The sequence below is a fragment of the Phasianus colchicus genome, chromosome Z, assembly GCF_987193195.1.
Source record: "Phasianus colchicus chromosome Z, bPhaCol1.hap1.1, whole genome shotgun sequence".
In the NCBI taxonomy this organism is placed as follows: domain Eukaryota; kingdom Metazoa; phylum Chordata; class Aves; order Galliformes; family Phasianidae; genus Phasianus; species Phasianus colchicus.
The window spans coordinates 62,374,980-62,447,068 of NC_143476.1; the positions used below are offsets into that span (position 1 = coordinate 62,374,980).

Consider the following 72,089-nt stretch of genomic DNA (forward strand, 5'->3'; position numbering starts at 1 on the left):
ACATGGAAGACAGGGAAGTGATCCAGAAGAACGAGCATGGCTTTACCAAGGGCAAATCCTGCTTAACCAACATAGTGGCCTTTTATTATGGTGTAATTGAGTCAATGAATAAGGGAAGAGCCATGGTTGTCATCTATCTAGACTTCAGTATTGCCCTTGACACAATACCCTACAACATCCTTCTCTCCAAACTGAAATGAATGAATTTTATGGGTGGACTCATCAGTGGATGCCTGTGGCCTTCTATGATGGAGTGATGTTATTGGTGGACAAAGGAAAGTTGACTGATGTAATCTACCTGGACTTGTGCAAGCTCTTTGATATGGTCCCCCAATACATCCTTATCTCTAAATTGGTGAGGGATGGATTGGAGAGGTGGACTATTCAGTGGGTAAGGATTTGTTTGGAAGGTTGTAGAAAGAAGGTTGTGTTGAATGGCACTATGTTCAGTGTCCCCCAGAAGTCTGTCTTGGCACTTCTACATCTTCATCCAATGATGAGTTTGAGTGCACGCTCAGCAAGTTTGTCTAGTTACATCTAGATGAGTGTTGCAGTTGACACATTAGAAGGAAGGGATGCCATCCAAAGAGACCTCATGAAACTTCAATGATGGTCCTGTCTGAACCTAATGCAGTTCAACATAGCAAAGTGCAAGGTTTTGTACCTGGGTTGGAGTAATCCCAGATATGTATGCAGACTAGAAGAACTCCTTGAGAGTAGCTCAGTGGAGAAGGATCTGGGCATCCTGGTGAATGAAGAACTGAACAAGAACCAGCAGTGTGCTCTTGCGTTCAGAAGGCTAATGGTATCCTGGGCTCTACCAGAAGAAAAATGGCCAGCCAGGGAAGGGAGATGACTATCCCTTTCTATTCTGCCCTTGTGAATTCCTGTCTAGAGTACTTCATCCAGGTCTGGGGTCCCCACTATAGGAAAGACATGGAGCTCTTGGAGAGGGTCCTGAGGAGAGCCACGGAGATTATCAGAGGGCTGCAGCACTCTCCTGTGGAGAGAGGCTGAAGAAACTGGGCCTGTTAGAACTGGAAAAGAGAAGACTGTGGGGAGACATCATTGCAGCTTCCGGTATTTAAAGGGAGGGATATCAAGTTTTTACATGGCTAGATAGCGATAGGAGAAGAGGGAATGATTTTAAACTAAAGTTGTGGAGATTTAGATGAGATGTCAGGAGTAAGTTTTTTACTGAGGGAGCGGTGCAAGAGGCTGCCCAGAGAGGTTGTGGATGCTCCGTGCCTGGAGGTGTTCAAGACCAGGTTGGATGGGGCGAGAGTAGTGGTCAATGGTTCAATACCTGGACAGAGACCAGTGATGAGTAGTGTCCCCAGGGGATCAGTGCTAGGACTGATTCTCTTTAATAACTTCATTAATGACATTGACAGTGGGATCAAGAGCATTTTCAGCAAGTTTGTGGATGATATCAAGCTGTGGAGTGCAGCTGATGCACCAGAGGGATGGGTTGCATCCAGAGGGACCTAGACAGGCTTGAGCAGTGGACCTAGGAGAACCTTATGAAATTCAATAAATCCAAATGCAAGATCTTGCATCTGAGTCAAGGCAGCATCCACTATCAATACAAACTGGAGCTTTAAATGATTGAGCACAACCCTGCCAAAAAGGACTTGGGAGAACAGGTGGATGGGAAGCTGGACATAAGCCAACAGCGTGCCCTTGCAGCCCAGAAACCCAATCATATTCTGGGCTTCATCAGAAGAAGCATGGCCAGCAGGTTGTCTTGCTCCAATTTATAGGAGGGAGACAAGGTTCTTTTAATATATGTATACCTGGTGTGAGATTAAGAAACAAATGTTCAAATGTTGGTCCAACCAGTTTATTATAAACCCTAATCAGAGAGACAGGGAAGGGAAGAAGGGCAATAGAAAACATAGGAAAGGAGCAAGAATCACATAAAGCGGGGATAGTCACCACCAGGATCCAGCAGCGGTCCTGTTGCACTCGAAGGTCCGAGGCAAGCAGCAGCGTGGCCAGCCTTGGGCAGCAAGCAGGTAGCAGGAAGAAGTCGCAGGGCCAATCCAGGAGGACTCAGGTAGCAGGCCCAGGAGAGCCCGTTAGCATGCAAGAATTCAGTGTGGAATGCAGGAATTATGTGAGGAATCTGATGGCAGACACCTTTGTCCTTCAGCATGCTGGTAGTGCAGAGCAAGTCCAGGAGGTAGAGAGTCAGGTCGTAAGGCTTCTCCAAGCAGAAACCTCTTCTTCTTCATGAGGAATCTGTTGCCAGAAAATCTCAACCTCATGACTATAGGTCCCCTTTTTATCCTTCTTCTGCCAACGTGGCATTCCTGGGCTCTTGGATAAGAGTCATGGGCAGCACCTCCTGAGATAGCCATCTTCTTCAAGATAAGCCCACACAAAAGATCGCTTCACGGCCAGGAAGCTGCGGCTTATCTCTCTCTCATTGACCCTGACCTTGTCCATTTGTGTCCCTCAGACAAAGGATTTTACAACCCTTGCCCAGGACCTGCTTGGACTTGTCCATCTGTGTCCCCAGCAAGCTTTGAGACAATGATGTAAGAGAATAATATTTTACACAGGTGGAGGGGTGATCCTGCCCCTTTATTCTGCTCTGGTGAGGTCTCACCTGAAGGACTGTCTCCAGATGTGAAGTCTTCAATACAGGAGACAAATAGACCTGTTGGAGTGTGTCCAGAAGAGAGCCACAAAAATGATCCAAGGGACAGAACACTTCTCCTATGAGGACAGGCTGAAAGATCTGGGGCTGTTCATTCTGGAGAAAAGCTGCAAGGTGACCAGATAGCGTCCTTTCCGTATCTAAAGGGAATTTACAGGAAAGAAGAGGACAGACTCTTTATCAGGGTCTGTGGTGATAGGACAGAAGTATAAGGCTTCATGCTCTGGGAGCGAAGATTTAGGTTAGATACAAGGAGAAGTCTTTTACAGTGAAGGAGGTGAGGCACTGAAACTGGTTGCCTGGAGATGTCATTGATGCATCATCTCTGGAATCTTTACAGGTCGGACTAGATCAGGCCCTGAGCAACCTGATCTAGCTGTGGATGTCCCTGTTCATTGCACGGGAGTTGGACTAGATGACCTTTAAATGTCAGTAGAATTGCAAAATCATAGAATCATAGAATTGTTTTGTGTTGGAAGGAACACTTCCAACTCCCTGCGATGAACAGGGACTTCTACAGCTAGATCATGTTGGTCTGAGCCTGGTATAGCCTGGCCTTGAATGTTTCCAAGAACGGGCCTTTCACCACTTATCTAGGAAACCTGTTCCAGTGCCTCATAGCTGTCACTGTAAAAAAAACAAAAAAAAACAAAAAAAACCCCTTCTTCCACATATCCAATCTAGATCTCCACTGTTTTAATTTGAAACCATTTCCCCTTGTCCTATCAGAAGGCTCTGCTAACAAGTCTGTCTTCTTCTTTCTTATAGCCCTTCTTAGGCCCTGAAAGGGCTCTATCAGCTCGCAGGTCTCACCTGTGCAAATATTTAGTCAGGATCACCTCCCTTGCTCTGCTGGTTACACTTCTTTTCATGCAGCTCAGGATACAGTTTTCTCTGTGGGCTGGTATGGCACATTGCTGGGTCATGTACAGCTTGCCATCCTGCAATTACCCCAAGTCCTTTTCAGGACTGTGTTGCCATAACCCTGATGCAAGACCATAAACTTGGATTTGTTGAATTTCATGAGGTTCTCCAGGCCCATCACTTGAGCCTGACTGGTTCTCTCTGTATGGTATTCCATCTGTTAGGCATGTTGACTGTACCACACAGTCTAGTGTGGTGCCATCTGCAAACATGCTGAGGATGTGCTTGATCGCACTGTCAACATCATTGATGAAGATGTTAATGAGCACAAAAAGCACAATGATTATTTACTTTTGTGAATACTTCTTCCTGAATTACATATTATTGGCTTAACTTCACCTTATACATTTGAATGTTTTAGAGCCAATTTGGAACATTACATACAACACATTCAATTAAGATTTTTAAATTTGAAACACAAAAAATCTGTAAGCCAGGTGGCCTGGTTTTTAGTTTAATGATATGTCCCTACATAATCAAAGTCTTAGAGGTGCCATTATACTCTGAATTTCCTTCCTGTCCACCATCCCATTTTCACCTAGAAGGCACAGCTTCTTTGGGAGAACTCGTTCAAAAATTCCATGTACGTTTGTAACATTGGCTACACTTTCTGTAAAAGGCACATGCCACAGGACATCATGGAGAGGCTGAGTGAACTATAGTACAATAAATAAAAAGACTTTCTGATGTTGTACTCTTAAACTAGAGAGGGAGGTTTGCCAGCTAATAGGCATTATAGGTAACTCTAGGTTTATTTGTTATGTCACAAGGGCAATGTGCTCATCATATGAAACTATTAGTGACAGTTGATGAGAAATCTAAAGTGGTGAAATGATTAAAAGCACACCTGTGATCATATTATCAATAAAAATTAAAATGGCCTGTCTCCACTGACTTTCTCTGCTGTCATGTACCATGCACAATTTACATGGTAATGAAGCATTTATACTGCTTATGCTAGACTTAGATAATATGTTCCCCTCAGTTGTACATTTTTTTATTATCATGCATTTTACTGTACAAATGCTGATGGTGTGGGTGACTGCAAAAGTGTCATAATCCTTGGTTCCTGCAAATACTCTCTCACTTCTCCCTCTCACTACACAGGTATTTATAGTTCTGCCACAAAGTCACTGATTGAATGTTGTGTTTTCAGACTTTCTATGAAAAGTCTTAATAGATGAATCGATACAGGAAAAGGATAATATGAAAGTTTTATCTAATATAATGCATTCATTCCTAAACCTCAATTCCATATAACAAATACATTTTCATCTTTGTGAAATTTAAATAGTTAATTCTTTTAGAAGTCTGTAAAAAAGAAAATATTTTAAAAACAATACTGTATTTTATTTTATTTTATTTTAATTATTATGTCAATAAAGTCCTACATCTCCTTGGTTTATTAGTACTTCCTTTCATATACGTGAGTCATCACTGCTGTTAAAATTGTCACAATATTTTATTTTATATGCGAAGGTAAACAAAGAAAAAATCTTACGTACAAAGATCTCATAGTAGAACTGAATTAAATGCAGTGAATCATCTTCCTATGTATAGATCTGCATCGACTGGAAAACACTCTCTGTAGCTGTACCAAAATGTTTGATTAAACTGTTAAATTCACATGTAAGTCTACGTAAGTTTAACAGTTTGAGCTGCAGAATTGTGTAAGGAATTTCTTAGCTTGCAATAGCTTTTATTCTAATCTCTCACAATAAAAAGCTGTTAGTTTAAAAATTTTGCTTGGAGATGTTGTCATATGGGCTTTTTGCTTGTTTATGCTTGTGTGTGTGTGTGTGTTTTCTTCTACTAAAGACAAATACATAGAAGTTATATTTAATAACAAGAATTCCTGGCCAAAACTATGCTTCACTTTAGGTTAAGATTCCATTTTAAAACTCTTTCACCTTTCTTTATTTTTTACAAATGTCAACCAGCTGTATCAGAAAATTTTACAACCTGTAAATATACTTTTATAAACTTACAACCTCCATCTTACTATAAAAGTAAAAAAATATTTAATTACTAGTCTTTTCCAAAACAAAATAATTTACTTGAAGTTAGTATTTAATAACCTAAAACTGTAAAGGATATTTACAGATGATATTTAACATGACATTAACATTTAGAAGTTTAATAGCGTCTAAAAGTAAAAAAAGATGCGCAATCACAAAAGAAAATGCACCACTGATAATGAATCCTCTGTCCTCTGCAATTAAACTGAAAATGAATAGTACTTTATAAATTGATGCAGAACAGGCATAAAAACTCAAACAACTATGTAACCATCATTAATTTTTTTTTAAATAATTAAATGACAATAGTGAAGCTGTTACACTAATATGTTAATGAGAACATTTAAGAAAACGTTAAACCATAACCTTCTTGGGAATATTTGTATCACTCAAATTCAGAATTTTTTGTTACAAGCATGATTTTGAATCTTTGGAATCCAGATGGGATGTCAAAGTTCAGTTTTGTTTGAGATTTTCTGAGAAACATATTCCAATTTTACTATTTTACAATTTTTGGAGTATTTAAAAATAAATGTTTCATGTCTTAGTACAGCTCATAAAAGTAAAACACAGTTTCTATCTATATACTAATGACTATTAAGAAATTGTCCATCCACTTTCATAAATTAATGACATTTTCACTGAAAATATAGTATGTACAAAAAAAAAAAAAAAAAAAAAAAAAGCTTCTTTTCCAATTGTCCAGTTTAAGGGCTCATTCAGCCCAGTTCCATCATTAGTGGGACAGAGGGATCCGCAGATCATTGCCTTCAGAAAGGGGAAACAGGGGACCCAAAAATAATTAAAAACAGTGGCAACAATCTGATGAGAAACAAATTAATTTACTACATATGGTATTAGAATGCAAGATAACACATATAATACAGTATAAATAGAATTGAAGCTAATAAATCAAATATAATAAGAGAGAGTGTCCAAAAGATTAAAAGACCTCTCCATAACGCTGAAGTGAGATGCGTAGTCAGGTTGAGCAGCAGGGACAAAGGAGAGCCAAGAAAAGGGATGTAAGATGACCTACCAAGGCCTTATATCTGTTCCTTCTGAGCAGGAATGATAACAGCACAGCGAACAGTCTTCTGGGGAACGTAGTAATTCTTCTCTTCCAGGACAGGTACCTGAACTTGGAGCATTAATTCTTCAACTCCAGTGCACTACATGATGCTGTGATGTGGAATACCAATTACCAAAAATCATAAAACCATGACACGTGGATTTTTGTCTGTGATCATCCACAATGTAAATGCTAATGATGTTGTTTACTTAATCTCTAAACCAGAAGATTATTATTATTTATTATTATTATTATTATTTATTTATTATTATTATTATTATTATTATTAAGATACTTAAAATAACAAAGGTTATACTGTTTCTCTGAATCTCTCTGGAAATTACTCACTCTTTAGCAGTCTCACTGAATTCTCTGATAATGTTGGCATATTTTGACTGTTATTCTTTCTTTCATTTGCACTTATACTAGGCCCCCAGAAATTATCAGTTTATATGTGTACCAGTTGGAATACTGAATATGCGACAAGACATTCTTTTATTCTGGGAAATGCTGCTTCCTCTCCTATCTCTTTTCAAATTAATAATGCTGTTTTAGATTTTCTCTCTCATGCATCAATTTCTTCAATCACGAGTAATCATTTCTTTGCTAATTACTCTCTAGATATTTCTAAATCTCTTATTTATTTCCTACTTTGATTTCAGTTACAGCAAACCTTTGAAGTCTCTTGCAGGATGTCCCATCTTTCATCTTGGGAGTGTATACAAGATTTGTGAAATGATAAGCTGTTTATCTTTTCCTCTAATCCTGTTCACCATTCTGCCTTGTCTTCTAAAATCTAACAACTGGCAGTGTAACATTGTTTCTCACATTTTTCTTTCTATTCCCCTTTCAAGTTCCCTAATAAGCTAAACCCCCTTTTTTTTTTTTTTTTTTTCTTTTTTCTTTCTTTTTTTCTTTTTTTTCTTTTTTTTCCCCTCAGTGAAAATAATATTTGTTTTAGCTGTTTCTTCTCTTCATTCCCTCACTATTGCTTTCAAATAAGAAAAAATAATAAGTCTTCCTCACTATCATGTACAAATCTCTTTTTTTTCAGCAGGCAGCATATTAATTCCTCCTGATGCTTTTGAAACTGTATCTTTGGGCTGATTTTTGGTCTCCATTGTCTTGAACATCTTTACTTGTGCTTATTTTGACATTTCAATTAACAGAAGTAATCAATCTAATTTCTTCTTTTCTTAGAAGAAAATTTTGTCTTACTTAGAGCACCACAGTTGTAAAATCCATATACTCTTTGGCACTGTACTGATGTTTCTTAACGTACATCTGATCTCTACTGTTGATCATAAGTTTCAGGAGATACAGCTGAGTGTTTTAACTCATGCTTAGGTTTCATTTTGATGTTATATTAGATATAACAACTTTCTTTAAAAACTCTTGAAATATTTAGACAAAATTTACAAATATAATCAACATATTGTATTTTGAAGAAGATAAAAAAGGAAATGCTAAATTTTATCTGGAATAAGAGAAATTGTTTAAAAATTACATTTCTTACTTAATTTGTTCTTCTCCGTATTGTTGCCAGAACGATGTTCTGGAAATTATATTTGCTTTCTATGATATTAAGTGTCTTTTTCCAGTAGCTGGGACAATATAGCAGCAGGTAGAAATGGATTGGTAGGAAAACCAGGAAGTGCCATGCTTCAGGGAGCACCTACTTTAATTGTTTTTTGGTTTGGTGTGTTTTTTTGTTTTTTTTGTTTTTTTTCTTTTTTTTCCTCAAGAAGAAAGGCACATGGAGAAAATTTAGAAATGTTTTGTCTGTATTGAGTATTAATAACAAGAGAATAAAAACTGTTTTATTAACAGTCTCAAAAAAAAAAAAACAAAAAAACAAAAAACACGTCGTCACTTCTAATAAGTAATAATCCTGTACACATTCAACTCACAGTGATGTGTTCATACTGATTTTCTAAGACAGTCAAAAAAAGAAGAAAAATAACTTGTAATCACTAACCTATCTACTCAATAAGAGTAAAAGATTAAGAATGACCTTTAGTCACTGTATGAAGAATCATATGTGGTAAGATTATTTTATTGTATTTCCTGTAACATCTAACCTAAATCTCATAATCACAAAAGTGCAGGGGTTGGAAGGGACCTCAGGAGATCAAGCCCCAGACCCCTGCTAAAGCAGGTACCCCTGCTAAAGCAGTTACTATGGATTGCACAGGTAGATGTCCAGAAGGATTTTGAATATCTCTATAGGCGGAGACTCCACAACGTCTCTGGGCAACCTGTTACAGCGCTCTGTCACTCTCACTGTAAGGAACTTATTCCACATGTTTGTACAAAACATCCTATGTAGAAATTTTAGGCCATTACTCCTTGTCCCATTGCTACACATCACTGAAAAGAATTGTACCTCATTCATTTGGCTCCCACCTCCCTTTAGCTATTTATAAACATTAATTTTTAAGAAGTCCTTACCTGAAATGTTGAGCCAGGAGTTGGACTTGATTATGCATATAAATCTTTTTCAGTTTGAGATACTTTGTGATTCTGTGCCCTTAAAGATCACCTAGTCCAAATCCCCCTGTCAGGAACATGGATTCTTTGTAATCTATCAGATTGCTCAAAATTCCATCTAAACCTAGCTTTGAATACTTCTATGAATAGGACATCCACAATTTCATCTGGCAGACTGTTTTAATGTGTAATTCTATTTAGGTTAATAAATAAATAAATAAATAAAATAATAATAAAAAAGCCTTCTAATACATAAACTAAAACTACTGCTTATCAATTTGAAGTCATAATCCATGGTTTTATTACTACACGCCCTCGTGAAAAGTCTTTCATCCTTTCCTATATGTGTCCTTTAAATGTTGAATGACTATTCCATTGCGTATAAAAAGAGGTCTTTAGGTTAAACATCGCAATTCTCTCAGCTTTTCTTCATAGAAGGGGTACTCCATCCCTCTTCTGATTTTCTCTAAGTCTATGCTGTTGTTACACTGAAGATCCTAGAATTGGTCACAGTATTTCTAAGTAGGGTAGAGAGAAAGAACAGTTTCTCCAAGCCTGCTGACAACATTTCTGTTTATGTAGTGCAAAATATGATTTACTTGGGGCTACAACAGCTCTGTGTTAGCTCCTTTAAATTTTCATCTACCAGTATCCCCAAGTCCTTCTCTACAGGGCTGCTCTCAGTGAAATTAGTGCCAGTACAGAATACTGGTATGATCCTGGTAGAGAATCTTTCACTTGTCCTTCTACTTCATGAAATTCAAGTGAATCAGTTTATTCTATCCTGTCCAGGTCTTTCTGGATGACACCATTCCCTCCAGTGTATAAATTCCAATACTCAGATTTGTGTCATCTACAGAACTGTTGAGAGTGTCCTTCAGTCCACAATCTATATCATTAATGACACAGTTGAATATTTCGTCCCAATATAGACTCTTGAGGGACATCACTTATTATTCATTTCTATTTAGACAATGACCAATTGATTATAGTCTTTTATATATAGCTATTAAACCAGTTCTTTGCCCAACATGCAGATCACCTCTTAAATTGTATCTTTCCAACTCAAACAGAAGAATGGTATGATACATTGTGCTGAAGGCCTTGCAGAAATCCATTTTGACAACACTGGTTGTCCTTCCCTTGTACACTGTCACTCCATCACAGAAGGCCAGCAAATTAAGTGTGATTTTCCCTTGGAGAAACCATGTGGGCTGTCTCTAGTCATCCCCTTGGCCTCCTGATGTTTCAACCTCGCTACCAATAGAATCTTCTCTTGGTGGGATCTGAAGAGAGGGTAACAAATCCTTAGTTTGTGGAATTTTCCTCTATACCCTTCTCAAAAACAGGTCTTTTTTCCAGTCACTGGAACTTAACCTATCTATCATGATTTTTCAACTATAATGGAGAGAAGCTTGTCGATTACATCGCCAGATCTTTCAGAACCCCAGGATGGAATCTCCTTGTATTCCATGGGCTTGTGTATGTTCAAAGTAGTCAGATGGTCATAGATATAAGTGTGCAAATAAGTCATAGTTTTGCACTTCAGACCCCATGTTTCTGGTTGAATGGACTTGTATTTCAGATTAGTTTCATACTTATTTTCACTTCATCTTATTTATGACATAAAACAAAAACAAAAACAAACAAACAAACAAAAATATCCAGCAAACACGTCAGCTTTTCTGTAGATATCATGTGAGCATACAAATGGAGATTTCCTGAATAAACATCTCATAAATACTTGCCTACCTAATTCTGAGTATACACATTCTGCAATATATACAGTAGATCAAAATAGTACATAAAGAGTATAAAATCTTCTGTTGTTGAGTAGAACAAAAATGACTCTGTTACTACACCATATTTTATACTGTCTGCTATTCTTGTTACTTGTTGTACATAAAATAATGAAAAAGAATAGAGTGAAATATGAGAGAGACATAATTATATCAGAAAACTATCTGAGAAGGAAGTAAGAGGAAGAGGAAGGAGGAGAGAATAAATAGCTTTTTTTTTTTTAATTATTATTTTAACATAGAAATCATCATATAAACTGTATTAAAAATGCTTTATACAGAAACATAATCTGATGATATTTGAGGGAAATAATTTGAGGGTATTTGAGGTATCTATAAAACAAGTGATTAGGGATTCAGATGTATACTTTCAGACAGATTGAAGATCCTCATAAGTATTACAATTGTTTCTGAAAATTCTGTAGTATATCTACTATTCTTGAGATACTCAGAACATTTTGGTTTGTTTTCTTTTAATTCAGAATAGGGGGAAGATCTGAATATAGATCTGCATAATTAAAGGAAATGATAGAGGGGAATTCTATTGAAATAATTTGTCTGAACAATACCTGTTAGCTATCAGCCTATCCTATGGATGAATCTTCCTAGGTTTCCAAAAGTCATTTAGATCCGCTTTTCACTGACTGCATTTGCAAGTAACATAAAGCTCTAGAGCTCTAGATGTTCTGGGATGCCCAAAATCATATAAAATCAGTGATTATTTTCAGTTGAAGGCAGATTTGTTAAAAGCTTAATGTAGCCAGTATTCTCGAAAGTCACAGAATGCCAATATGTTATAATGTCTCTTGCATAACCTAGTTATGCAAGTTCCACGCGTAGATGGTTAAGCTACTTTTTTTTTTTTTTTTTTTTTTTTTTAAGTGGAACTATAGCATAAGATTAGATGTTGTGACAAATATTGCGTATGTTTGTGGAATGCAGACACAATTTTTGACAGACAATCCTATAATCCTCACTTAAACCCAGCAGTAAAAATCTACATTGTATTAAAACTTTTTGCTCTGCTTCTTCAATCAGTTTCATTTCTAAATCACTTATCAGATTTTTTTTTTTTTTTTTTAATTTTTAAATATGTGTTTGAAAGAAAACTCAACATTTTACTACACTTTCAATAACTGTTGTGACTTTGGTTTGGTAAAACTGAAGGGCCCTTATCAAGTTCAGTGTATACATTCCAGTGACTCATGAGCTCAGCTTCATATTTCTCAGCAGTGAATGCATTAGCTGAGATTGTGAGATTATCATCTGATCATGAGGTTAATGATGTTAACATTTACAATATGAATTAATCTCAATGTGTATCACTGTATATGATATTCCAATTCTTCTATCACTGCAATCAATGTACTATTATTGGTTAACAGCTATTAAATGTTTAATCATTGACAATCATATTTTATCTACATTTATATTAAATAAATATAGTGAAAAATAATTAATAATTGGAGACATATATTAAAATATATTATCTGTAAAATTTGTACTACAAAGAAGGCAACCTTGATATTTCCAAGTCTAACTATTTTCTAGACTGCTTTAGCAAATAAATCCCTGAACTTCAAAAGGTGAAAAATGATGCATTCATATATTTTATCTTAATATACTTCAACACTTTAATAGTATACATAAATTTTATTTCTGAAAAAGTAGTCAGTTATTTTATGTATGTTCAAATTTATTCTATGAAAATATTATTTGATATTTCTGATAATTTCTAATATAACATATTTTCTCCTCTTTTATTTATTTATTTATTTATTTTTCTTTTCTTTATGAGAAAACCAGATAGACTCTATCATACTATGGTTTTTTACAGCAATTAGTATTGCTTAGCAGTAAACGAAGATTCTCCAACCATAAGGTGTTTTACAAGAAAGAAAACAATCTCCAAAGTACTTTTTATTTTTATTTTTATTTTTTTTTAATTATGTTTTTATGTTTTCTGCAGCCATCCTGATCTTTTGGTATCCCAGTTCTCTTTCCCAACTTTCTTGTGCCCCTTACTTTTAAAGAGTATCCTGTCTGACCATCAACTGATACAGGTTTGTGCCACTGCTGCACATCCTGTAATTGCTTACCAGAGAGAAGAGAATGCTTTCCATTCCAGCTCTTCTCAGGATGGTGTAGAAGTCATCTCTTGACCTTCTTTACTTGTCACGGAATTAACTGGATCAGTTTATGCCCGTGACAGGGGGCAGTATGCCCCTGCCCTCCCCACCCCCCACCTGGGCCCACAAAATGGGAAGGAAGGGGGAAAAGGAAAGAAACAGCGGCAACAATCTATGGAGGTAAACTTATTTTACTAACTATGATATCGGAATACAAAATAATACAATATAATACAATCTAATTGAAATTGAGACTAATGAATGAAATAAGATATGAGAGAGAGTTCCCGAGACCGAGTCAAACCTGAAAAAGCTTGGAACGGCTAGGAAAGCACCCTCCAGCACCCACTGCCAGGCAGTAAGAGACCGCCCCCCCCGGAAGGGTCAGATCCCGTGACTTCCGCAATGTATAGGGATAGGTACGTAGAGTTAGAATATTAACACTTCCAGTACACGATGTTTTGATGTTGAATACTGAAAGTCAAATAAGCAAAAACCAAAACCATGACATTCCACCCCTTATTCTACATCACTACATCACGCTTAATATATATATATATATATACACACATATGCAAACAAACAAAATGATTACAAATGCATCACATGCACACGTCTATATACATGGAATTACTGTCTGCACTCCCCCAGCATCAAATTTCCTTGTGGTACACATTGAACATCCCCATTTTCCTGCATTACCCACCAAGTGGATCCAGGTCCCTGGGCAAAAACAGTACCGCGGAGAGGTTTGCCCTTTCCAGAAGCTGGAAGAACCCAAACTGCTTTTCCCAACATGCTCTTTACGTGTACAACAGGGACCTTATCTCCCTCTACGGTATGTAGAGAGCTGGATTGGGTAGGACCATCACGATTGATAGATCCTCTGGTATTGACTAACCAGGTGGCTTCTGCCAAATGCTTCTCCCAGTGCTTAAATGTTCCGCCACCCATTGCTTTCAGCATTGTTTTTAACAACCCATTGTATCGTTCGATTTTACCAGAAGCTGGTGCATGATAGGGAATATGGTAAATCCACTCAATGCCATGATCTTTGGCCCAAGTATTTACAAGAGAATTTTTGAAATGAGTCCCATTATCTGACTCAATTCTTTCTGGGGTGCCATGTCGCCAAAGGACTTGTTTCTCAAGACCTAATATGGTGTTTCGGGCGGTAGCATGGGGTACTGCATATGTTTCAAGCCACCCAGTGGTCGCCTCTACCATGGTAAGCACATAACACTTACCACTGCGAGATCGTGGCAAGGTGATATAATCAACCTGCCATGCCTCCCCATATTTATACTTTTGCCATCGCCCTTCCTCCCAGAGTGGTTTCATCTTCTTGGCTTGTTTGATTATAGCACATGTTTCACAGTCATGAATAACCTGTGCAATAGCATCCACAGTTAAGTCCACCCCTCGGTCTCTAGCCCACTTATATGTTGCATCTCTCCCTTGATGGCCCGAGGTCTCATGAGCCCACCAAGCTAGAAATAATTCACCCTTGTTCTGCCAGTCCAGGTCTATCTGAGCCACCTCAATTTTGGCAGCTCGGTCCACCTGGTGGTTATTTTGCTGTTCTTCAGTAGCCCGTCTTTTGGGCACATGAGCATCTACATGGCGCACCTTCACGACCATATTCTTTGTTCGGGCAGCAATATCTTTCCACAGTTCAGCAGCCCAAATAGGTTTACCCCTTCTTTGCCAGTTATTTTGCTCCCACTGCTGTAACCACCCCCACAAAGCATTTGCCACCATCCACGAGTCAGTGTAAAGATAAAGCATTGGCCACCTCTCCCGTTCAGCCACATCCAAGGCCAGTTGGACAGCCTTTACCTCTGCAAATTGGCTTGATTCTCCTTTCCCTTCAGTGGCCTCTGCAACTTGTCGTGTGGGGCTCCACACAGCAGATTTCCATCTGCGATGCTTTCCCACAATACGACACGATCCATCAGTGAACAGGGCATACTTTCTTTCATTTTCTGGTAATTCGTTGTATGGTGGGGCCTCTTTAGCTCGTGATACTTCTTCTGCTGGTGTTCCAAACTTTTTACCTTCAGGCCAGTCCATGATGACCTCTAGGATTCCTGGACGGCTGAGGTTCCCCATCCGCGCTCTTTGCGTAATCAACGCAATCCACTTACTCCAAGTGGCATCAGTTGCGTGATGGGTAGGGGGAACCTTTCCTTTAAACATCCAGTTCAACACTGGTAGTCGAGGTGCTAGAAGGAGCTGTGTTTCAGTACCGACCACTTCAGAAGCAGCCCGAACCCCCTCATACGCAGCTAAGATCTCCTTCTCAGTTGGAGTGTAGCCCTCTTCCGACCCCTTGTAGGCCCGACTCCAGAATCCCAGGGGTCGGCCTCGGGTCTCTCCTGAGGCTCTCTGCCACAAACTCCAAGTGGGGCCTTTCTCTCCAGCAGCAGTGTAGAGGATGTTCTTTATATCCTGCCCTGTCCGTACTGGCCCTAAGGCCACGGCACGGGCTATCTCCTGTTTAATCTGTTCAAAAGCCTGCTGCTGCTCAGGGCCCCATGTAAACTCATTCTTCATTCGCGTCACATGATAAAGGGGGCTTACAATGAAGCTATAGTTTGGAACATGCATTCTCCAAAAGCCCACTACACCCAAAAAAGATTGTGTCTCTTTCTTACTAGTGGGTGGAGACATAGCGGTGATTTTGTTGATCACATCTGTCGGGATGTGACGACGGCCATCTTGCCACTTTATACCTAGGAACTGAATCTCCTGAGCAGGTCCTTTCACTTTGCTCCGCTTAACAGCAAAACCAGCACGCAGAAGAATCTGGATTATTCGCTCTCCTTTTGTGAAGACTTCTTCTGCTGTATCACCCCACACAACAATATCATCAATGTACTGCAAGTGCTCAGGGGCACTGCCCTGTTCTAATGCAGTTTGGATCAACCCGTGGCAAATGGTTGGGCTGTGTTTCCACCCCTGGGGCAAACGGTTCCAAGTATACTGAACACCCCTCCAGGTGAAAGCGAACTGTGGCCTACATTCTTTGGCCAAAGGAATGGAAAAAAAGGCATTAGCAATGTCAATGGTGGCATACCATTTGGCTGCTTTTGATTCCAGTTCATACTGGAGTTCTAACATGTCCGGCACAGCAGCACTCAGTGGGGGTGTGACCTCATTCAGGCCACGATAGTCCACCGTCAGCCTCCATTCTCCGCTGGCTTTACGCACTGGCCATATGGGGCTGTTAAAAGGCGAATGAGTTTTGCTGATCACTCCCTGACTCTCTAGTTGACGAATCAACTTATGAATGGGGAGCAAGGAATCCCTGTTGGTGCGGTACTGCCGTCTGTGCACCGTTTTTGTAGCAATTGGTACCTGTTGCTCTTTTACTTGTAGCAACCCCACAACAGACGGATCTTCTGACAGGCCAGGCAAAACAGACAGCTGCTTAATGTTGTTTGTGTCTATAGCAGCTATTCCAAAGGCCCATCGATACCCCTTAGGATCCTTGAAATGCCCCCTTCTGAGGTAATCAATACCAAGTATACATGGAGCCCCTGGACCAGTCACAATAGGGTGCTTTTGCCAGTTCCTACCAGTGAGGCTTATCTCGGCCTCCAACACAGTCAATTCTTGAGAGCCCCCAGTCACTCCAGAAATATGGATTGATTCTGTCCCTTCATAAGTCGAGGGCATCAGAGTGCACTGTGCACCGGTATCCACCAATGCCTTATATTTCAGTGGTTCTGATGTGCCAGGCCATCGGATCCACACAGTCCAATAAACTCTATTATCCCTTTCCCCCCCCTGACTGAGGGCAGGGCCCCTCTATTCATTACCTGTGGTAACCGGAGCAACTGCACCGGCAGTTGATCTGCTTTGTAATTCTCTCACCCGTGCTCGTAGTACATGAGTAGCTTGGTCGTGCCACTTCCTCATGTCTTCTCCATGGTCACGTAAGTAACGCCACAAGGCAAGTCGCGATGTAGGATTCCTTCCTGGAGCTGGAGAGTGTTTGCCTCTAACAGCTGAGATTTTTGATTTTGCACCTGAGAAGGAGGGTTCATCGTCTTTAGTTAGTTGGATCCACATTTGTTCTACCATCTCCTTCACCTCCTTCATTAGACTCTTTTGACTATTCTGATCTTCATCAAGCGTTTCTGATAATTCTACAGGTTTGTCACGATTCATCAGTGAAGACACTTGCTCTCGCATTTCATTCAGTTGCTCCGTCATTTGTGAGATGGCGGCGATGGCGGCGCGAGTTGGGGGTAGCTGTTGTTCATAGCTTTGGAGCATAAGAATCAATTCATAAACTAAGGGGCTTCTCTGTTGGTCCTGGTATCTGTCCGATGCTGCCAATAGTGCAGAGGCGTATCTGGCTGGTGCTGTTGATGTGAGTTGCTGCCACATTTCACGCGTTGTTCTCACTCTCTCAGGGTCATGGCCTTGTGGGTCGTTAAAAACACAGTTAGGATCATACAACATTTCCACCACGGCTATTTCCCTCAAATACTGGATACCCTGTTCAACTGTATCCCATCTTTTCGTCACAGGCTTCAAGCCACTTTTGAAGGGGTACCTTTCCTTCACGGCTGTTAATACTCGTTCCCAGAGGGAGGCAGCCCCATCCAGACATCGACTAATTCCTCTGTCAATAGCTGGATCTCTGGCAATGGCTCCTAATTGGCGAGCTTCGTTACCATCTAGAGACAAGCTACTGGCCCCATCGTCCCAACAGCGAACTAACCAGGAAACGATAGCTTCATTTGGGCGCCGTATAAATTCCTTTCTTGAGCCTTGGATTTCAGTCATCTTCAGAGGCCGACGAGTAGTAATAGAAACTTCCTCTTCATCACTCTCTTCTGCATGTCTCTTAGTTTTTCCTTTTGCCTTTCTTGATGTTGGTGGTTTCGAGGAGGGCCCCTCACCTGGATCTTCCTCCATCTCCTCCTCCTCCTCTTCTTCTTTTTTCCGTTCTAGACGCGAGGACACTCGTTTCCATTTCTTGCCCTCCACAGGGGCAACTGATATTGTTACTGGTGTCTCCTGTAATTGATCAGATTTGACTTTCCCTTTGGCTTGAACCTCAGCTCGGAAACTCTCTCTCTCCAAAACAGTATTATATATGGCACGGTAAGCACAAGCCAAACCCCAAATAAGTTGTACCTCCTTAGATTTACCTGAGCCGCACTGCCCCTGTTCCAAATACTGGCTAAGTTTCTGGGGATCCCACAGGTGCTCAAGAGTGAAATCCCATGACATTGCGGGTCCCCATGCTTCTAAGATTTTTCCTAAACCTCTCCATATTCCCTGCCAGTCAGCATTCTCTGGTTCTGGAGGAGACTCCTTCTGCTTACTATTCCTGTATTGGAATACATTCAGGGAGAGTAATATTACGACCACAAGCATGAGAGTTAACTCAGCATTGGAAAAGCGTCTGATAAACCAAAAGGAAAACCTGGAAACTGGTTTGAACATCGTGTGGTTTGTAAAATTAGCTATTCCATCTGGGATGTAGTTGCTTGTGAAATTAGCCATTCCATCCGGGATGCAAGTGTCAAAATTCGTATTAAACATTGCATATAGGTACCAAGATAGGTACCATACAGGCGTCTCCGTCAGTGCCCATATGTAGTTATATATGTACACAAGTCCACAACAAGTAATGATGACATTGATGATTCGCCAGTAGGTCGCGAGAAACACCATAGCTTTTAATCCCTTACTCAGCGCTCCCACGAAAAAGAGTGGGTTCATCGCTGGTTTCTGCTCAAAAAGGGTTAATGAATTGAAACTAACAAGAGGGGGGGGGAAGGAAAAAAAGGCACTACCCAGACTAAGCAGTGCTCAAAGTTTACAAATATCCCAGAATACTGGCAGTACGCCTGGTCTTTCAAGGTCAAGTTTCCCAGCACAAAACCTGAACTACTGATAATGCTCCCTAACGAAGCTCTCTAAGAGCAGAGAGCGAGATTCGTTCTAAGAGCCAAAAAGCAAAAACCAAAAACAAAAGGCAGCTATGCCCGCATTCTCCACCAAAATCTGTCACGGAATTAACTAGATCAGTTTATGCCCGTGACAGGGGGCAGTATGCCCCTGCCCTCCCCACCCCCCACCTGGGCCCACAAAATGGGAAGGAAGGGGGAAAAGGAAAGAAACAGCGGCAACAATCTATGGAGGTAAACTTATTTTACTAACTATGATATCGGAATACAAAATAATACAATATAATACAATCTAATTGAAATTGAGACTAATGAATGAAATAAGATATGAGAGAGAGTTCCCGAGACCGAGTCAAACCTGAAAAAGCTTGGAACGGCTAGGAAAGCACCCTCCAGCACCCACTGCCAGGCAGTAAGAGACCGCCCCCCCCGGAAGGGTCAGATCCCGTGACTTCCGCAATGTATAGGGATAGGTACGTAGAGTTAGAATATTAACACTTCCAGTACACGATGTTTTGATGTTGAATACTGAAAGTCAAATAAGCAAAAACCAAAACCATGACATTACTTCAAACAAAACAAAACCATCCTCAGCGTCTCTTCATAACACTTCTTCCAAAACTTTTTCCATCTTTGTTGCTCTCAATCATGCTTTCAAAGACCTTAACAGGATTTAATAGATGTTTGCACAATGCCTTGATGAATTTGCTTTATCTTTTGCCTAGCCCTGAAGGGATCAGGTAGTCAGACTTGATGATCTTTGAAGGTTCCTTCCAACTGACTTATTCTAATCCTAAATCTTAGTAATAAATAAACCCATCTTATAAAATTGTGTTGTTTTTTTTTTTTAATTATTATTCTTGTTTTAAGTTAGAAATGTTTGTTCATTCAACTTAATAATAATCTGAAATACCCAGCAAAAGAATAGAAATATTGTGCAGTTCTGAAGATATCATGATAAAAATCATGTGCTTATCATGATTGTCAGTCAGCAAATTAAAATCAAACATCGTATTTGTACCAATAAATTCTTAAGACATATACTTAACTCTAGTAATTTCCTATATTCAATTTATTGTAAAAAGAAATCATATACAGTGCCAAAATCCTCACATATAAAACAAGTTTTTCTTTTCTGGTTTGTTAATAGAGAATCTCACCTTCCAGTGCAACTCAAGGACAGTAATAGTACTGCCAACTTTGTAAAAGAGTGGACCACAGTGTTGCACTCCAAATAGGAGTGCAACAAGGGAGCGTCAAATAAAACTTAATATAGTTTTATATGAAATCAAATATATATAAATTTTCTTTGCAGACATAACTTAACCTAAGTTTCCTGCAGGCATTTTAAAAGAAAAAAAAGTTCAATTTCTAGATTCTTAGAGCTGTATCTATGAAAATATATGTCTGTGTCTTGACCTTACACAGGAGTAAATATGGAGGAAATAAGTACTGGTCAAGGGCCTTTACGTTTGGTTGATTATGTTTGTTTGTTTGTCTTATCATCAGATTGAATTTAAATGTGCAGAAGCTTTCTAAAACTTCTGAAATTTTCTGGAAGCTTAGAAGTTTTCAGTTGAAAAACATCAACATGAAAAATGCAAGTAAGGCAGTCTCAGATGTTTTCTTCCAGTTTTAGATACGTTTAACACACTCTGGAATGATTAGTTATTCACTTAAAAGTAATCTTCCAAGTTTAAATAAAGTCAATTGCAGTACAATTTGTAAAAATAAAAGCCATCTCACTTAATATATTTAGTGAGAGATCTGCTCTGGTAATATAAAGAGAAATACAGGCATAATCATGCTGAAAAAAAAAAAAATACTTGGCATCAAAAGCTGATCACCAAAAACTAAAGTGGCATTTTGTGACAGGGGCTGGAAATAGATGGTCTTTAAGTTTCCTTCCAATCCACGCCATTCCATTATTCTATGATTCGTCATCAAAGTCTCTGCTTCATCTACTGATTGTAAAATGGCTTTACTATTCTGCCATCCCATTTGATTATTCTGCAGATCTGTTAATTACTACTAACAAAGAACAAATATCTCATGACAAAAGCAAAACAAAAATCAGAAAAGTTCACTGGATAGTTAATAATGTTGCCTTCATACTGAAATTTAAATTATGTTCACTAAGTAAGACCAGTAAATACTACTGACAAATAATAAATCTTAACTTTCTTAAATTCAACTAATAGAGTTGGAAATAAACTGAACATCCTTAAAGCATACAATCACCTTTCATGCCTGATATGCTTACAGAAAAATAGAAAATCTTCTGAATATAAATAAAATAATAAAATAATATATCTTTTCTCCAATTAAGAAAGGATAATTTCTCTCCTTCAGAGATTACTTCAAAGCAGGAATATACTGTCAATCCCAAACCTATGCTATCCCTAAATATTAATTCCCTGACTTTGAAATTCATTTATTTCATGTAGTGTGTTTTTCATGCAATAATTCAGCTATCCCAGAAGTTTTTGCAGTTGCCCTTGTGAAAATCTTGGCATTTTTAGAATGACTTTGAGATATTTTTCAATGTCTATTTTTTGTTTCCTTTTCTGATAACTGTGTGTGCAAATTCCACTCACTATTAAAGTATGCTTAATATTTAAGTGCATGCTAGGACTGGGGAAAATAAATAAATAAATAAATAAATAAATAAATAAATAAATAAATAAATTGATATTTATTTTTATACAGAAGTGAGGACAGTTGTTAGCATCAGAAGTGTTTCTTCTCATAAGTCAAACAAAAAGCAGCTGCGTGTTTTTTTTTTTTTTTTTTTTTTTTGCAGCTTTATTGTTGATAAAACTTAATATAAGCTCTTGCCTCATTTATTTTAGAGAAAAATCATAAAACAGAAAAAAAAAATTCTAACACAAGTTTCACAACACATTTCTAACACAAATTTAATATAACTTTGCAGGACTATTTTGTTTAGTTATTATGAAAGGTATGTTATATAACAGCAAAATACTAACCTTTTTTTTTTTTTTTTTTAATAACTGAATTTGGAGGATTACCATTGATAGACGGAACTTATTTGGAAACCTTATACAGAAATGTTCAGAAAAGAATTCTGCATTTATTTGTTGTTTTAAGATGCTTATCTGACAAATACTTCCATTAAACTTGTTTTCTTATCAATGGCTATATAGAGAAATCATACTTTGAGATAGCTTAATAAGAAATTGGGCAGAGTGCCTCAGACACTATAGCCTTTCAGCTATATGGGATGTAAAAAAAAAAGAAATTTCTACAGTTTAATTGGAAGACAAGGGACTGATTTGGGAAGTTATGAATTGAATTCTTTGGTGGTGTGTAGGAATTCAGACAAGATGATTAGAAAAGTTCCCTAGGGTTGAAAAGTCTGTGAACCATTTCTCTATTACACAGTGCTTTGGTTTTGCTGTATGCTTCAGCAAAATATTTTCTAATAAGCTCTAGGTGGGCTTTGCAAAACTGCTTAAGTCTGCCTTAACTTTACTCCCATGGAGACATCCGTATGTTCAGTGAAATGGCATTAAGTTGCTAAGGGCTAAGTTCTCCTGAAAGTTCTACCTGAAATGAGAATAGTGGACATTTAAATAATTAATTTGAGGAGCTAGTTGCCATCTTAATGCTACTGATACAACCTACAGCTATACTGGTATTGAGTGATGTAAATTACCTTACTTTGATGTTATTATTGAAAGAAATAACAAAATCTTTTCATGTTGTAAAAATGTTCCCTCATAAATACATCTTACTGATTGAATGCAACCACTGGAGACTGCTGGTAATAGGGGAATAAAGTGGGAAGAAGAAAAACAGTTATTCTGCAAGTTTACCAAAATTTAATTATGATTCTTTTCCTCATTAAAAAAAAAAAAAAAAAAAAAAAAAAGTGTAGATTTGTACCAAAACAATACTTTTTAAATTTACCAGAATAACAACAAAAAAATTTTCAGAACAAAGAGAATATCTTACTCTTCTATGATAAAGATTCATGAGAAGATCACAGGCATCTGTCTAATAATATTAGATGCATAATCAATTTGGATTTTTATCTGATCTGATACTTGTCTCTGTTATATGCCTCTTTCCATCAAGAACGCCTTGTTTTTATCAGCTGTAAGATGTCAGTTGTAAAAGAAAAAATAAGATTGTATATATAGTCCACAATTTTATTCAGACTTTCTGTTTTCCATTGCTGCATTGCTGTTTGATATGTTGTTAGATAATTAAAAAGCAGTTGTGGAAGAGTGGCTACACACAGTATGTTTCCTTGGTAACATACAGGGTTTTGTCTGTATGGTTGTTTGTGTGTGTGTGTTTGTTGTTGTTGTTTTGTTGGTTTTTTTTTTCTTTTTTGTTTGTTGTATTTATTGTTGTTACTGTTCATTCAGTTGGTTTTCATTATTACTCTCAGTGTATCCTCAATTCCTGTTACACATTTCACAGTTCCTAGAAGAGTTGTAAGTCAGAAGCCTATGCATAACCTCCATATGCATTAACCTGCTAGGTGCATACATAATGGAATGCTTTAACTGCTCTGTCCCTTTTCTTGTTTCATTCTGAATTAAAGTTTCTTGTTCTTAATTATGTTACCTAGTCTTTGGGTAACCATGTTTCAGTTCATTGAGCATTTTAGCAGTGTTCAGAATATCTATTCATGAAAGATGTATAAAATGTAGCTGAAAATGTCCTGAGTCTTTGTTGTTTTTTACCTTCATTGCAAGGTTAAATCAAGAGATTCCTGAGTAAGTGAATGGACAAATTCAGGGGCTTGCTCTCTTCAGGAGCTACCAGATATTTATTTATTTATTTATTTATATTATTATTGTTCATATAAGATCATTTATTTATTTATTTATTTATTTTAATTGCTCATTCTACCTAATTCAGAGCACGCAGAATTTGTGGAAGGCCTAAAACACATTTTGGAGACGTGTCTCATAATATCAACCTTGTTAAACAGTACACATTAGATCATAGAATCACAGAATCATAGAATGGTCTGGGTTGAAATGGGCTACAATGGTCATCCAGTTTTAACCCCCCTGCTGTGTGCAGGGCCACCAATCACTAGACCATGCTGCCCTGAGCCACATCCAGCCTGGCCTCGAGTGCCTCTAGGGATGGAGCATCCACAACCTCCTTCGGCAACATGTTCCAGTGTGTCACCACACTGAGAGAAAAACGTTTTCCTAATATCTAACCTAAGCCTCCCCTGTCTCACTTTAAGATTATTTGCCCTTGTCCTATCACTATCCACCACATAATCCTCTCCTGTTTATACGCTCCCTTTTCGTACTGGAAGGCCACAATGAAGTCTCTGTGAAGCCTTCTCTTCTCCAAGCTAAACAAGCCCAGTTCCCTCAACTTTTCTTCATAGGAGAGGTTCTCCAGACCTCTGATCATATTTGTGGCCCTCCTCTGAGCCCACTCCAAGAGCTCCATGTTCTTTCTGTACTGGGGACCCTAGCCCTGGACGCAGTACTCCAGGTGGGGCCTCACAGGAGTTGAGTAGAGGTGGATGATCATCTCCCACTCCCTACTGTCCACCCTGTTTTTTTAAGCCCAGAAAACATTTGGCCCTCTGGGCTGCAAGCACACACTGTTGGCTCATGTCCAGGTTCTCATCTACCAGGACCCCCAAGTCCTTCTCTGCAGGACTGCTCTCAAAGAGATTCCCCCCAGTTTGTATAAGCACCTGTGGTTGCCCTGGCCCCAGTGCAGCACCTTGCACTTGGCCTTATAGAACCTCATTAGCTTTTCTTGGACCCACTTCTCCAGCCTATAGATATCAGAATCTGTTTTCCCAACAGACCTGTAAAACTTTCCAAATGACAGAACGAATCTCAGTGGTAGAAGCCATTCAGGCCTTGAAAATCACAAGGTTTGGTGCCTCTTAATATGTTATTTTCAGGCTACAAAAGAGCCTAGCCAACTTGCTAAAATTAAATTGGTTACTAATCTATTCTAAAGGTACACAGAAACTAGAGACAGTATAAAGACAAATTAAAGATCAATTTTATGTACTTCGTCTAAACTAAACCATATTTTATTTCAGAAAGTCTGATTGCTTCTATTTATCTTACTTCTTTAGGAGAGGCATGAAGTTTTGCTGGCTTTTTTTTTTTTTTTTTTTTTTTTTTTGTCTTTCAAAGGACAGCAATAGCAGGCATGGCTCTGCAAAGAAGGATGAGCCAGGAGTCACACACAGCAGTGAGGTAGCAAGAGCAGAACCCCCACGCATCTGTCCAAAGCCAGTTATGCAGGTCCGTGGCAGTGGTTTGGGTCACCAGGAGCCTTCTGACCATATCCAGTGTGACAAGTTCATCAGGCTCTAGGTCATTAAGGAGAAGGCCAGTCATGGGCACACCTGTTGTAGATGATCTCCCTCTAGCTGACAGCAAATACAGTTGTCTGCTTGAAAAGAATTCCCAGGCGGAAGACCATGGAATCAGGGGCCTGAAGCAATTTCCTGGCAGTGATTCTTTCAGTCCTCTTCTCAAGGCTAGACACCTACACTAAGTTGACACTTATCCAAGCAACCAAATCCTGGTGTCAGGGGGAAATGCAGTCAGTGCTATGTTGCTTCATTTAGCATTTATCAGCGTTATTTCTTGTGGACAGTAGTTGACAAATTTTTTGTCCCTCTGCTCCTTAGACCTACACTATACTCAAAATTCTTCCATAGGCAGAAGGAAACACACCACATATTAGAAAACTATAACTTCCTGTGAGTTGAACTAATGTTAACATAAAACAAATTTTAACATTCTAAATCAAACAAAACAAAACAAATTGGTAACAGCAAAAAAAACCTTAAAAACAGACTGACAAAAAAAAAAAAAAAAGATATTCTTAAATGATCTCACTATGGAACACCAGCACTGTTTTCAGATTTTAATTTATCATTCATTTTTTGTTGTTCAAACTATCAAAGAAAAGTATAATTAATATTACATTTAAATTGCTACATACATGGCTTCATCATGAAGAGCTGGGAACAAGGTAGAGGAGTTTTGCCTTCTCAGACTCTGATGAAGTTGGATTTATACTGAAATATTCTCATTACCCACTCCTGTTCTCTCACTAGCTTGCAGACACTACAGGTGTCAGATTGGTTACATAGGGACTCCTTGGGGGTATTTGTCATTTATGTGAAGTAACATAGGCATTAGCTTCAAATTTCCCTTAGTCTTCCTACTTCAGCAAGTATTTATGATGTTAAGCAGGCATTTTGAGTAGGTTTTTATGTATTTTAGACAAAACAGAATGTTCTATTTTTCTTGTTGATGTTGATTTCTATTACATCAATTGTGAATTGGAATGGCAGTCAAATAGTAAAAATTGAAGTTGTAATGAGATTCCAGCTGCTGTGATAATTAAAGTGCAGCTTTTATTTCAATACACACAGACAGACAAAATGTATTTATATAGAGTACATCTAATCTTCATCTTCAGTATAACAAAAATTATGGTCCTCATGTAAATCATGTAAGTCATGTAAGAATTTAAATGGTAAGAATTCAATTTATCCCTAATTGAAAGTTTGTGTTGTTTTGAGGGACAGAGGCCTTGTGTTGTTTCTTTGTATTTTTTTTTTTTTTAAATTAGCTTATATATTATTATTATTATTATTATTATTATTATTATTCTAGCATGAACAAGAAATTGTAGGCATTCTATTACATTTTTTTCTTTGTTTTCTTTAGGGTTTTTTTTTTTTTTTTTTTTTTTGAGAGAGAGAGAGAGAGAGAGAGAGAGAGAGAGAGACAGTATAGGACAAGAATGATTTCTATGTAGGTTAAAAACTTATGAAACCTAGAAATGAAAGCACTTATGAAAGCACTTCTGTGCTTTTAAAAATGCAAAGTTTTTTAAGGAGACTAGGAAATCAAAGTAGAAAGCAATTTATTTGCAGCCAAAAATAAAGATTTAAAATGTGTGCAGAATGTGGAATAGATCTCTTGTATTTTATTCTGTTCCTTCTCAATGGTAAAAAAAATTGTCATAGAGGCATAGGACTATAGAAAATTTTGGGCTAGAAGGGAACTTAATAGACTACATAGTCTAATCCCACTGGACATCTTTTACTAGACTAAGTAGTTCAAATCCCTGTCCTCTACAATTTTGAGGACTTCATTTGGTAAGTTATCCAAAACTTCTCTAGACAGCCTATACTGATCGTGTATGAATGTCTCATCCAAAAATCCAGCATTTTTTTTACCACAAGGTCAATGACCCCAGAACTAAAAGTCCTGCTCTGGGGGAAAAGCAGTTTTGACTATTGTCCAGGAGATGGTAAAATATGTAAAGCCTGATTCAACTGAAGAGATTTTGCAGGTCTTTATTCACTTAGCCCCTTAAAACTGGTAGGACAAATTGACCTATTTTTTTCCACAAGAAATTTTCTTGGCCCAACTAGTCTCCTTCATAGCAGTCTTACAGGAACTTTAATATAGTGGCTTTTTTTGTTTGTTTCTTTTTGTTAATTAGTTAATTTATTTTCAATTACTGGTATGATACTATTTCCCTAGACATAAGGATGTTGGGATATTTTACCTTTATTTACAGTTATGGACCTCTCACAATGGGAAAAAAAAAAAAAAAAAAAAAAATCTCCATACTCTTCTCAATATGAAAACTGATTTAATTTCTCTTGGTTGTCTAATATCCTGCCTGATATAGCAATTGTTAAACTGACATCTTCCAGACTCAGATCAGATCATCATGTTTTCCACTGAGTGGTTTCTCTGCTTTCTTGCTAAGTTCAGATAAGCCAAGAAAGGCAGAGTTTGCCATTAACGTTCAGTTGTCGTCCACCTCATTTTTACTAATTATGATACATATGAAAAGTGAGGTCTGACATCATTTTGAAATGGTGTTCTCTAGCTGTACTGGATTTATATTTTACAAATATTTTGAAGGAATTCACTACACTGAGCACTTCAAGTTTTACAGAAATTTCCATTTTTCTTCCTAAAAGCTTTTTTTGTGATTCTATTTTCAATCATTTTGTCTGTTTATTAACAGGATTTATTCTTTTTTATTTTTAAGACACATTTAAGTACTCTATTTTTTACAGTAACAATAGTGATTAGTTAGCAAATATGTACTCATGATAGGTAGAAAAGATGCATTTTTCAGGAAAAGATACATTTTTTGGGGAAAAGTCTGAAATTCTAAAATCACCTGTTTTTCTGACTTCTATTAAAAAAAAAAAAAATCTCAAAGCAGTAAAATGAAAAAGTTTAGAAGATGGACATCTCTGAAGTGCCTGGTTATCCATTTTTCCATTAACAGCAGCATATCGTATGCAGTTTTTGATTTACTGCCTCAAATAAGCTTTGAAAAATATAGTATAACATCTTTAATTAAATCCCCCAAACTCACATTCAGGGATAAATAATAATCCACCAGTTATTTCACTGTTTAACAGGATCCAGGAGAACTTGACAGTCTTGATCACTTTAGCCATTTATACCTTAATCTTTAGCTTTGTTTCAGTTGAGTCACATACTGGCGTTTATATAAATATCTTCTTTTTTTCTATTACACTTTATAGGTGTAACACAGTAACTAATTTCAGGTGCAAAATGGAATTTTTTTGAAGCTCATGTATCAGTATCATAAGTGTGTTAGAATGAAAAGTTGTCTGTCATTGACTGAAGTCTGTCTCTGTAATAAACTGAGGCATTCAAGAATTGTGCCTTGAGTAAAATTAGGAGCCAAAAGAAACAGCACAGCATAATTTTGAAAATATTAGATAGAATTCATTTTCCTTATTGCATAGGGCAGCTTTGGGGGAATAAAATAATAATAATAATAATAATAATAATAATAATAATAATAATAATAATAATAATAATAAAAGTGAAGTTTTGAACTCATAGGTACATGTGTATGGAAAATCAAAGTGAATGAATGTAGTTGCTTAATATTTATATTCATGCTGCCCTAGTATCTTTTATGAATCTTGAGGATAAAAGGTATTTTTAGAATTTACCCTTGAAATAGTACCCATTTTAAAATATATTCTGTATGTATAAGTAAAGGACTATGACATTGCATTTTCAAATATGCTTCTTAAATACCTAAAATGACAACCAAGGTAGTAAAAACAGACCACAACTTCTTTTTTCTTCTTCTTCTTCTTCTTCTTCTTCTTCTTATTATTATTATTATTATTATTATTATTATTATTATTGCACAGTGAAAAAAATGCTAAAATATAATCATTTATTGTGACATTTTAAAATTAATTTTATATTATTTAAATCTATTTTCATATCTTAATATTTTCATAAATTGTTGATGATAAGCAGGTAGAATAAATATGTACAATAATGAATAGGGGTAATTACATATTTAAACTATTTTTGCACTTGAGGTTTTCCTATATTTTTCTATCTATATGTAAAAAATATATATTATATAATATCTGCATATAACATATATATATTATAATATAATTTCTACAATATAACTTCAAGATTTTCCTATAGTTTTCTGAAGCAGTGAAGTACATTTATCTGGGTCTTAGTTTGCCACTGAAAGAGCATGAGAATTCATGAACATGCTTTTCTTTTTTTTCCCTATTTTTTAAATATTCTTAGTTATTTATTCTGTGTGTATTTTGTTTATTTTGTTTTTATTTCCACCAGAACAGATGACAGACAGTTTAGCACTGACAAGTTCATTAATCTCTGTACAGAAAAGTATGGGGTTTGATATTTTTGAGTTACAATTCTGCCTTTAGTAAAAATATTCAAGAAATGTAATCCTAAAGAACTGTAGACTTGCTTATACAAGAATCTGTAGATGTACCTCCAGCTTTTGCTCATCTCCCAGTTGTGACATATATATGCATAGTCCAAGTGGTCAAGAGGTGGAAATAGAAGCAGACAAAAGTTCTACAAATAGCAGAAGAGACTATCTTTCCTGACAACACCCTAGGGACAAATTCCCTAAGACAGGAGTGGATGGGTGAAGGAGACCAGCTGTTATAGTAAGAAATCTAATTTTTTTTTAATTCCACATAAATTAAATGTGTATGTATGTATGCCATTAGTGTCTAGGACTACCCCTCCTTAAGTCTCCTCTCTGTCACTATATTTACCTCTTCTACAAAATGAATAATGAGTATGCCATGTTGGTCTACACAGATGACAACGTTTTGCCAGAGTACTTGGTGTATATTTTGTGTGACTGTTTTCCATTTGGAAACTATATGATTTATGTATTAACTATGCATAATAATTAAACATTTTTAAGCTTCATTTTTCTTTTTGATGGCTTACGAGCTAAGGGTATCAGTGTCAGTGTCAAATATCTTTTTTTTATAATTGAAACATTGAAATGACTTAATTTCTTCAAACTTGACCAAAAGTTTTCTAGCATAGATATGATTTTTAACAATTCATATACCTTACTGAAATAATCTTTATAAGAATATGGTAAGAATATTGAGGCTTATAATACTCCATGGCCCAAGACAGGACTATACCAGTCTTTCTCTTATCCTGGAAAATTAATGATGCAAAAGGATGATTTACATTTCAATTCAAAGGAGATATTTAGATTAGATATAAGGGAAAAAATCTACTATGAGTATGGTGAGGCACTGGAACTGGTTGTGCAGAGAAGCTTGCTTAGTATAAAGCAAGTTTTGTCACTGTTTTCTCCTCTCACCTCTCCCCCAACTCTACCCCCCCAACTCCCCAAAGAAAAAAAGAAAAAAAGAAAAACCTGAAATATGATCTGGCTGCTTTTCATAAACAAAATTTATATAGTCAATATCAAAACAAAACAATAAAATAAAATAAAAAATATATTTTTAAAAAAGCATATGTGATAGCTTAGGTACTCAAATTATTTTTGCTCAGTTTTATTTTGTGATGAAAATGTGTTTTTAAAAAGTGTTTTAGGAAACAAGAATTGCAGCATGTGATCCACCAAGTATAATGCAGGGAAAAGCAGGTGTTAGAGTATTTTGCTAACTGTTACTTAATTGCTTTGCAAATATGCATACATTTCCAACCAAACAAATGCATGCAATCGAAATTTTAACACTTGTTAAAATTTCAGCCTTGGAGAATCTTCCTTTTGTTGGCTGTGAATGAGGAAAAAGCAATTTAAGCATAGATACTTCATCCAAGTAAAATGAGCTTCAAGAAAAAAAATAAACAAATAGAGATGCAAATGTTGCTTTTCCCCGCTGACTTTTTATATCACCACTTCCCTCCTTGGAACATATTTTGAAATCTTTCATTAATGCATTTTCAGATGTATTTCTTTTCACAGGATAGTTCTTAAAATTTCATAATTCTTAAAAAATATATACTTGGAGGATAAATGCAGAATTATGTTTAAGACAGTGCAGCAGATTTAGCATCTCTGAGCTGGCAGTGCAATCGTGTTTGATTCATCAACAAAGAATGATTTAAAGCTATGGTAATTAAAATCACATCTTTTATGAATGCTGTTTAGTAACAATTTGCACTCAGGAAGTCCTCAGACTGAGGATCTTTAGTTTTACAGCTCTCAAGAATTCTTCAGGTTTCAGTCAGATTTACATGGCTCCAAAAAACATATAAAAGCTTGTCCATCCTGCCTGTTCCCTTAAGCAGCAAGTCCCTCAGTGGCTTCTGGAAAGAAGCCAAGCATGTTTTCTTCCCTGCAGAAAATTAACAGTCTCTTTTTATACTCCAGTCCACAGATCACAAGCTGAGACTTCCTCCATTGATAGTTCTGTAAGTTTTCTAACACTGAGGCAGAGCTGTGTGCTGTGAGAGCTAGTTGGACCTGCAGCTTTAGAGAGACTACAGCTGGTTAAATAAGAAATGCATCTTCTGCAGTCAAAAAAGTTATCTTCTAGTGAGTACTTTGATGATTTTTTTCAATATAATTCAGTAGACGAAAAGATCTATAATTTGTCCTCTAAAATATTTTTTGGAAAAAGAACAATCAGGAATTTTTCAAATTATGTTACTCGTATATTAATTTAATATAAACTATCAGTATAAATTCTCAGTATGAACTCAGTACTATCTTAACTATTTGACTTCAAACTGCAGCAGCATCCTCACAATCAGAAGAACATCTTCATTTGTCATTAAAAGTGGGTATTTTACTTAAAACTAATGTTTATTTCTTTCTCTTTTAATAGACTCAACAGAAATATATGCATTTTTTTTTAAATTATTTTCCATATGTTAACACTAGTAACACGACTGAACAAATGCTTATCCTATCTCTGCTTGGCCACCCTTGAAAAAAATTAGACTCAGATCTATTTCTTACTATTCTGAATTCAATGTTAATTTTCTCTATAATAAAAAGGTAGTTGCAATGAATTTATGAAGCTATAAAAAGCCAGGTCTCATCCAGAAAGAGACTGTTGCTTCCTAATGTGTGGTTTTTTTTTTTTTTTTTTACCTGCTCCTCTGTGCATGTTTAATGACATGCAGGGTCACCCAATGCCACTCTAGTTCTATCTGAAGTTTTTAAACTTTTATTTAGGCTGTTAGTATTTATTCTTATATTTAGTTCTTCTTGAGCTGCATTTTTCTCTTGCCAAAACAAACATACAGACAAACTGTCAGTGATGGCATTTACATTGCCCATTCAGTTATTTAGACTCCAAAGAAATATGCCTTCCAGGAGACACACCAATTTAGTTTCTTGTCATGTGTAGTACAGATTACCAACCATACAAAAGTTTTTTTTGATCTCTCCTCATTTAATAATGTTGTCTGCTTTCAAGATGGAAAAGACTAAGAATTGAACAATCATTGGGTCTTAAAAAAAAAAAAAAAAAAAAAAAATCCACATCCTCAGGATGCAAAATCTAAATTTCCTTTACATCTACATGAAGTAGATCTTCTTAATTTTTTGTAAGACCTGAAATATCAAAAATTCGTTGGAGACATGAGAGGAAAAAAATAAAAACAATCATCATAGGAGATTGACGCAGTATGATGATAGCACTTGACAGTAATTCTCTGAAAGAACCATCTCAATCTTTTTATGTTCTGGTCACATACTTTTGATGTAAACCCACGTGTGCCAGTGTTCATCTAGCTTATGCAGTCGTGCTGCATGTCTTTCAAATCTCACCTGTGTGTTGCCACAAATGTTAAGATTACGCTGTATCACCCTTTGCTTAACTGATCAGTCCCTGATCAGGACCAAGAACTGCCAGCATACACCAATGTAGTGGACAGAAAAATGGCGTTTATTACCACATGGCATCTGTTTAAATACATTCATCTCCTATTTCGTCTACACCCCTTAAGCATGCGTTATCCAATCACTGAGCAGGGGAGGTCCTGTTGCGTCACATCCCATAGCCCTGAGGGCACCTAATACAACATCTCCCCCTCCCCACTCGATAAAGCCTTGCCCTGTTACAACGCAAACACAATTTTCCTATACCTATCTAAACCCATCTACCTAAACCCCAGCCCCAGTTACAATCTTTCGTGAAGCCTATAATATTGTACGTGGTGATCAGAGATCTGTTCCGTCATGCGGCTTAGGCATTGCCTTATGGGAACACATCCCATAAGGCACAGAATACATAGCATAACGCAGATAAAGACTAAAAAAGTACTAGGCCTATAGTTTCAAGTATCTGGGTAAACCACGGTCCAATCCCACCAAATAGTCCCCAAAGCCAATCACCAAACGGGTCGACCTGTTCTTTTATCTTCTGAGTATGTCCCTTCATCATTCCAGCTTCTTGTGTGCAGATTCACTGGGGTCACTCAGGTTGAAGCAGCACATACCTTCCACATCTTGGCATAGATGCATTGTGCTAAGAGATGAACCCCTTCCCCGGGTTAGTAAGAGTGTAACAGACATACTACACAGACCCATCTTGTACTTAAGCAATGGTTCCTTGTCCTGCAGTGAGTGTCTTGGTTGTTCTGATTCCGGCTTCAGCATCTCTACCAGCAGCTTCTGTAAAGAAAGAGATCTTATCTTGTTCACTATAGGAATGTGAGAAGTGATTGACAGTGTTATTTTTGAGGTCCGGTCTAACCTTCTGTGATGGGACCCATACAATTTTGCCCGTCTCTTCATGTTTTTACTGTGGCATATCCTCTTCCCCATACTAGTATCCTCCAGCCTGTCTCCCATGTTCTGCTGTCCACTCTAACCTTGACCGGAGGCCCCCCGCTTAAGATCTTGGGTTGCCAGTGTTTCTGTATGGGAGTTTGAATGCAATCTCCGCGTTCAAAGTGAGTCAAGGCATACAGAGCTTTTGCTAGGAACTCCGCCTGTCTGGCAACAGGGATCTTGTACCTATATGCCTCCCCCTCCCCAAGGACGCATATTTTGTCCTTGAGGAGGTGATTGGCATGCTCTATGATCGCCTGCCCCATAGTGCTAGCCACTCTTGGGTTGAGTATGAGGTGAAGCAGGACCCATTATTGGTCTTAATCTGCCTAAGTAAGCCCATTACAGCAATGGCAGCAGCCCAATGGTATTGTGCAGCGGACGAGTTAGACTTGGCATGCTGCATGGCTATGATGACAGTAGAAGAAGTATCCACTGTAAACGCGAGCCAGGGGTGGGGAGACAGACGTGGCTCCCACGTAAAATCTGTCTGCCAAACTTGTAGTGGTCCAAGACCACAAGGGTTAACCCCAGCTCCTATCACTGGTGCTGAATTACAGTGGGGACATGCCTGGACGACATCGCGTGCTACAGATAAAGGAATAGAGCACGTTCTGGCCAGCACACGAGCGCCTATGTGAAGAGCATGAAGGTTATGGTCTTCTCTAACTGTGAAAACAAGTGTACAGGTGGCTTTGTCTGCCACAGCATTGGCAGACAAATTACAACATCCTGTTGTAAAGAAACCTGGTACCTCAGAATGGCTGCGGACATGCAGGATGGCCACAAGGGCTGAGCAAGAAGCCAGGGCTTCTTCCAGAAGGCCGGCGGCCTCAGAGCTCGGATGTCCTTCTTGACCCATACGGGCAAGTAGTTTGGCTGTAAAGGCAGAAATCAGTGACAATGTTACATGAGATCTCATGCCAGAGGCAAAGCGCAATCGCTACAGCCATTATCTCAAACATCTGCACACTAGCCCCCCGATTAGTAAATACAGCAGTTCCCCAACTGTTATCCGTGTCCTGCTGAACCACTGCCCCCTGACCGATAGTCAAAGAAGCATCTGTAAACAGAGTGGGTCCACTGAGTGGAGAAGTCAGGACATGAGATCAAAGAGAGATTCCTAGAGGTCTGGCTAAATCGAAAATAGGAAGTAAGTCAGAGAACTCAATGCTCCCTCCGAAGCTCCCTAAAGCTGTGAGAAGGGCCTCAGGGAGCAGTTGCACGTCACAAAATGAGCTCTGCAGATATATCACATCAGGCTCTCTTGCTAGGGCCCACAATGATAGCTGTCGGGATTTTCTGAGTAGCATTGCTAAAATCTCGAGCCATGAGGGATAAGCTCGCGTAGGCTGCACTGAGAACAACCACCACAGAGGTTGTGGCTTGGCATTAAGAGTATGGCCCAAAATGGCGGCCACACTGGCCTCGCATCGAGTCACTGCTATTTCAAGATCTGAATCGGGGTTGTACCGAGCAAATGTATTCTCCATGTAGCTATGCATGATCTCTTGCCAAGCTGCGGTGGTCAAGTCCCTATGTTCCTTTGGGTCAGAACCCCTTAGCTGATCATAAAAGGGCTTCATTAGTTGATGAGATATTCCCAGGGCACTGCGAACCCACTGAAGGGCTCCTACCAGTTTCTGCACGTCCCATAGGGTCTTAATGTGTGGTTGAATGGTAAGACCCATTGGCTGGACCATCTCTGGGCCAAACTTATACCCCAGGTATTCCACTCCTGGTCCCCTCTTTATCTTTTGCTCCGAAATGGTGAACCCAGCGGTGGTAAGCATGGTCATCACCTGTGATTCGAGCATTTGTAGCCCCAACTCAGTAGGGGCGGCGAGCAAGAGGTCATCCATGTAATGTGAGATCAAATACTGAGGGAAATCTCTTCTAACTGAGTGCAACACTTTACCCATCACTAGCTGACAAATAGTGGGAGAGCATGTCATCCCTTGTGGAAGGACATGCCACTGAAATTTCTCAGTGGGGTCCAGGTTATTGAGCTTTGGTACCATGAAAGCTAACGCTTCCTGATCCTCTTCCACAAGAGGAATAGAGAAGAAGCAATCTTTATATCAATGACCACTAATGGCCATCCCCTGGGTATGGCTGACAGTACTGGCCCGCCTTGCTGCACTGCTCCAAAAGGCACAAGTTGAGCATTGACTGCTCGTAAATCATGCAGCAGGCGGAAGGCACCAGAGCATTTCTTTATGACAAAGATCGGAGTATTCCATTGGCTGAGAGAGGGTTCTATGTGCCCTAACTGAAGTTCTTGTGAGACTAATTGTGTGAGTGCTTTAAGTTTTTCGTGAGGAAGAGGCCACTGATCTATCCAAATGGGCGCGCATCCCATTTCCACTGCAAGGGTGTCGCGTATGCAGAAGATAGCTGGCAGACAGTGGCCCTTATTATAAATTTGTGATACGTGCACCCACCCTATTCAGAAAGTCCCACCCTAACAGCATGCCTGGGATTTTAGCAATGAGCAGGACGAGCAGAGCGGCTCTCTCCAATGAGCCGTCCCTGTTAACTAAAATGATCTCTACTTCTCCTAGGCACCTTGTAGCGGAAATAGACCCTCCTACTCCTCTGAGGACTTTAGTCGGGCCCACTGGCCATTCCTTGGGCCAGACTCTGTCTGAAATCATCGTAACGTCTTCCCCTGAGTCAAGAAGGGCTGTGACCATGATGGAACAGCAGCCTGAGAATTCAGGCGGCAGGCTAATGTGCGACATGAAAATCCTGACCAGTGGGCAGTCCTGGCAGTCTAGGGTTAATGCCACGGTGGGGGTGTTATAAATTTCAACAGCGGGGTTGGCAGAACTGGTGGGTTGGGCAAGGACGTCTGCTGTACTGGCTCATTCTGATGGTTGTGGGAGGGGCCCTGGGCCTGAGGCACCCTCCCCCTGTTGTTTCCCTGCAGCTGCATTTTAAAGATCCTACACTGTCATTATGTCCCCCTCTTCCACACAGTTGACAGGAGACACTGTCCCTTTCCCCATCCTTAATGGCGTTACACTGGGTCTTAATATGGCCGTACTGCCCACACTGGAAGCAGGGACCCTTAGGCGACATTGAAGCCACTGCCATTGCGTCAGCAAGAGCGGCTGCCAGGCCCTCATTAGTCAAGGGAGTGGATTTCTGTTTGTCTAGTACATATTTAATGATCTCTCCCTGTGTGGTGATCTCTCCAGGGGCCACATGAAATAGATTTTTAATATCCTCAAGGGACTTTTGCTTAAGGCAGTCCACAATTACAGGGCCATGAACAGCCCTGGGTAAGTCTGACCCCTCAACCGCCTTAATTAACCTATTGGCAAAGTCTTGGAATGATTCAGTCGGGCCTTGGATTATTTCTGTCCATGGTGTGGATGGTTCTGCATGGCAGGCGAACCTCCTGAAGGCCCCTAAGGCTGCATCAGTAGTCGCTATTAATTCCCCTGGGCACAACTGAGCTAACTGACCGCGTGGGGTAACCATGCCTGTTGCTGATCCTGTAAGTCTCAGCATGTTCGTGCCGTGCACAGGGTGACCTGGATTGTTTTGTGCAGCTGCTATTACCCACCTGAGTTCAATCAACCATTCCTCTTTTGAAAGTGTATATTGTACAGGTTTGAGTGCCATGCATATGAGGTTCTCAATGTCATAGAGGAGCATATGGCCTGGTTCAGTTAGGGCCTCTAATGCGTTCAGTGTTAGAGGTGATTTCAACCCCTTCTTCTCTATCTCTTCTATTAACAGCGCAATTCCCTTTGGGTCCAATGGGACCCATTCCGGTCCCTCCTCCCCTACTACTACAGGGAATATGGTAACCAAGCCCCTTTCTTGCAGCGGCTCTCTAACCTTTTGCCAGTTGCTGACACACGTATTTCCTGCCCCATCAGGGGTGTCACCCCACCTACTCTCCTCCCCCAGACGAAGAGCGGACCCACCGCCCCTCATCCGCACCACCCCCGACTCTGCCTCTGTCTCCGCCTCTGTCTCCGCCTTTATAGGTGTGGTGAAATTTCACAGGGAAGGATACAAAAACTGCTGAGGATATGGAGGAGGGGACTCAAGGTCTTGCGATAAGGTGCTGCCACCTGATAAGTGGGTCAATGGTTGCTGGTCCGTTGGTGATTGTGCAGGTGTGGTCAGATCATCCAGCGCCATCTTGGCCTCAGGGCATCTGGAAGAGAGGCTATTCCCCGGCTGACAAGCCTCACCCCCTGACCAAGAAAGAGCCACCCCCCACCCCCCCGGGTCTATCGCATTAGCTGTGCTGCTGGGTGAGTCTTCCCCCGGGGAAGTATTAATCCCCAAGTTTTTAGCTCTGAGCAATCCTTTTGATCACTCATAACATGTTGTGCGAGCACGGAGGTGAGATCGTCCCACCTCCTGTGATCGAGAATCTCTTGGGGAGCTTTAATTGCCTCCTCCCTTTCAAACCGGTATATAACAACGTGAACATCCTTCTTAGAAGGAGCATTCTTCCCGCATTGATCTTGACAAAATTGAAGCAATACCTTAATGACCTATTCCATAGTAAAAGTCCCAGCACCGGAGAAAGCTCGCGAACCAAACCATCACCTCTGCAGTCCTCCGCAGGTGCCCTGCCGTCACCTCAGGTCCCCACACCACTGCAAACTGAGCGCCCCGTCGTCACCCCGTGTCCCCGCACTACTGCAGGCTGAGTGCACCGTCGTCACCCCGGTATAGCACTCTTGCAAAGGGTAAAAAGACACAGCGTTCCTCACAGGGGGCACCTGTGTGTTGCCACAAATGTTAAGATTACGCTGTATCACCCTTTGCTTAACTGATCAGTCCCTGATCAGGATCAAGAACTGCCAGCATACACCAATGTGGTGGACAGAAAAATGGCGTTTATTACCACATGGCATCTGTTTAAATACATTCATCTCCTATTTTGTATACACTCCTTAAGCATGCATTATCCAATCACTGAGCAGGGGAGGTCCTGTCACATCACATCCCATAGCCCCGAGGGCACCTAATACAACACCTGTGTCCACTCAATAAGAGACTTCATCCTTTGCCTGAGTCTTCTGATCATCCTAATTTTTAAAGCATATTGGCCAACCAGGAAGAAATACTAAGGAAAAATTACTGTTCAGAGCTTCATAGAATTAAGCAGTCCATCAGAAAAAAATATATATACGATCTATTTTTAAAGCACCAAAAGTGATGCTGTTGAGCTGAATGAATTTCCTGTCTATACATTCTGTTAGCATTGTGATACTTTATATGCTTCAACAAAAATCTTGATCTTCATTTTTAACTCTGGAGCATTCTTTTATATACTTTGAATGTCCTCCTGGCACATGCATACAAAAGGATTAGTATTCTCTTAAGCATTGGAAACAAACGGATGGCTGCACTAGTCCCACATACAGCCATAAAGGAACTGGACAAATTCAAGGAATGAAAAGCATGCAGATATTTCTCATTAGTATACACAAATGTGTCACACATATTTCTTTAATGAAAGAGAAGGCAGAGTTTTAGAGCAAAATGAATAAATTATGAAGTACAAATGTATGTAACCAAATAGACTGGTTCTATTTCTTAAATGAAAACTGTCCCAAGAATCCATCAGGTTTTCCATTGCTCCCATAAATTAAATTGTTTTGCATTCTAGGAAGCTAGATAATGATTAAAAGCCAGAGAAAGACCTAATCTCTTCATAAATATTATTTGCTTGTATCATTCTTTCTTTTTAAAAATTAAGATTTTTTTGATGATGTTAAGGTCTTAAATCTGTAGTTACTTAACTATTTCTTCCTGTCTGTACTTTTCTTAGGCCATTAAAATGATAGTTTTGATCAGTGTAAGAAAGTCTCTAAGTTTTACATGAATTTGCAGTTATGGAGAATTGAGATAGACTTTGATATAATACAAAGTTTTTGACTGACTCAGTAAACATCAGTACCAATCAGAATTCACAAAGGATCGGACTTTGAGACTAAAGCCAGCAATTCCACTGAGCAATTAATGCCATGTTTATATATCCATCAGGACATCTTAAAGAGATAGGTATGTGGTTTCTTTCAGAGCTGATAGGTGAAAAAATAAGTAGAAAGCAGTAACCTTACTGATAATTGACAGCATTTCAATTTAATCTCGGTGTTTAAAAAAAAAATAAAAATACAAATTCCTCTTAGAACTTGAAACAAAATTCATCCATAATGTCTTTACTGGTTCCTATTAATAGGTTCATAATAACCTATAAAAAATGACTAATATTTTAAATACATTTTTATTTATGGATATGTGAAATGGCAGTTTAGAGTAGACAAAAATGAATGATGTAAAAATCTGAAGAACAGTAAACTTTTTATATTCTATCTGAAATTAGGATTCTACATAAAAACAATTTGTGCATAAAAATAAGAATTTACAAATTAGACTTCTAGCCTTACAGTTGTGTTACATCACATTCCATGTTTTTCACTTACAAAAAATCCAAATCTTTTCTTTTGCTTTTACAAAAATCTATCTTGAATTTTCTTGTAAATGTCCAGCAGCTAATAGATCATAGAGTCATAGAACTACAGAATCATAAAATCATCGAGGTTGGAAAAAATCACTAAGATCATCTAGTCCAACAATCAACCTGCCACCATCACGTTCAGTACTCCATGTCACTCAGTGAGGCATCTACTGTTTTCTTGAACATCTCCACGGATGATGACTTCACTACTTCTCTGGCAATATATTCCAATAGCAACCCACTCTTTTTGAGAATACGCTTTTTCCTAATATGTAGCCTGAACTTCCCATGGTGCAAGTTAAAATAATTATTTCAGGTCCTATTACTACTAGTGGGAGAAGAGGTAATTTCCTTTCAAATGGTTGTAGAGAGTGTTAAGGTCTCTCCTGAGCCTCTGCATCTCCAGGCTGAACAATCTCAGTTCCTGCAGCCACTCCTCTTAAGATTTGTGTTTTAGATCCTTCATCAGCTTTGTTGTCCTTCTTTGGATATGCACCAGTGCCTCAATGTCTTTCATGTATTGAGGGGCCCAGAATTGAAAACAGTACTTAAGATGTCGGACATCTGCTCTGTCAGGAACCCCATCAAAACCCTTCAACCTCTGCCATTGTTTCTCACTAATTTCTTCCTCTTCTTTCTCTCTTTGTGTTTGGATACTTTTTGCATTTTTTTTTTCCCCTCCTGCCCTACATTTTCACAGAAACACATCTGCCATGGTTCCAGTCATGGCTTGCAGTGGGTCCTTTGAAGCAGGCTAGAATAGGTTGTGTCCCTCCAGTAGATAGGGCAGCCCTAACTTCTCCCCATAGAGGCCACTTCTGTGCCCCTCTGCTGTCAAAACTTTTACAACTACATTCAACACAGAAAGTTTCTTCATACAAAATTTAGCTTTACCTTATATCTCTATATATGTATATAGATATATTAGAATATATTTAAAAGTTCTCTAGAAATAATTATATAATTATATCTTTTTCTTTCATTTTTGTTACATGGTCTTTTCCTTATTAGTGCTTTTTCTTCACTGGTGTTCTATCTGTGAGAGTTTAGGGTTTTTTGTTTGTTTGTTTGTTTGTTTTTCAATAGAAAGTAATTTTAAATCCAATTTGTGTCAATGAAAAGTTTATTTTCTTACATAGTAAAGCAGTCTAAATAACAGATGCAACTAATCTTTCTAGATTCTTAGGTCACAAGGAAAGAACAGAATGCTTAAATTTTAAACAACATTGTAAGAACAAAGCACTTGAATAGATTATGAAATTAAAAAATTATATATTAGAATCACACTGATACAAAAAATTTTAGAAATTAAAACATTATTCTGAAATTTAGCTTAAAGATAATGCTTTGTAAGCTTATAGAAGAACATTATAATGTGACTATCTGCCATACAAAGGACTATGCCTTATAACACTACAATTTCTTTCCAGTGATTTTTGGACAGTGTTTTGTTGTTGTTTCTGAGGTTGTTCATGTAAATGTTTCATCTTATTTTCTTAATCTTTGGAAACACTTTGTTTCATAAACAGGACTGATTATCAGATCTAGTTTTTTGTTTGTCATGATTATGAAGAAAACTCAATCTTTATGAATGTCTTTTTTTTTTACAAATTTCAGAGTTGTACACCAATGCCATTTTTCAGAAACTGCTAAAACTAAGCAGTGAAAGCAATTCACTGATAAATACACTGATGACATATATAGAACTTGATTAATAACTTATTCAATCTAAAAACATTTTTTATCATTTTCAAAGTTGAGCCTCCATTTTTATTTACAAGATTAAAGAGTCCATTATTTGCTCCTTACACTTTGTGAGAATAAGAAACAGAAACAGTTATATGCATGCAGCTTTTAATTATGTGAATGTAAGGGTTTTTTTGTTTGTTTGTTTTTGTTTTTTTTTTTAATCTTAGAAATGACACATCTGCATGAACATCTACTACTGAAATATCTAAAAATGGTTTACTGATCACTGGTGTAGATTGAATTCTGAGTTGCGCAGAATTATTTTTATATATATTTTCCAGTTTCACATACAGAATCACAAAACTTGAAAGAAACTATTGAAGAAGCAAATAAACTTTTATATACGGATTATGTCATCAAGTAATGGCAAGATTTTGCCAAATTAGTCTTTGGTTCACTACTTTATTATCTACTGAGCAAAAGGCCTCATTTTGTTTAAAATCAACAGGCACTCAGCACTTGTTGATCTAAGATGTAGTAATATGACTTTTCACTTTTTTAAATCTCATGTTCAGCATTCTTGTATGTTCAGTGTATCCTTTTTTGTAGCTTTATTTTTGGTTTGGAATCTGTAAGCTAAATATTCCCTGAATTGCAAATTTTTTTTATTACTGACACAGAATACATATTTTATTTCATTGTTTGGTGTCACTAACCTCTGCTTTAAAAGAATTCTAAGGAAACTTCTTCAACACGCCTACTATTTACTGAATTTGAATGAAAAACTCACTGAGCCTTGTTATTTTTTCCTATCTGCTATCTAATCTCATGCACTTGTTTGACAGCAGCTCATTAAAATATAGCACAGGTATTCATCAAGTGTAGTTGAGAAGAGTGTAAAAAGAGGGAAAATATAACTATATTTGTAGTTTAACAGAAGCCTTATTTTGTTTCGGTGGGAATTCAGGAGGTGTGAATTTATCCTCCTCCATAATAACAGTCCTGCTGGACAAATTGTAAATGAGGTTTATTCCTCAATCAGCATGCTGTCAGGAATTGCTTCCAAGGGCAGTGAAGCCTTTTGAAGACACTTGCTATTTTCAAACTCTGAGTAACCATGCAATCATAGGCTGTCAGTGAAGTTTTATTCTTTTCCCTATCGAAGTGTAATAATGATGTCTAAATATATAAAATAGGCATGCACAACTTACTGCCTTAGCATTTATTAATGAAAATAATGCTTACAGTGCTGGCCATGTAAAATTTCCCTTTTATATGTCCACCATAATTGTCAATATCTTTCTTATATAGCTATAAAAATCTTATCCATCCATATGAAGAACTTTTTTTTTTATTTTTCTCTCAAAATCTATAAGCCTCAGGGTTCCTACCAAAAACAAGTTCTTTATTTTAATAAATGAAATGGTAATACACTAAGTACCATTAGACAACATTACTTGGTGTACCTGTTCATATATTATAAAGCTGTGATAATCTACTATTTTAGTTTAGCACAAGTACCTTATTACTTTGTCCTGCTCTGCTCTGCTTTCCTCCCCCCCCCCTTCCTCCTTTAATATTCCTTCCATTTTTTATTTTGTGATTGCAGAACTACTACTCTAATTGTTTTTGAAGGTGTTTTTTATCACTTTGATTAGACAACTTAACAGCTTCTTTGTATTACGATCCTTTTATTTTTGTCCTTGATAGATTTTGTTTCACTTTAACCAATTTGGTCATGTCCAATACAAACTCTCATGGTTAGCTTAATGAATAGCACTGTTTATTGAAACAATAGATTACAAATTATTTTGTAACTGGTGATACACTGTCTGCAGAGTGCATGTGAATATCGAGAGTGTGAATAATACAATCAACTTCAAACACATTAAATTTTTGAAGAACTATATAGAGATTTCTAAGTTTTCCGGGGTCGAGCACTCAGAATAAATAAGCATGCAAATGTTACCTAGTATGCACCAATATTTGGAAGAGAGGCTCAGCCCATTGACTGATCCCAGAAGTGTCCTCCTGACTTGTGTGTGAGGGTGTCTTTCCCGAAGTCGTTCTTATTTGAGCCATTTTTATATTATTTTCAGATGGAGCTTGAGGTACTCTCATACATATCTTCCTTGCAACTGGTGCAACAGAAAACAGAAAAGCTGCTGATTAGGAGTGTCTACTATGCAGTCTATCAGTTTCACAGTACTATCAACTTCCCATCCCTGTGATGTTATTACAGTGTCTATGCTCTGCTGTAACTTTTGTTCTGTACTTCAGCATACCAGGATCCCTTGGTATCTGACATCTAAGGTTCTCCGATCTTAAATGCTTAGGTGACAAATACTATAACCACTTGAACTAAGACACTGAACCCACCATGCACTTTTCAGCCATAACAGAGGGCAAGGCTTACTTCCTTCCGTCCTTCTACTTAAATTCCTCTAGTAAAAGATATGTTTACAGAATTAGTCTAATACACATTATGGATCTCATACTTACTTTTCCATCCAGCAACTACTAACAATTAATTTTCTTATTCTCTGTGCTACACGACTTCCAGTTTTGTATTCATCAGTTAACTGATAAACAGCCTGTGTTAAATACAGTCCCTCTGTAAGGGCTTAGATAATATCTGCCTTCCACAGTCTTAAAGGCCTTGTTTCAATGTAGATAAGTATTAGATTTTATGGTTTGATACCTCGGCTGGCTAACATTACCACTTACTAAATATGAATATTTCTTTTAAACTTTTGTACATCACAGAATATCTTTGTGTTCTTAGATTTATGAGGAGTTGAAAAGCAACTGTTGTCAGCGCAAGTTTTGAGATCTAAACATTGACCAAAGGCTTTGGCCAGTCATTGGTCAAATTAATATGAGAGTTTCTCACTGAACTACCATTACAGAGAAAATGAACTTGGAGTCAAAAATCAATGAAGCCTCCTGTGAATTGCTAGTCAAGATGCTGTCAGAAATTTTGTCATTATTCTTGTCTTCTAAGTAGCTGAAACTTCCCAAAACTCTGTTGTTAATTTATGCATTTACTGCTTCTTTTCAATAAAAATGATAATTTTCATGAGGCTCTTGGAGAGAAAAATAACAGGTCTGAACTGTGACTGTATGCATCAGGAATACATTTATCTGAGCTGACAATGTGCAAATGAGTAGAAACATATCTTAATTTGTAAATACATAGAGTCACTCATACTGGTGCCATTTTTAGAAACTTTTATTCAGTTTTGAAAATGTAATATGGAAATGCTTATTCAGTTATTTTAGAAGAATATTTTATTGGGAAATAGAAATCTCAAGAATTTCTGTTTTATATATTCTTGCATAAAACACTGTGTAATGCATAGCTTTTAAAAACTTTTTTTTATGCACCTTTGTTTTTGTTTTGATTCCTTTCATTTCTCCATAATGCTTTATAGTTTGAGTAATTTTCACATAGATCTGAGTAAAAATACATAGACTATTTTCTAGGACAAAAAAAGGCATTTAGAGAACACTCAAAAACAAAACAACAAAAAAGTGATTTTTCTGCAAACTATGTTTCAGTGATAGCAAAAGTGTACTTTTAAATATCTAAAGGCTCTTATGAAAGTTTTTTTTTTATTAAAATAATCTAAAATATTAATATATTAATATTAAAATAATTTGTAATAGTCTTCTAATTGAAATAGTTTTCATCTTTTCAATGATATTTAATATTTAAATTTCACTACATTTTTAATAAGTTGATTTCTTTTTTTTTTTTAATTTTCATACTATCCATTAATATGCAGTTAAAAAATGAACAAAAAAAATTATATGTATCAGAATTAATTTTCAGTATTGAGTCAATATTACAATGTGTACATGTAGTGCAGAATAATTTTGTCCTCATAGAAAGCAAAACACCTACCCAGTGTTTGTGATTATTCTGACAAAAAAAAAAAAAAAAAAAAGAAAGGTATTTTCTGTTTGAAAGCTCTTGTTATGGCAACACTGTTTGCCTACATGATAATTAATACAGTGTTAACTGCAGAAAACTGGTTTTAAACTAAGAAATTCTTTTACATGCTTTGATAGAGAAGGAGTACCTACACATTCTCTTGGAGAAGCTGAAGTCTTCAGTGTTCTGGTTAGCATAAACTTCTAATTGGCAACCTGCTTTAACAGAGGGTTGGACTAGATGATCTCCTGAGGCACCTTCCAACCCCTATGATTCTGTGATTCAGGAATTGAACACCTTTCATATTACTTAAATTGGAATGTCTTAGAATGAGTGTTGTAGTAAAATTCTTAAATATTTACCAAACTTTATTCCAATTTTATACTTCTGCTTTTAATTTCTGTACTCTTGGACCACATTAACCCTTAAGACTGTGTGCCATCCAGATTGGTAACTGATCCACAGTTTTAGAGCATGTGAAAATTAACAGTTGATTTGGAAACAGGGAAAAATAATAGCTTTCCAAGTCTTATTCTATAATACAGTATTACAGTTATCTTTTTGAATAATGAGCCACTTTTCTTTTCTGAAATACTTTAAAGAGAAATTATGCATCAGAATTTAAAAATTCCTCAAAGATGGTTAAGTATTATGAGCATGAGCCAGCCGTGTGCCCAGGTGGCCAAGAAGGCCGGAGTTATCCTGGCTTGTATCAGAAATAGCGTTGTTAGCAGGAGCAGAAAAATAATCATCCCTCTGTACTCAGCACTGGTGAGGCCACACCTCAAGTACTGCGTTTAGTTTTGGGCCCCTCATTGCAAGAAAGACATCGGGGCCCTGGAGCATGTCCAGTGAGGGGCAATGAAGCTCGTGAGGGGTCTTGGGCACTGGCTTTATGAGGAGAGGCTGAGGATCCGGGATTATTCACTCTGGAGAAGAGAAGGCTCAGGGGGGCACGTTATAGCTCTCTACATTTACATGAAGGGAAGCTGTAGTGAGCTGGGTGTTGATCTCTTCTCTTGTGTAACAGTGATAGAACTAGAAGGAATGGCTTCAAGTTGCACCAAGGGAGATTCAGGCTGGACACTAGGAAACACTACTTATCTGAAAAAGTGGTCATGCACTGGAATGGCCTGGACAGGAAGGTGGTGGAGTCACCGACCCCAGAGTTGTTTGAAGAAAGTTTAGATATTGTGTTGAGGGACATGGTTTAGTGAGAACTATTGGTGATTGGTGGACAATTGGACCGGATGCTCTTGAAAGTCTTTTTGAACCTTGGTGATTCTATGATTCTATTGCTCACTTGTATCTACTGGTTTAGTGTTTTTCTTTTAAACTAACAACAAAAATTGTAACAAACATCTAAAGCCTTGTAGGATCCACGTGCTACATATACTGAAGTTACATTAGATGTCTCATTCCCTGACAATGTTGAAATATGTGTGTGTGTGTACACTACAATCCATTCACTTAAACTTTAAAATACAATGATATTCACAATACGGATTTTTTATGTTATATTCTATGTTTGAAGGCTTTTTGGCCAAAAATGCATACTAGTAGCACATCTAGGGCTCATATTATTACAATAATGTTTCACAATAAATGGAGTTGCCACAAGCTGTCAGAAAGTCAGTCACAGGAATCCCCAGAGCTCCATTTTAAGACCTGTTCTCAATGTTATAAAAATGGTCTGTATGCAATAATCAAATATTTACTATGTTTGTGGCAGGCTGGGAGGATTCTCCATCCATGACAGGATAATTATGGATAGACTTGAGACAGGAGGCTGGAGGGCACCCCCATGGAAATGGATCTGGAAATTCTGGTTAACAGCAAGTTGAGTATGTATCAGCAGTGTGTTCTGAGAGCCAAAAGGACCAGTCATATCAGGGGATGCATTGGGCCCAGCACTCCTAGTTGGTCAAGGAAATACACTGCCCTGTTCTCTTCTGTACTGCTGCAAACTCATCTCAAGCACTATGTGCCTATGTGTTCCTTCCAATTTGGGATAGTCTATGATACTATGACATTTTGCTGATGACAACACTGACTTTTATTAGTAGTTATACTTTAAACATTTTAGGTAGTAAAGCCCAACATACCTGTTCACAAATTCTCCCCAGGTGGGACTGGGAGGAAAATCAGAAGGCTAAGTGTGAAAACACTTTTGGGGTGAGATTAAAAGAGTTTGCTAGTTAAAGCAAAAACTGTTTGCAAACAAAGAAGAACAAGGAATAAATTCACTGCTCCCCATCAATAGGCAGATGTTCAGCCATTTCCTGTTGAGAAGGATTCATCATGGTTTTATTGGAAATTCTCCTTCATCACTTCTTCTTCCTTACTTCCCCAGCTTTTGTGACTGAGCACAGCAGAATACAATACGTAACTTCCCTTCAATCACTTACGGTTAGCTGGCCGGGCAGCATGTGCTCCCAGCTATTTGTTCATCCTCAATGTCCTCATTGGCAGGATAGCACAAGAAGCTGAAAGTTCCTTGGCTTTTTTTAAACTACATTCAGCAACAACTGAAATATCTGTTTTAATACTGCTATTTTCAAAAAAAAAAGTCCAAAGCAGAGTGCTATGCCAGATATTATGAAGAAATTCTATCCCAGACTAAACTATAACAATAAACATGTTGTTTAGTTGTTGAGTACATTTCATTGGAAGTGGGTGTAACTGTGGGACCTACTTTATAGTTCCTCCAAGTTGCATTGTGATACCTGATAATTTTTATCATGAAGCATTCTCTGTCCACATTTTTCATTGTAATTTAATTTGAAACTTATCAAACAGTAGGAATAGTTATCATCAGTAAATGCTGTCTGAACAGAAACTTCACTGTCCTTGGTCCAAATCCAAAATATGTATCTGTTGCCTTTTTTGGGAAAAAAAAAAAAAAAAAAAAAAAATCAAAAATTTGCACTGACTATGTTACACATAGTCACAAAACACGAGATTTTTTGTTTGTTTGTTTGTTTGCTTTGTTTTGTAAAATTATACAGTAATTAGAATTGTATCAATTTATTTGGTTCAAAAATTTTCCTTCCTTAAATACATGCTCACTCCTAAGATGTACAATAAAAAGTAGAAATAACAGACATTGGCTCAGTAAACTCTGAATTTCTCTGAATTTTTGAAAAATAAACACCTTCAAAAGTATTTTCTGCAACTTGATTTATCAGAAGCACAATGCTCAACAGTAATGATTACTTCTCCAGAAGCTGTTTATGGAGGAAACATGTTGTTGTGCAAATAAATAAAGAAATAAACTACACAGTGTCCAACTCTTATGTTGTTTTGTTTGTTTGTTTGTTTGTTTGTTTTTGTATTTCATTACATTTCATCTTTAAATACCCGGCATTTAAATATTTTTTTCAAGTAGGGGTAGGCATTCTTGAGGGAAATATATTCAAATTAGTAAACCTCAGCCAGTAAAAAATCTTTCTCTCTCTCCCTCTCTCTCTCTTTTTTTTTTTTTCTTAAAACTATATTAAATGTATTTTTTTACCTTACTGAACCACTGCTGTTAATGAAGAACTATAGCACAACTGTGGCACTTGTTCAGAGAAAATGGCACAAGATTTATTAAAGTAAATATTCAGTAGAGTTGGCTTAAGGTTTATATGAGCATGTTTCAATATTTTTGTTAGTGCCCTTGGCACAAGATTTAGGATCTCTCTGGTCAAAAGTCAGGAGATACTAGCAAAATACTGCCTAGGAAACCTGACTATCCTGTTGGAAAAGAAACTGGATACGATTTCATGGTTGAGAGGGTAGAAGCATACACTTCAAGCCTAGTAACTATTCTTGTTCTCTGATCAGGTTTGGTAAGCTAGAAATGATGGAAAAGAAAATAATACAGGATAGATTAATCAAATTGGTGGCTATTTTTAATAGAGATAGAGAAATATTAAATCTGTGTTCAAAACACTGGCAATAATTCACCGAATTCCACGTCAATTTGGATCTTTTCATGAAATATAAATTAAATTCTGAAACAAATACTTTCATAATAACAGTAAGAATATCATTGGACTAAATAATATACCTTAAGACAGAAAAAGCATCTGAATAATTTATTCTTGTAAAACAAAAAGTCAGATAAATGAAATGACTGCTCTGTATTAACATAGCTGGGACATAAAGGCCATTTAAGGAGCAAAAGAACAACATCTGTCCGAGTACAAAGATAATGCATTGACATTGAACACATTCAGTCATGAACCAAGCATATGACTAGCAGAGGAAGACATTTAATGGCAACTTTCAGACTGAACAGTTAACAAACTGGAGCACATTCTGGAACAAACTGCACATAAGAAAGTGAACAAAGTCATCTACAAGTTTCTCAACCAGTCCAGTGTTCCCATCTTAAATTAGTACACACAGAACAACAGAAATTCATGCAGTACAATATTGATTCACATAAGCAACCAAAAACCTGAATGTGCAATTAACCTGTTTCAACACTTTGAAGATCTTTTTGCTAACGCCCTCACTATTTGTCGCTGGTGAGAGATGAGCATTCTGGAGTTTTCCACAGTGACCACATAGTAGTAGGTAGTCCCATAGAGGAACAGATAGGATATTTCAGATGTGCTTAGGTTTGAAGTGGATTAATGTTTAATACTGACTTAGCTTTTTATTCCATTTTTCATCAAATATTTTGTACAGAACACAATTTTTAAATATGTATTTAGAAGATGTGGATTTATTTCAAGTCTTGTACACATAAGAAGATATACAAACACTGGTCTGGAAAGAATCTACATCCTTCTGTGTATTATTTACCTTCAATGAAAAGACATATATTAAAATAAAATACAGTGGTGCAGCTCTATGTTCAGACTGGCTTAAAGAATGTCACTGAAAACTCTTCCTTGGAAGAAATCAGCTGTTAACAAAACCAGTTCCTGCAAGTATAATAGCATAGTAGGCTTGATGTTGATCTTTTTTTTTTTTTTTTTTTTTTTTAATATGAAATTTCCAGTAGTTGCTGAATCACTTTATTGTTCATTGTGCCTATTGTGAAGAGGCACTCGGCAAATGAAAACAATTTTCCTTTTGTATTTACAGAATTTTTCATGAAGTTAGCACTGATAGCACAATCATTATGTGTAGTATTTCAAAATTACAACCTTCTCTCTAAAAATCTTTAAAACATATAATCAATTTTCATTCAAGAAATATGGAAAAATATGTTTAAAAATATGTTGAGATTATTTTGCTATGAATGTCTTATTTTCAGCAGAAATAATAGTGGCTGTTTAATATATAACATGAAATTCCATGAGCATTATCATAAAATTATAGAACCTTTTGATTTGGAATGGATTCTTAAAGGTCATCCAGTCTTCCCTGCAATGAGCAAGTACATCTACAACTAGATCAGGTTGCTCAGAGCACAGTCCATCTTGACCTTGAATGCACCCAGGGACAGGGCATCCCCGATGTATCTGGGCAATCCATTCCAGTTCTTTCCTATTCTTATCATAAAGCAAACAAAAACAAACAAAACAAACAAACAAACAAACAAAACCCAACAAAACTCTTTTCCCTTACATCTAAGCTAAATCTCTCCTTTTTGTTGGAAATTATTTCCCCTTGTCCTATCACAGCAGACCCTGATAAAGAATCTGTCCCCTTCTTTCTTATAGTCATACTTTAGATACTGAAAGGTCATTCTTAGATTTCCCTGAAAACTTTCTGAACATATCCAGCTCTCTTGACCTGTACACACAGAGGAGACATTCCATCCCTTGGATTATTTTTGCCACCCTCACCTGAGCATGCTCCAATATGTCTATGTCTCTCCTGTACAGAGGACTCCATAGCTAGACAAAATACTCCAGGTGAGATCCCACCAGCACAGAGTAGAGGGGCAGAATCACTTCCCTCATCTTGCTGCCTTCCTTTCTTTTGAAGGAGGCCAGGATATGGTTGGCTTTCTGGACTGCAAGGGTTCATCGCTGGCTCATGTTCAGCTTGACATCCATGAATATCCCCAAGTTATTTTCAGCAGAGCTGTCCTCAGTCTTTTTGTCTCTCACCTTGCATTGGTAGTGGGGGTTGCCTTGACTGAGATGCCAGAGCTTACACTTGAATTTCATGGAATCATAGAATCATAAAGATTGGAAAGGACCACAGAGATAACTTTTCCAACCCATCAAAGACATGCCCTCTAAACAATGTCCCTCATTACTATATCTATGCATGAAAATTTGGAAAATCTCCAGGGATGGTTACTCCACTACCTCCTGAGGCAGCCTGTTCCAATACCTCACCACTCTATTTTAGAATAATATTTTCCTAAAATCCAATCTGAACATCTGCTGGAATTACTTCAAGCCATTACTTCTCATCTTATCATTAGTTACCTGGGAAACGAGGCAACTCTCACCTCTCTACAAATTTATTTCAGGTAGTTGTAGAGAGTGATTAGGTCCCCCAGGTAGTTGTAGAGAGTGATTAGGTCTCCCCAGAGCCTCTACTTCTCTGGACTGAGAAATCTCAGTTGCCTCCTTTTAAGACCCTTCATGAACTGTATAGTTCTTTGCACAAGTTCCAAGGCCTCAATATTTTCTAGAAATGAGGGGCCCAAAACTGAACACAGTACTTGAGGTATGGTCTCACCAGTGCCAAGTCAGTGGGATGGATAACCTTTCTGGTCCTGCTGACCTCATTATTTCTGATACAAGACAGAATGGCATTGTCCTTCTTAGCCAACTAGACAAACTGCTGGCTCATGTTCAGAGGACTGTCATCTATCACCCCCCAAATAATTTTCCTCCTAGCATCCTGCAAACCACTGTGCCCAAAAGCTGCAGCAGTACTTGGCATTTTTGTGACCAAAGTACTGGACCTGGCACTTGATCCTGTTAAAGTTCATACAGTTGGCCTCAGTGCATTGATTCAGTCTATCCAGATCTCTCTATAGGGCCTTCAGCACCACACATGTTGGTGTCATCTGCAAACTTGCTGAGGGTGCTGAGGGTGCACTTGATCTCACTGTCAATGTCACTGATAAAGATACTGAGGAATATCAGTCCCAGTACAGACCCCTGAATGACATCACTTCTCTCTGATCTCTATTGAATATAGAGCCAGTGAATGCCATTCTCTAAATACAATCTTGCAACCAGTTGCTAGCCCATCAGATAGCCCACACATCAAACCCATATCTTTCCAGTTTGACGAGATGGGAGTGGTGAGGGACCATGCCGAAGGCCTTACAGAAATCCCGATAAATGATATCAGTGGCTCTTCCGTTGTCCATTGATGCTGTTGCACCATTATAAAAGGCCACTAGGTTGGTCTGGCAGGACTTGTCCTTGGTGAATTCATACTGGTTTTCCCATATTACCTGTCTGTCTTCCATCTGCCTTTGTTTCCAAGAGGAAATAGTTTCCAACAGGGCCTGTTCCATGATCTTTCTCAGTGCAGGTACAATGCTGGTTGGTTGGTAGTTTCCATATTTCCCTGGTTCATCCTTTATACCTTCTTTGAAAATTATTGTGACATTGCCTTTTTCTAGCCAGCAATGATTTCACTTGACTGCCATAACTTTTCAAATATCATCGAGAGTGGTGTGGTGACTTGATGACTACGTTAGCCAATTCCTTCATTACTATTAATTACTTTGCAATAAAAGGCAACAAAGTCAATCAATTTATATTTTAATTCCCACTTCAGGAGAAGAAAAGAAGCCTTTTACCTCTGAAATCTAAGTGAACATCAATTTGCACAATACAGACAAAAAAGTGTTAGTGTTTAAAGTACTGTAATTTCCAATGTGGAGATTATTCTATGTATAGAAAAAAAAAAAAATCAGTTGCTAGCTCAGTTTAGCTCTTAAAAGTCTAACCATCTTAACATGCATATTTATTAGTCCACTTACAATACTCACACTTCTAATTCAGATTAATACAGAAGAGCCTAATAAAAACATAGTGAAACTTGTTATGTGAGAATTTTTTCTAGTATTTATTATCTTCTATCCTCTAAACTCGTTCCTTCAATTCCACTCTATGTTCTAAAGAAGAAACTCAGAACTGGTGGTGGGTTGTTTGAGAGAGTTTTAAATATCTGAAGTAGAAGAATTTCAAAGCTAACATGAAAGGTGTTCTCACACTTTTCCACGTAATGGCCTACTTGTTCTACTTACTTCCCAGCTGAAGGTTGAGAAGTACTTCGTCATCTCATTCAGCGTCCCTCCCCTTCCCTTCTCCAATCCATGAGGATTGTGAATTTTACTCCAATTATTTCTGGTCCTCCTTGAGAACAAAATTTAAGAAGTCAGAACTTAAGAAAAGAAAAGTGAGTATTTTATTTACAAGTAGTTTTAGCCACTGCGTGTTTGAATTGTTTATAGGTCACTATATGTTTGAGATTTTTCCTTGCATTTTTCCTTCTCCAAATGTTACCATGTTGTACAGTGTGTTGCAGTCTGTTGAGTACTGTTTTAGAATCTAATAATGTTAGAAGTTTTCTTGTTCTCAAGTGGTGTTTTTTTGTTTTTTTGTTTGTTTGTTTTTTGTTTTTTGTTTTTTTTTTAAGATGCATAATCTGAATGCATTTTGCTAAATCTATTCTGAGTTTGGCATCTATGCATTAATTTTCCAAGAAAATATCTTTTAAATTTTCTAGCTTCTTCCAGTGGAAATTTTAAAGGTTAAACTGCAGTTATTGGAAAACCTGCAGCAGGTGATTTCTAAACATCCTGGAAATTACATAGAAGCATCCACATATTCTAAACATGTATGTAGCTGCAGGATTGCAGGCAGATGTTTGAAATGAAGTGTTTAGAATTGTCTTTTTCATTTTATACCTGAGAATACCATTAAAGGGAACAACAGGCAGAATCAAAGAATCACAGAGTCACCAAGGTTGGAAAAGACCTACAAGATCATCCAGTCCATCCCATCACAAATAGTACTCACTAAGCCATGTCCCTCTGCACAAAATCCAGACGTTTCTTGGATATATGGAGAGTGTCCTTAGAGACATGTAGACCTAGACAGTATGCTTGAAGTTATTCCATAGATTTTGTGGCTACAAGTCACAGTCTATGTGCTGCTGTTTCCAGATGCTTTCTGTTCAGTATAAAGAGATTCTCCAATAACATATTACAATTCTATACAGACTCTTCTACAGTATTCATCATACTACTTGCGAATACAAATGCTAAGGGGATGTGATTTTGTGATTTGTTGAACTCTTTCAATTCCTGTTCCATGTGACTAACCTTGAGGCAGTTGGCAGGTGGAATCAGACAGCAGATCGTAAGCCACTTCATCTTTCACTTGACAAGTAGACCATTTCACATCAATCTTGTGGCTCAGTATATTCAGAGGAAGTTAACAATACTCTTCTGTCTTGAAGCATCTTGATCTGCTCTTAATATCTGGTTCTACACATAGATGACTGTCATGAAAATAAACTTTCTCCCATTTTGTATTTTATTATCATCTTAGTTACAAAATGATGACAACCTTTGTGTTCTACTCACCTATATGCATTCATTTATATTTCTATTCAAGTTTTCTTACTAAAACATGAAATAAACAAACAAAAAATTAAATTCATTTCATTACAGATATGATCAAATATGAATATTCAGTCATTATATTCCATTGTGTGGAATAAGAAAGGATCACTTTGAGTATCTGCAGGAACAATGAACATCAGGGAAGTGAATTATGAAGACACGAAAAAAATAAATGTTTTCAAAAATGTTCTTAGATATATGAATATTTGAACATAGATTTATTTTCAGTTCTTAAATAAGAGATCAAACCATAAAGCTCCAAACAAAGTAGTGCAGTGTTACTACACTCAGTACTGAAATATTTGCACTCAGAATAATACCGGAATTTCAAGTTTGCATATGCTAAGTTGTAATTACTAAAAGCACTTCAATTGACACTAACAGGAACCTAATTTTTGCATATTTTGATGACTGCAGTGACATTACATATAGTAAGTGAATATTACATTGCAGTCATTCACTTACTGAAGTCTAATAACTTATTTCTTCAATCTAAATTGGCTATGAAATAAAAAAGATGAAAATATCCTCAGCTGAGGAATTAGGACATAAAAAGCATTCAAAGAATGCAATTCTCTGAAAGATGTTATTCTGAATATATATGTCTGGAAATTCCTACTTCAGTCAATATTTAAATTATATAATTTAATGTCCAATAAATTTTTACTTTTTCACAAAATTTTAGTGTGGCTATGTAACTGATTGTTAAATCTGAGCCTGCAAAATTAGTTTGTACAACAATATTTGTTACTGGAATTAATTTAACTTTTACATAAAACACTGCTAAAGTCAAGAAAAATTCATTTGCAAAACAAGCATCAATCATTTAATATAAAAATAAAACATTCACTCAAAAATTAATTAAACAAAATACAGAAAAACAGAAAAGAAATTATGTTGATTTTCAGATCTATTCATTAAAAAATATTAAAAATAAAAATAAAACCCCCATAGAATTATCTAAAATTCATAGAATAATAAGTTACAGAATCACAGAATTGCCAGGGTTGGAAGGGACCTCAAGGATCATGAATCTCCAACCCCCCTGCCACACGCAGGGCCACCAACCATTCCACCTAATGCTAGACCAGACTGCCCAGGGCCCCATCCAATCTGGGCTTGAACACCTCCAGGGACGGGGCATCCACAACCTCCCTGGGCAGCCTGTTCCAGTACCTCACCACTCTCTCCGTAAAAAATTTCCTCCTGACGTCCAACCTAAATCTCCCTTCCCTCAGCTTAAAACCATTTCCCCTTGTCCTGCTGTCACTCACCATTTCAAAGAGTTGATTTCCCTCCTGTTTGTAGGCTCCCTTTAGGTACTGAAAGGCTGCAATGAGGTCACCCCGCAGCCTTCTTTTCTCCAGGCTGAACAAGCCCAGCTCCCTCAGCCTGTCCTCATAGGGGAGGTGCTCCAGTCCCCTGATCATCTTCGTGGCCCTCCTCTGGACCCTCTCCAACAGCTCCCTGTCTTTCTTGTACTGGGGGCTCCAGACCTGGACGCAGTATTCCAGATGGGGCCTCACAAGAGCAGAGTAGAGGGGAACAATCACCTCTCTGTCCCTGCTGGCCACCCCTCTTTTGATGGAGTCCAGGAGTTCTTCCTATGTGAAATAATGGCTTTCCAAACACTCTCAGTTTATTATTCGGAAAAACAGACTAATCTTTACATAAGGACAGAGAACCATTGTAATACACCATAATGTTGAATAGTATCTTTTAAGGCCATTCACAGGAGCCATCTGTCTCACTGTTTGTTTAGCTATGAAAAGATAGTGACCTTTGAAGATGTACGAGCCTATTCTATAGCTAGAAACAACCTTATTCTGTCTCTAGACAAGATATACAAATTGCAATACCTTAGCTTTTTACATTGACAATGTTGTACAATTATTTAAGTGTCTGTGCACAAAGCAGTAATCTGAGATGCATCTGCAGCCAATGACATCTAGCATTTCATCTTCATTGTAAAATTAATTAGGTGCCAAGACAGGCTCTTCACATTTGCTCCTATTTGAAAATGATCTTCACCTACTGAGCACTCCTCCCTCACTCCCAGTTCCCCTCTTTAAAAAGATCTCTGATAAATTCTGTGATTGGAAGAATGTATGACTCTGCCTTAAACTGAGATTTTCATCTTAGAATCATAGAATCATAGAATCACAAGGTTGGAAACGACCTATAAGATCATCTAGTCCAACCGTATTAACACTACCACTGCTATCACAAGCTACTAAACCACATCTCGCAGCTCCTCATCCAGATGCCTCTTGAACACTGCCAGGGATGGCGACTCCACCACCTCCCTGGGCAGGCCATTCCAGTGCCTGACCACTCTCTGAGAGAAAAAGTTCTTCTTCAAATGTTTCAGTACTTTTGCAGTGCACAGAAAGTCATATTTCTGGTGGGAAACCTGGAGAACTAGAAAGGATATAGTATCCATGAATCACAGAATCAGAGAATTGCAGTGGTTGGAAGGGACCTCATCGAGTTCAACCCACCTATTAAAGCAGATATCTTATAGTAAGTCACACAGGTAGGTGTCGAGATAGGTCTTGAATATCTTCATACATGAATATTCCACAAGCTATCTGGCAACAAATGGTAATACAAAGAGAATTTGGCCATTCTCCTGTGCAAGAGTGTGGCCTATAAAAATCAATATATTTAAGAATTTGTAACACTGAAATAAGCAAAAATGATCAGTAGATAAGAATATTCCATCTGAGATGTACACTAGAATTAAAAACTCTCTGGCTGTGGTGCTCAGGGACATGATTTAGAAATGAGTTGTTAAAGTTAGGGTTGTTTGGTTAGGTTTAGGTTGGTCTTGATGATCTTGAAAGTCTTTTCCAAACTGAGCAATTCCATGATTCTATGATTTTATGAGCAAAACTAACTTCAAAGCGTAAGAGGTCTGTCTGTTATTTTTTCTTCTTTAAAATTGGAAGGAAGTAATTCCATTTCAATTTCCATTTAAAATGGAAGGAAGTAATGTCATGTTTCCAAATCAAAAACTCAAGACAGTAGGTTCAGAAAATATTTTTTGTTATGATTTTATTTATTTAAGTGAAAAATATCACTTTTTATGTAACATAATTTAATGGCAGAAGGTGCAGGTGAAAAATGTATGTAAATGTCAAGAAAATTTTGAGGAAGTGGACTTGAATTATATTTTACTTGGAAAACAATGCTAGTTTTCTATATTTTGGTATGTTTTCAAAAACTGAAAATTAATCCTAGATTTGGGGAAAAGAAATGTGAGGGCATTATTTCTAATATTTGTATTTACATATTTTTCAATCATTTAGTCTAAAAAATTAATTTTGCATAAATTATATTTTTAAAAGATGAATTTTGATCTTGGGACAAGAGTATCACCTTGCTTTTTCAAACTAGCTCTTTCTTGTAGTTGAGCAGTTTGAAAGCTGGAAGAAGAATCTCTCTGGTTCCAGGGGTAGTCACTTATGTTTGCTTGAAATCTTTCAGAAATGTTATTGAAATTCTTGAAAGTAAATTAATAAATACTATGTGGTTAACTGCCTGACAGGTAAATTGACTTTTTTGCTGTCTGATCTGATTTTTTTTTTTTTTTTCTTTTCTGATCATTCCAAAATAACAGTTGAGGGAAAAAAAATATATATATATTCAATCTCAGATGACCAAATATTATCCACCTTCATACCTATTGAACTGTAAGTTCAGTAAGTTCCCAAAATGCATTGACAGTCAACTGCTGATCTTTCTCTGAGGAACTTGCCCGGTTTTCATATACAGTTGGTATTTTCTGCTAATTTAGAAATGTTACTTGATGACTTATTATAGTCCACAACATGTCTTAATCCTCAGTGGATGGAATTTATTTTTCAAGGTATTAAGGACACAGGCTGCAAGTAATGGGAAATAATCCCTTATTATCCTACTGTTATGAAAAAGTGAAAACATAACTTTTCTTATTATTTCAGCTCTGTGCTCTTAGATTGCTTTGCAAACTCTTTAGCTAGCATTTTAGGTGGCGCTCACTCTATACCAGCCAGTGTACCTGAGACATTCTAGCAAATTTTTGTAAGCCGTTGGCAAACTTGGTGATGTCTGCACATTATTAAGTAGTTCAAAAAACTAGCATTCTTCAATTCAGAATATCATAGTAATAATAATGTTTGTTTCATTTCATGTGCTTTTCAGCACTGTGACTTCTCACCAAAGCTAAACTGTTATTACTGCTGGAAATACTTGATAGAATTTTTTTTTTTTTTTTTTTTTTTCCCTGAGAATTGTTTTTATATCTTGTGCTCTGCTGTCGAGAGCTTTTTCACCCATAAAAATTTGTTTCCAGGTGGAATTTTGATGTGGTAAATTGCCTCAAAAACATACACTTATGAAAAATTATAGCTTTGAAATGCTTTTCAAAAATATTATCATTTAAAATTTGTCATTCTTTTGGTACAACATGTATAATAGAGTAAATTTATCTCATAAATATTATTTGCCATTTTATCCATTACACGAAAACCCATCATTTGGAAAAATTCCATTCCACCAACATTCTACGCTGAAACATATTAGATACTATCCAAATACACAGTAAGATGTTTTTTGGTCAAATGAAAGCTCTCCTGACAAATGCTGTACTGTATAGCCTTTTTCTAATTACGATAGTTCTATTCCTCTAGTAAATGGAGACAGTTAGCTAAAAAATATGCATTCTTCTGTCAGTATTAGAATAATCCTTGACAGATAATCCATGTAAGCAAAGTGGTATTTTTCATGTTTCATCTAATGTAATTTTGATTTAAAAATATATTTTAATTCTTATATGTAAAATATTGTCAAGAATGCAGGATATCTTTTATAAGTTTCCAGGCCTAAAAATCCTTAGGTTGAATGTTCAATCCTACTATTTCAATGATATTTCAGAAATCCATGTTTAATGAAACCTTTATAAAGCACAGTCATTTCTTCATCCAGCACTGAGTCATTTATTCATTTACTTTCTAGAATTAATTTTATATTTTAAAGTATTTCTTAGCATGATTTATTATATGAAATAAAATCTTATTTTGGATCCCACATTTCTGGCGTTGATTTTACATTGTCCCTGAGAATATAGGAAATAACTGAATAGTCAAAATCTGAAGGAGGGACTTTATCTTTTTTGTCGAGGTGCAAGGAAGTTGTTTTACTATTTTTTTTTCTTCACATTGAATATTACTGATTAAGTGTCAATAACGTGTTTTGTCAATGACTAATTTTCATATCCCAGAAGTCTCAGAAGAACAATGAAAGTAACTCAATATTGTCCAGTGCAGAGTTTATTGAGAACTGTTCAACAGTGCATGGTTGTGTTTGGTGAGGCCAATTGTCATTTCTCTTGCACAGGGTAGTTTCCAGGACAATGAATATTAGAGAAATCTTATTAGAGACAGATAAACCTCCTAAATATGAAGTTCAGGAAAGCATTTTGGTTAATATCTTCTTGAAAATGTTGACAAAGAATAACTTCACACAACCTGTTGCATTCCATGTAAAAATGTCAGGATTAAAACCTGAAAAATATTTTTAGAGGTGTCTAGGTTAGATCTGATCTTGGTCTGCTTTTGGGTTTGATTAACTAAGTGAGAATGAAGTGAAGAACAACTTAAGTAAAATGAAGTGTACAACAAAACATTTGATATACACTTCTATGTGTCTTCATACAAATATCTTTCTCCTCAGGAATAAACTTAAATCTAACTGATAAAGGTTTTCCCTTCATAAATTTTGGATGATACGTAAAGTTATTTAACTTAATTATGCTTGTTTTCTTTGCTACCAGTATTTATAGTTTTTTTTGTTTGTTTGTTTGTTTTTCACTCAATGTTACTCAGATCTCTCAAATAATCAAGAAAATGTCACAAAATGTGCCAAGGACATACATATATAAATCTGTTTCATATGTATATTTATCTCAGATGACCTCTTTCCCGTGTGTAAACTAAAGTTAAATGGTAATCTGATTGTATTTTTCTATAATCTACAAAAATTGAGTTTGCTATAAATTTATACGGAAAGTACTCTTATTCTTTTAGTCACAGCAATATCCCAGCACCCACCCAACACATAACCTGTTTGCAAAGAGATGGAATGATTATCCTGACATTCAAGGAATATATACTGTGATAATAAATAGATGTCATAGTTTTATGATTTTTGCTATTGATGTTCCGTATCATAACATCATGTAGTGTACTGGAAGTTAATGCTCCAGTTCCATGGATTGTGGATAGATCCAGGTACCTGGTTCTCAGGAGAGAAGAAGAACTACATGCTACGTATATACCCCAGAAGAATTTGTGTTGTTCTGTTTCCATTTTTTGTTTAGAGAAAAAGATAAAATTGTTCTCATATCCTGAGATGGCCCCTCTTTTCTTTTCTGCCTAGCCCAGCTATATTTCTCACCTCAGCATTAGAGTAAGGCCTTCATTTTCTTTGGACACCCTAATTTTATTGAATTTGTTTGTTTCAGTTCTAATTGTATTGCACTATATCATATTATAGTGTGTTATCTTGCACTTAAATATTTTATTTAGTAAATTAGTTTGTTTCTCATCAGATCATTGCCACTGTTTTGTTTTTAGGCCCATCTCTCTACCCTTGTTCTTCCTTGTCCCCTTTTCCCTTTCTCAATGTGGGTCCATGGGTGCTCTTGCCCCGCTAGTCATGTAACAGAGCCAAACATTCTTGGTGGAGGATGCAGGCATAGGCAGCTTTTAGGCTTTTAGAACAAATCTCTCACTGCTCACAGAGGGCTTTATTAGAAAAGCTTATCATACTGTGGGTCCTAAAAGCTCTTACTTAAAAAGCCAAGTATAATGCAGATGAACTTAAAAAAAACTTTTTTTTTTTTTTTTTTTTTTTTTTTTTTTTAAATCTCTCCGAGTATTGTAAAGGGTAGAAAGATAACTTCATTTTCTGCACTGGATAGTTCTCAAGTCTACATCAGTTTTAATAGATTGAATTTCAGAAAAAAAATACTTACTCATTTCCACAATACCATAGTAATCTACCAAAACTTTTTCAATTCTTTTGAGACATAATGAAGAGATACAGTTAGGAAACACTGTTCTGTTTGTTTGTTTTTATACTTTTGAGCATGACATATATAAAAATTATCATTAAAAAACAAAGCACAAGTAAGTGTTCTTTTTAATGGCGTTCTGTTATAAAGAAAGAAATTTTTCTTTGGAGTTAAGGCAGTTTTAGCATCGTTTTTCTTCTGTTTATGTTAACAGATTACTTTTCTTCCAGTTTGCTGCCTTTTTCCTTGTTAAGAAATTTTGAAAAGCTATATAATACTAATATTAAAAGGTTAGAACTGGCTTCAGTAAGCTTAAATCAATTTGCAAGCAAGAAAAATAAATTCTATTCTAGAAATTTAAAATTAAAAGGTGATTTCAGATAAAATAAAATTCCTGTCTCCAACTCTGTCCACTTTGTGCAAGCTAGTACCTGAGCGTCTGTTTTTCCCTCTTGTTTTCCTGAGCAAATGCCGCTTGTGAGGCACAGACTCAGACATGAACTATCCAAATAATTTATTACAGGGTTAACATCCCTTACATACATTCACAAGTTTTCTCTTTTGACTTTCCCACCCGCCTTTTCATGTGAACGAAACATTCCACAAACACTCCTTAGATGTATATGGAGGTGCTTATCCAGTCAGAGTCATGAGTTGTTCTGAGCCACAGTGTCTTCCTTTGGTCAGGGTCATTACACACAGCCATCACTCAGCTTACTTGATTTTCTTTTTCTCTTCTGGAAGTGTCCTTGGTTCTCTGCCTTGCTTTCTCATGCTGTTTGTCTTGCCCCACAGATTCTTTTCTGAATAGTCTTTCTTGTACTTCCACAAGCAAAGGCACTGCTTATTTAGTTATTTGGTATTAGTTTCCCACTTCACATGTAAGGTTTATGAATTCAGATTCTACTTTCTTTTTTACATCCATAGAGATTTTGGAATTAATCATAGAACAGTTAATGCAAGTTCCAAGTAGGAGAGCTGCCAGTCTTTCTTTACAGCATTCTGATTCAAAGTCAATCAATAACTCAATCAATTAATTCATCAATCAAAGTAGTAACTATAATGACTGGAATTTCTTTTGAGAAAAAGTAACTTCAGTGTCACGAGAACCAGAGTTAAGCATGCGACCTCAGAACTGCATGGAGATAGAGATGCAGAGTATCAAGTATTACTTGGAGCAAAGATATTAACATATTAAATCTGCATAACTGTTTCTCCTGTACAAGATGAATCCTGAGAAACATACCTTTTGAGATTTATTTTTTTTTAGTCTAAAATATAATATCACTGTTAATGCAATAGTTCTGTGAAGCTGAATTGCAGAGTAGAAAGGGAGATGTAAAATGAAACTTTCAAATCATCAAGGATCACATTTAGAAAAATGGAAGATGAACTTATGTATACTATTGAATCAATTTCTTTTTAACATTAAGAGCATCCTTCTCAATTTTTTTTTATGAGAATTCATGAAAAGACTAGCTAATAGAAATAGCCCAAAGGCATGTTTAAACTAATGCATCCTAAATGAAATCTTAACCTTCAACCTTCATTTTCAAAAAGCATATTCTCTAATTGGATATTGCTCTTTTCATGAAAGAGAAAAGTGTAATGCTGATTAGGTTGTATATCAGTGAGGGAAATTTTGCTGCTACAAGGTCAACATCTGTTGACTCAGAAACCAGAAGGCATAATTCAGCATTTGAAATCATAGCTATTTCTAGTCGGGTTAATTAAAAACTACTACATAATTTCCTGAAAACTCATAGCGGATGCAACCACAATGAAAACTGAAGGAGATTTGGTTTTTCATGTTCTGATATACTGTTTTTGTCCAACCCACACAGCATATGGATTAATAGAGATATAAGCTTATACCTGCACACCACCAAATTTGTTAGTGAATTTTTCTGGGTTGATTCATTTTTTTGCCATGAGTCTTTTGTACTAGATTGCAACTAAGGAATAAAAAGCATAATGAAATTAATGATTGTATGTAAACATTAACACATTAAGTGATTTTAATGTAAACATTTTAAAAAGTGCTGGTTCAATCAGAATCTCTGAGTGTGACTTTAGGTCATTGACTTTGTGTTTTCATTTCTCCCATTCCACAAACACTGCAACTCTTAGTTGTAATGCTGATTGAGTTAGGGAAAAAGAAATAAAAACTGAAAATAAATAACAAACAAAAACAAAAAAACAAAAACCCCACATCAATTGATTATTAGATACAAATTGTTTATTTTGGTATTAAGTTAATTACAGTGCAATAAGATGCATTTCAACTGAATAAACAGAAAAGTAGGATGTACTTTCTTAAATTTTAATGTATAAATTGTAATTAGTTTAATTTTGTACCATTATAGAATGATTAAGGTCAGAAAAGACCATAGAGATCATCTCATTCAACTATTGATCCATCAAAGACATGCCCACTAAACCATGCCTCTCATTAGTACACCTTTAATTTTCTTTAAAACGTCCAGGGACTCCACCACCTCCTGGGGCAGCCTGTTTCAATACCTCACCACTTTTTCTTAGAAGACATTTTTCCTAAAATCCAACCTGAACACCCCCTTACATAACTTAAAGCCATTACCACTCATTCTATGACTAGTTACCTGAGAGAATAGGCCAACTCTCAACTCACTGCAACATTCTTTCAGGTAGTTGTAAAGGTTTGGGGTGTTTTTGTTTGTTTGTTTGTTTGTTTGTTTGTTTGTTTGTTTAATTTATTTTGTATAAGGTCTCCCCTGAGCCTCTGCTTCACCACACTAAATAATCCCAGTCAATCCCAGTTCACTCAGCCACTCCTCAAAAGACATGTTCAGTAGGCTGTCTACCATCATCCCCAAGTTCTTTTCCTCCAAGCAGCTTGCCAGGCACTGCCCAAAAGCTGCAGTGATTCATGGAATTTTTGTGACTAAAGTACTGGTCATACAATTCACCTCAACCCATTGATTCAACCTGTCCAGATCCCTCTGCAGGGCTTTCCTACCCCTAAAAGATTGACACTTCCTCCCTGCTTGGTGTCATCTGCAAACTTATTGAGGGTGTACTCAAACCTCCCAGTCCAGAGACGCTAAACAGCACAGGCTCCACTCCTGACCCCTTGCGAGCATTACTTGTGACTGGTTGCCAGCTGCATTTTAATTCCACTCACTATGACTCTCTGGGCTTGGTCCTCCAGCCAGTTCCTTACCTAATGAGGAGTACAAGTCATGGACTATCAGCTTCTCCAGAAGAATACTGTGAGAGGCAAAGTCAAAGGTTTTCATAAAGTCTAGATAGACTGCATCCACAGCCCTTCCCTCATTCATCAGGCAGGTCATCTGGTCATAGAAGGAGATCAAGGTGATCAAGCTGGACCTACCTTTTATGAACTTATGTTGACCACACCTGACTACACTCCAGAAGATCTGCTCCACAACCTTTCTGATATCAAGATCAAGCAGACAGACTTTTAGTTACCCAGATCCTCCTTCCAATCCTTTTATTAGATGAATGTCACATTAACATGTGTCCAATCATCTTCTCTGGTTGAACAAATGCTGACAAATTATGGAAAGCAGCATAGCAATCACTTCTGCCACCTCTCTCAGTATTCCTAAATGGATTTCTTGTGGCTCAATGGACTTGTGACAGTCTAGGTGGAGTAGCAGATCACTAGACCTTTTCTACTGAATTGTGTGGTGTTTATTCTGCTCCCTATTCCTTTCTTCCAGAACAGTGTGCTGAGTATCCTGAATATAACTGCTTTGACTTTTAAAGACAGAAGTAAAGATGGTATTGAAAAACTCAGTATTTTCATCACCCTCACTGGTACTGTTCCCCACAGAATCCAATTATGGCCCTCATTGCTCCTTCTCTTGCTGTTAATATATTTGTAAAAGCATTATTTATTATCTTTAACAGTGGTGGACAGACTAAATTCTTGTTGGGCTTTGCACTTCTAATTTTCCCTCTGCATGCTTTAGCAACATACCTATACAACCATCCTCAAGTTCACTGTCCCTTCTTCCCTTCTTTCATTGGTGATTGTCACAGAGTTAAATACATTAATCTATGCCCATGACAGGGGGGCAGTAGGTCCCTGCCCTCCTGTTCCCCCTCTAGCCCCACAAAATGGGAAAGAAAAGGGAAAAGGGATAAGGAGATGGGAGCTGGGTTCAAGGAAGGAAAAAAAAAAAAAAAAAAAAAAAAAAGTGACAATGATCTATGGTGGAAAATTTATTTTACTGACTATGATATGCAAGATAACACAATATCATACAATCTAATTGAAATTGAGACTAATAAATAAAATAAGAAAGAGAGAGAGTTCCTGAGAGTGAGTCAGACCTGAAAAGCTTAGCTCTGCTAGGAATGCACCCTCCAGCACCCATTGCAAGGCAGTAAGAGACTGCCCAACCCAGAAGAGCCAGATCCCATGACTTCTGTGATGTACAGGGACAGGTACCTGGAATTGGAGCATTAACACTTTAATTCCCAGTGCACTACATGATGTTATGATGGGGAATACCAAAAAACAAAAAACACAAAACCGTGACAGTGATAAAGGCTTTTTTTTTTTTTTTTTTTTTTTTTTTTCTGGAGTCTCAGCAAAAGATCCCTGTCCAGCCAGGCCAGTCTTTTTCTCTGCCAACTCATCTTATGGCACAGGAAAACTGCCTTCCTTGACCCCTTGGCCCTTCAGGACTGAATCCCAAGGGATTCTCTCAAGCAATGTTCTAAATAGCTCAAAGTTTGCCCCTCTGGAAGTCCAGCGTGGTACTTTTGTTGGCCCTTCTCCTGATTTCATGTGGAAAAAGAAACTCAATCAGTGGTTGCTATGCTCAAGACAGCTTTTTGGTCACTATGTCTCCCAGCAGTCCTTCTCTATTGCTGAAGAGCAGATCTAGAAGGGTTCTTCCCCTGTTAGATTCTGTTACCAATTGTGTCAGGAAGTTATCTTCCACATATTTCAGGAACTTCCTAGACTGCTTACTAGCTGCTGCACTAACTTTCAGTAAATGCCAAGTAAATTGAAGTTCCCCGCAAGAATAAGATCTAGTGATTGTGTGAATTCTGCTGCTCATAGAGTGCTTCATCTCTTCATCATGCTGAGATAGTCTATAATAGACCCCCACAAGGATGTCTGCTTTGCTTACCTTTCCCCAGGTCTTTACCTATAAGAGACCAGAGATTAATGGTGAATGCAGTTAAATCCAGAGGGATTGCCTCAAGCTGCACAAGGAGTGATTCAGGTTGGATACTAGGAAAAATTTATTCTTCAAAAGAGTAAACAGGCACTAGAACAGGCTACCCAGGGAGGTGGCTGAGTCACCATTTCTGTAGAAGTTCCAGAAATGTTTAATGTTATACTGAGGGTCATAGTCCAGTTGGGAAATATTGGTGGTAAATGGATGGTTGAGCTGGGTAATCTAGGAGTCTTTTCAATCTTGGTGATTCTACTATTCGGTGATTCTATTCCTGTTATAGTCATTGTTTCTACATTTTCTGTTTGCAGAAATTTACTCAAACTTGTTTGTAGCCAAAGAGAAAAATTCTGATATGCTTATGGTAATATTATGAAAAAGTGGGGAAAAAAAAACAAACACATTTTGATTTATTTTGTTTTATTGATATTTTATTTTTACAGAATGCATAAAATCACAGGAAGAGATGTTAGGAAACACATGATTATCTCTATTGTATTCCATCCATAATCATTCAGCTGAAAAATCAGAGATGTGTTTTAAGATTAAGTGACTAATAGTTCAAAAAGTACAGAATTATATCATATATAATACATCATACATTTTCTTTTACACATTTGATCTTTTGTTTACAGTATAATGACACTTCTCAACATTATATGCATAAAAAACTCTCTGCATTGAGCTAATTGATAAATAACAAGAAAGCTAAGATGAAAACAGAATCTATCTAGATATGATTATAACTACCTCACTATTTTGTAGTGCTTAATGGCTGTGATGGTTTTTTATTGCTGTATCTTCCACTTTTTTTTTTTTTTTTTTTTTTTTTGTTCGTTTGTTTTGACAGCAGTACCACTGAGATCTGTGTATTCGTATATGTACAGCTGATGGTTTTATCACACAAGAGCAAAGTCTCCCTAGAGAAGTAGGTTCAGAAAGAAGACTTCAGAAAATCAAATAAAAAAATATATTAAGTCTTTTCTATTTAATGTAAATGAAATATAAAATGTGAAAAACAATGAAAATCAAAGTAGACATGATTGAGATGATACCATTGCAGATACCAATCAAACCTGATGTTCTATTATGTGGTTAGATGATAGGATTTTCTTTTTCTATTAAAAACAATGGAAAATAATATCTATGCATTTTCCACTTTTTAGACGATAATTGTTGTTTTCATATGAGGCTTCCTTCATTATAGAAGAAGGAGAAATCATTAATTCATGTGAACTTCTGATTGTGTTACTGATTGGTCTAATGAGATTTTTTTTTTTTTTTTTCATAATTTTGATGGTAATACACTGCTTACACTTCATACAATTCTCTTCTATTAAGTATTATGTGATTGCTTTAGTATAATTTATTTCTTCTAAGTCCCAAGTTTATGATGCTAATGCTATAATTATTGACTATATTACATAGTTTACTTCATTATCACTTTTACTGTGATTGGTATTTCACCTCTCCTGTGAGTCCACAAAACTCCCCTTATATTCTTGTGATTTCTTTCATTTGAAATACATGCTTAATAAGTCATTATTTCTGCTCATATCCTGAGATTCACCAGTTCCTTGGTGAATGCCACTTGGTGAACAGCGAGAAGTCATTCCATAATACCATAATGTGGAGTCATGAGGTTGTTTCTGCTCCACTTAGTCATTCTTCCAAAAAATGATGACTCGGAGGAAAACCTAGGTTTCCCCACACTGGAAACTGAGTATAGCTTATTACTCAACATAATATATTCTTACTGACAAAAGCTTAAGTCCAGCTTTTGGACCCTGTGAAGGATCTAGGGCAATGTAAGTACTTCCCAATTTTCTTCCAGTCAGGAATGATGTAGTGCATTACAAATATTTAGGTCAGCTGCACGAAGTTGTTTGCTTAACAACAGTGTGTTGGATGTAGTATAAAATGTCTGTAGCTTTCTCAAGGAAAATGATATGTCTTTCTCAGAAATTCAAAATTCATTGTACAACACCTACTTTTGTTCTGTCAAGCTATTGTGCTCTTAATCTCCTAAGTATGCACATTTGTTGTCTCAGGAGAAAAAAAAATCCTAATGATCATCAGAACAACTTTGGAATTGACTATGTTTTTGTACTATGTACGTATTTATAACTTATTTGCTGTTTGTACATATCGTAACCAAGGCTTCTCTGAATGAAGAAATACTGGAAAGATAGCATTAATGTTGGTACATGGAACATAATGATTCCATTAAGTCATTTTATTAAAAAAAAATCTAAAAAGATTGTACAATATCACTATTTTGTAGAATCTATTGGTAATGACATGAATTCAGCCCTTAAATAAAAAAAACAGTCAGTCTAAATGTTTCTAAGAGTTCCCAAAGATTACTATCATACTCTTCTGCTAGATGTGATAGCATACTACTTTCTCTGATACATATCAGGGATTAGAATCTGTATCAAGTAACTTTTAACTGGTCTATTATTGGTAATGTAGTAGAATTTCTAACATTTTCAATTCTGCATAAGCCACTAATAATAATACTGTAAAAACAATATTACTTGTTAAATTCAGACAGTTCTACAAACTGTTTAAGATCTGAGTCACTAAGTCATTATGTTAAGTCTTTCACACATCTATGTCCTCTACTAGGCCTTCTGCTTGTCAATAAATACTACAGACAAATTTCCATTTCTTCTGTCTTTGGTTAGAACTTTTTTCTTTTTTTTTTTTTTAATCCCACTCCTTACTTTATCACTCGAGACCAAATCCTTCTGAAATCTTACTAATGTTGTATTAGTCATAACAGTTCTCTCGTGTTCTCATTAATTTCTTTCCAAAAAAACAGTTATTTTCTTATCTTGGGTGGCTTGCTACTGCACCATGTTCTTTTTAATATAGATGAGCTTGTTAGGGAAGTGAGTACTGGGGCAGCTTTGGATATAGAGATCACGAGGTGGTGAAGTTTGAGATCTTGAGTGGAAGAAGCAAACCAAAAAGTGGGATTGCTACCCTGGATTTCAGCAGAGCTAACTTTGATCACTTCCAGGACCTACTTGGAGCTATCCTGTGGGTTAGAAGGTATGGCTATGGGGGCCTGTGAAAGCTGCTCAGCATTTTAACAGTGCTTCTTCCAAACTCAGGATGTTTGCCTATGAGTAAAAAATCAGGGAAAGCTGGCAGAGCGGAAGGAGAAGTCCTTGAGAGCAGCCCCGCAGAGAAGGACCTTGAGGTCTTGATGGATGAAAAGCTTAACGTGAACCAGAAGTGTGCTCTTGCAGCTTGGAAGGCAAATGATATCCTGGGCTCCATCAGAACTGGGGTGGCCAGCAGGGACAGGGAGGTGATTGTCCCCCTCTACTCTGCTCTTGTGAGGCCCCATTTGGAGTAGTGTGTCCAGGTCTGGAGCCCCCAGTACAGGAAAGACAGCTGTTGGAGAAGGTCCAGAGGAGAGCCACAAAGATGATCAGTGGACTGGAGTACTCCCCTATGAAGACAGGCTTGTTCAGCCTGGAGAAAAGAAGGCTGCGGGGTGACCTCATTGCAGCCTTTCAATGCCTAAAGGGAACCTACAGACAGGAGGGGAATCAACTCTTTGAAAGGGTAGATAATGGCAGGACGAGGGGAAATGGTTTTAAGTTGAGGGAGGGAAGATTTAGGTTGGATGTCAGGGGGAAGTTCTTTACAAAAAGAGTGGTGAGATGCTGGAATGGGCTGCCCAGAGAGGTTGTGGATGCCCCATCCCTGAAGGTGTTCAAGGCCAGATTGGATGGGGCCTTGGGCAGCCTGGTCTAGTATTAAATGGGGAGGTTGGTGGCCCTGCATGTGGCAGGGGAGTTGCAGATTTATGATCACACAGAATCACAGAATCACAGAATGGACAGGGTTGGAAGGGACCTCAAGGATCATGAATCTCCAACCACCTACCACATATGATCCTTGAGATCCCTTCCAATGCTGGCCTGTGATTCTGTGATTCTATGCAAGGGTCTGATACACGGGAAAAATATAGGAATTGTCA

The 72,089-nt window shown here is 37.2% G+C and overlaps 2 protein-coding genes across 2 annotated transcripts; both read right to left on the reverse strand.

The window, feature by feature from the left end:
- Window positions 1-16,897: 16,897 nt before the first annotated feature.
- On the reverse strand, window positions 16,898-18,886 carry LOC149913038 (uncharacterized). Its single transcript, XM_090131531.1, has one exon. It carries the CDS (start codon window positions 18,840-18,842, stop codon window positions 16,911-16,913), a length of 1,932 nt encoding a protein of 643 aa, XP_089987657.1. The 5' UTR covers window positions 18,843-18,886; the 3' UTR covers window positions 16,898-16,910.
- An 18,081-nt stretch (window positions 18,887-36,967) lies between these two features.
- On the reverse strand, window positions 36,968-38,107 carry LOC116239096 (uncharacterized). Its single transcript, XM_031609105.2, has one exon. It carries the CDS (start codon window positions 38,105-38,107, stop codon window positions 36,968-36,970), a length of 1,140 nt encoding a protein of 379 aa, XP_031464965.2.
- Window positions 38,108-72,089: the final 33,982 nt, after the last annotated feature.

Coding starts and splice junctions, on each gene's coding strand:
- LOC149913038 (XM_090131531.1), bottom strand. CDS start 18,842: ATGAACCCACTCTTTTTCGTGGGAGCGCTGAGTAAGGGATTAAAAGCT.
- LOC116239096 (XM_031609105.2), bottom strand. CDS start 38,107: ATGAGGGGCGGTGGGTCCGCTCTTCGTCTGGGGGAGGAGAGTAGGTGG.